The sequence below is a fragment of the Rutidosis leptorrhynchoides genome, chromosome 3 (assembly GCF_046630445.1).
Source record: "Rutidosis leptorrhynchoides isolate AG116_Rl617_1_P2 chromosome 3, CSIRO_AGI_Rlap_v1, whole genome shotgun sequence".
Taxonomy (NCBI): Eukaryota; Viridiplantae; Streptophyta; class Magnoliopsida; order Asterales; family Asteraceae; genus Rutidosis; species Rutidosis leptorrhynchoides.
The window spans coordinates 97615776-97687864 of NC_092335.1; the positions used below are offsets into that span (position 1 = coordinate 97615776).

At 32.9% G+C, this 72089-nt stretch overlaps 6 protein-coding genes across 6 annotated transcripts in view; 3 read left to right on the top strand and 3 right to left on the bottom strand.

The window, feature by feature from the left end:
• LOC139900222 (uncharacterized) overlaps positions 1 to 676 on the top strand; it is a 2183-nt gene extending 1507 nt beyond the window's left edge. The window contains exon 3 of the mRNA XM_071883014.1: positions 492 to 676. Within this exon, the coding sequence (XP_071739115.1) occupies positions 492 to 676 (185 nt within the window). The remainder of the gene's footprint in view (positions 1 to 491) is intronic.
• Positions 677 to 1845: 1169 nt separating this feature from the next.
• On the top strand, positions 1846 to 5496 carry LOC139896540 (GTPase ERA-like, chloroplastic). Its single transcript, XM_071879190.1, has 9 exons — positions 1846 to 2317; positions 3080 to 3225; positions 3351 to 3491; positions 3600 to 3713; positions 3799 to 3924; positions 4072 to 4170; positions 4260 to 4361; positions 4514 to 4594; positions 5093 to 5496. Exons 1-9 carry the CDS (start codon positions 1975 to 1977, stop codon positions 5177 to 5179), a joined length of 1239 nt encoding a protein of 412 aa, XP_071735291.1. The 5' UTR covers positions 1846 to 1974; the 3' UTR covers positions 5180 to 5496.
• Positions 5497 to 12303: 6807 nt separating this feature from the next.
• On the top strand, positions 12304 to 14709 carry LOC139896541 (putative pentatricopeptide repeat-containing protein At3g47840). Its single transcript, XM_071879191.1, has one exon. The coding sequence runs from the start codon at positions 12470 to 12472 to the stop codon at positions 14639 to 14641; it is 2172 nt and encodes a 723-aa protein (XP_071735292.1). The 5' UTR covers positions 12304 to 12469; the 3' UTR covers positions 14642 to 14709.
• Positions 14710 to 23354: 8645 nt separating this feature from the next.
• On the bottom strand, positions 23355 to 24322 carry LOC139900224 (lipid phosphate phosphatase epsilon 2, chloroplastic-like). Its single transcript, XM_071883015.1, has 4 exons — positions 24125 to 24322; positions 23765 to 23990; positions 23592 to 23665; positions 23355 to 23498 (listed from the first exon to the last, which is right to left on the bottom strand). Exons 1-4 carry the CDS (start codon positions 24275 to 24277, stop codon positions 23355 to 23357), a joined length of 597 nt encoding a protein of 198 aa, XP_071739116.1. The 5' UTR covers positions 24278 to 24322.
• Positions 24323 to 24409: 87 nt separating this feature from the next.
• LOC139900225 (uncharacterized) lies at positions 24410 to 25535 on the bottom strand. The gene is made up of 2 exons (XM_071883016.1): positions 24906 to 25535; positions 24410 to 24424 (listed from the first exon to the last, which is right to left on the bottom strand). Exons 1-2 carry the CDS (start codon positions 25533 to 25535, stop codon positions 24410 to 24412), a joined length of 645 nt encoding a protein of 214 aa, XP_071739117.1.
• A 16190-nt stretch (positions 25536 to 41725) lies between these two features.
• LOC139900226 (lipid phosphate phosphatase epsilon 2, chloroplastic-like) lies at positions 41726 to 42843 on the bottom strand. Its single transcript, XM_071883018.1, has 5 exons — positions 42624 to 42843; positions 42293 to 42518; positions 42108 to 42181; positions 41916 to 42032; positions 41726 to 41803 (listed from the first exon to the last, which is right to left on the bottom strand). The coding sequence occupies exons 1-5, from the start codon at positions 42774 to 42776 to the stop codon at positions 41726 to 41728; spliced, it is 648 nt and encodes a 215-aa protein (XP_071739119.1). The 5' UTR covers positions 42777 to 42843.
• Between the last annotated feature and the right edge of the window lie 29246 nt (positions 42844 to 72089).

The following is a 72089-nucleotide window of genomic DNA, read 5'->3' on the forward strand; positions in this document are numbered from 1 at the left end:
GAAGTGGCAATCTTAACTCAAATACATATGAAGCCAATGGGTAAAGAAAGTAAACTAAAAAGAAAACGGGTAGAACGGGTCGGATATGGTAAATGCCACCCTAGAATGTATTTTTAATCATGAAACAAACTAAAGTATGTCATTGAATAGTACAACTTTTGAGATCATATTTGACACACTGATCTGTTTACTATATATATTTCTCCTTAATAGTAATCATTTTAGGCTATTGAATAATCTTTTTTATACATCCATCATATCATAACCGTGCATCAACATGTTGTATAGTACAACATGTTAATGCATATTCATGGTGATAATATGTCACCACCCAGTTAGACACCATAACTGTTCATCAGGTTGTACAGAATAGGTGCCATGGGTCAACCCAGTGCTACTCGACCTGATTGACCCGTTAAACAACCGGCCCATTTTACACACGTACTTGTTCCTGATATGAAACTTGTTTTGACATTGATATTGTGTGTCAGAAACAATGCGACGTGTAAGGCAAAGAAGGAAGACAAGACAGAGGTGGGTTTGGGGTTCAATTGTTGCTGCAGTTACAGTTGGAAGTGCTGCTGCATTAGTATGGTCTTATGGAAAAGGTTCATCTATAACAGACCATCCTTCATCACAAACTTCTGATGCCAGCCGATCAGGTTCAGCTCAATGATGAAAATACAATCTTATCAGAATAGATTATGCACACGCCAATAAATCAAGAAATTTGACGAAAAAGCATCAATGTGAATAGTAATGCTTATACATAGTTTTTAGGTATAGAATAAGTCAGGTGTATGGAAGTTGAAATGATCTCCATCTTATCAGCCAGTATTTGTTTTTTGTAAGTTTGGCACAATTATATCCCCATATATACCGGTCATTTTGGGCTAATATATTACACCATGAAGTTATGAATAGAAATTTGTATTTATGTTCATCCTAAACTGTCACTCGGTGAACCTTGAATAATGACTATTTTCTTCTTTATGGTTATGGTTATGGGTAGCCAGGTAGCAACCGATTCTTTATAAGCTTGTTAAATGGTTAGCTAATGGTGGCTAAGAGAATCTCTATGTGTGATATCCATGTTTAATAACTACCTTTTGACATCAACCTTAAACCGCAAGTTAGACTACTCTATATTTGTGAGCTTGGTGCCCATGGCGATCTTCGTAACATTGCGAAGACTATGGCCCAATGTTATATCTCAAGGATTTATACTAGATATTTTCAAGTCTCCAATCATCAAGCTACCCCTTGAAGTTTGTTATTATTATTGCTATTTCTTAAATTGAAATTTTACAAGAGTTATCTTAACCGCATCCTCTCACCCTGTGTGTTAGGGCTGGGGGTTAAGTTATGGGTTCGAGCCTCCCGTCCTATTAATTAATCTGTCTGAAATATGGATATCAAGATTGACCCCAGGGGGTTTTATCTCCGATCTATTCAGGATTCAAACCTGATCCGCCTGCCCTTCGAGATGGTTAAAGGATCGGGTTCCTGTAATGTTATTCGGGTTTCCTACCAAACGCGTGTGTGTGCAAATAATGAGTGTCGTTGAAATAAATGATACACTAATGCAAAACTTGCCGTTAAAAAAAAATATACTCCGTATTAATTTTTTATAATACTTTATAAATTATTACGAGTAATATTTATGTCATTTGTAAATGTAAAGGGTGATAATTTTATACTACTAAAACATATTCTCACACTACTAGTCACGCTTCGAAATGTATACAATAATTTTTTTTATATGTGATGTTATGTTATTATTAAAAAAAAAAAAAGAATTCATTTGTAAAGTGCACAAATAAAAAATGAAAAATAAAATAAAATAACAGGGAACAAGAAGATAAGCAGAGCAAAAGAGTGAAAGAAGAAAGGGTGGAACAATGGGGATAATTTTAATCCGTCAATAAAATTATTAAATAAAAAACACTCCCCACTCTTCAACTGAACTAACTAATGGAGCTTTCCCTTCAAACCACATCTCCGATTCTTCCCACCACTCTTTTCAACAACCGTTTTCATATCTCCGCCTTTCCTACCACTCTCCACCGTCAATTTCGATTCCACGCCGTCACCTCTTCCGCCGTTGTTTCTCCCGAAAAACACTCTTTGTCGTCTTCTAACGGCGGAACTCAATTCAGGCAAGAACAACTCGAAGAAGATGAAGAGGATGTTTACGGAACGTCGTCGTCGGCGTATTTGTCGTTGAGCTCAAAACCAGATAGAAATATGGCGATGTTAGACGATTATGAAATGGAAGAACAACTTGGTTATGATCTTGACCCTAACCACCGAAGTGGTCAGTCACTCACTCACTTACTCACTTGTTTCCATTTCTCTACTCTTTTTTTTTTTATTACTTATTATTACTGTCATAATTGATATTGATAATGATACTATATAAAATAAGAATGTGTTACTTCACTTTGTACAATTTAGTATAATGTTAAGTTATAATAGAAGTGAATATATGCATATATAACATGTTAACAATATTTATGCTGTGGCAGTACCATAAAAGGTTAGTAGTAGGACATTTTATAGGGATTGTATAAATTTTTGTAGTATCATAGTTCTCTGCTTTGAACAAAAATTGAATGCACATCAGCACAAATTAGGAACTTATGAAATGTGTGGAAATGGTCACCGCATACCCGTTAAGCCGCGTGCATCTGACCAAAGAGTCAAATAGTCAAAAAGACTCAACTGTCACCTGATAGCATAAATAGGAGTCCATGAAATGTATAATGTCCTAGTTCTTTCAATTTTGGCCATGGTTATGTTGTAATATGTCTACACATATTATGTTTGTTGAATTACTATAAACAGATAAGGAGAGTATTTTCACCTAGCTGTTCGCGACCTATCCGAATGATCCCGTGACCGTTCCCAACCCTTTTCCCTGGCCAGTTCAAGATATGTTGTTAGTGAGGTTTGAACCTGAGACCTCTTGTGAGAATACCAGGACTCCAACCACTAGGCTATCTTGAGTTGGTTGTTTGTAAAGTACTATAACAGCGAATAACTGAAATAGATGGATAATGTGTATGTATGATCACAGGCTATGTAGCTGTTGTAGGGAAGCCAAATGTGGGAAAAAGTACACTTTCTAACCAAATGATAGGTCAAAAGCTCTCGATTGTAACCGATAAACCTCAAACAACAAGACATCGTATTCTTGGCATATCTTCTGCCCCAGAATATCAGGTTTGATTTTTCACAATGCTCATGTTCTGACAGCAATACCTACACTTTTGATGACTATTATCCTCTAAAGTTATTATTATTATTTTTATTTTTTTGTATAAAACTGTATTGATTTTGTTATGTAGATGATATTATATGATACGCCTGGTGTTATCGAGAAGAAAATGCACAAGTTGGATTCAATGATGATGAAGAATGTTCGTAGTGCTACAATCAACGCAGACTGCGTATTGGTGGTTGTTGACGCTTGCAAAACGCCCCAAGATGTAATGTCAATTTATTAATTAGTGTGTATGCAACAACTTGTTCTGTTACCGGTTTAATTATATTTATTTATTTATTTATTTATTTATTTATTTTTTGTGTTGGTTTAGATTGATGAAGTGCTACAAGAAGGTATAGGAGAGCTTAAAAGTAAGGTGCCTGTTTTGCTGGTCTTGAATAAGAGAGATCTCATCAAACCTGGTGAGATGGCAAAGAAACTCGAGGTAAGATTAAACTGAAAAATATCAGATTTTGGTAACTTGTTATTATATCGTACATTAATTAGTATCGTAATCGTAATTATTGCAGTGGTATGAGAAATCTACTGATGTAGATGAAGTTATACCGGTGAGTGCAAAGTATGGTCATGGTGTTGATGATGTAAAGGATTGGATACTATCAAAACTTCCTCTTGGGCCCGCGTATTATCCCAAGGCACGTTAATAATAGTTGTCGATTTGCTCGTCTGTCTTTTTTAAAGGGTTGTTTGGCTTTGCGTTTTGGAGCTGATAAGTTGATTATTAGCCTTTTTTATGTTTGGATGAACAGATTCTTTAATCTGTTTTCTTTTTGTTGGAGCAGGACATAACTAGTGAGCATCCTGAAAGATTTTTCATAGCAGAAATCGTTAGAGAAAAGATCTTCATGCAATTCCGTAATGAAGTTCCATATGCATGTCAGGTAACCTTGCACTCCTTGAACCAAACGTTTGAGTAAATAAATTCAGTTATATATTGTTATAAAAATTATATCTTATTATTGTTTGACAGGTGAATGTTATAAATTACCAAACGAGACCTAATGCGAAGGATTTCATTCAAGTCGAGATTGTTGTTGAGAAAAACACACAGAAAATCATCCTAATAGGAAAGGCATGTGAGCTTTGTATTCATTCTTGCTTCTGTTAACTTCACTGAATATGCAATTGTCACATTTTATTCTGTAAACTTGAACTTTTTCCATTTGTTATTTGGAAACTGCATTAATCCAAGTCTGCTAATGATTGCTTGTATGTAATAATCAGGATGGAAAGGCTCTAAAACTACTTGCAACTGCTTCAAGGCTCGATATTGAAGATTTTTTGCAGAAAAAAGTTTTCTTGGAGGTAGTTGGGTCGAGTCGGACGATGACTAACGTTGATTTTTAGTTATATACTATATATTTAAATTTAATATTTAATATATTTCATACACACGCACACGTGCACTCGCACAGGCGCACGCGCACGCGCACACATAAATATATATCAAACCTAAATATTTCGAAGCTATGTATATGGCACAAAATCTGAGTATTAATAATTTTAAAATTTTGATCCAACTTTGACCAACCTTAACTTTGACCGACTTTGATTGACTCAGACTCGACTCAAACCGAATTTGATAGACTTTGACCGGACTTTTTAGCGTTGACAGACTTATTTGACGGGCTAGTCACCACACAGACTAGTCGGCCGAGACGGCCGTCGGTTACAAGACTGTTTATATTACGACAGCTTATAGAGATGAAAATCCGGCTTGCCTCCTGATTCTCTTTTACCTACGCCATGATGCTTGTAGACAGCTTATCTCTGATTATTAATTGTATGCGGTGATGAAAATAGGTTGAAGTGAAGGTGAAAGAGAATTGGAGACAAGATGAAGGCCTTTTGAGGTACTACGGCTATGGGGGCAAAATTCAAGCTTTGTGATACATATCCTCATCCCAAATACGGGTCGTTTGCATGAAACTGAAGATTTTTTATCGAATAGAACTTGTTCTTATTGCCATTAGAGTGTCATGCTGATCTGCATTTTCACATCAAAATACTCCATTGTTGTAGAAAATTTTGATTATCAAGATATAGGAAGATGTTAGCATGAGCAAAACTATCTTTTTAGTCACCGTCTATGTTGTAAATTTTCTTTTTCTCTAAATTTCATAGGATCGCGAATCTCTTAATGATATTCGCAAAAAGATACAAATTTGACCCTGTACAATATCTGTGTACACCTAAGGTTGTTAATTACGGAGTATTATGATGTTAATTTGATTGATGCTGAAAATTTTGTGGAGAACTAATGTACAATGATAGTAAGCAACTATACTATTATTATGTCCCCGCAGCTTTGTCTCAGTGGACATGTGGTGGTGCCTAGCACCCCCGCCGGGCTAGAGGTCTCAGGTTCGAGCCTCGTCACCTACAAAGGATATTATTTGAAAGAAATTCCTTGAGGGTGGCCCAAAGAGAAGGTTTTACCGACCCGCTCCGGGACTAAGGTCCGGCTCGCCTGCCCCGTATGAGATGGTTTAAGGGTCGGATCCCCTGAGTGTGGTTCGGGTTTCCTGCCCGAACGCGTGTGTGTGCAAATGATGACTAGGCTTCGGTCCGGACTGATGCAAGCTTGCCGTTCAAAAAAAAAAAAAAAAGCAACTATACTATTATAGCATGTAAAATATTAGAAGTCAGAGGTAACAAGACTAGTGAATCAAAGAAAGTCATTACTAAAAAATGTTTATATTTTATAATTATTTAAACTTGTTATAATTCAGTAGGCTTATAACTACCTTTAGTGGCCTAGTTCTTGACTGTAGACTACTAATAAGTATATAGAGAGAATATGAGAGAATATATTTAGTGTGTATTTTATAAACTCATAACACACATATTTATACTTAAAAAATCTATTATACAATATCTATAATAATAATAAAATTAACATCCAATTTAACTTTTATAACACTCCCCCTTGGATGACAATTTTATTAGAGAATAACTAGTACTGCCTCGTTAAAAACCTTGCTAAAGAAAACCCATTGGGATAAAACTTTAGCTAAGGGAAAAAGAGTGCAGCATAGAGTTGACTCCCCTTCAAGTAGGCAACGCCTGAATTGTTACATCTTCTGAACATGCCTCATGCCAATATTATGAATGTGTGTTCTTAAAATAGCAGTTGGAAGTGCTTTGGTGAAAAGGTCAGCAGAGTTTTTACTTGACTGAACATATCTCATTTCAATCTGGTTGTCCTTAATGAGATTTTGAGTGTATGAGAAGAATCTAGGAGGTATGTGTTTTGTTCGGTCACTTTTTATATACCCTTCTTTCATCTGTGTTATGCAAGCTACATTATCTTCATAGATAGTTGTTGGACTTTTATCGCGTTCTAGTCCACAAGAATCAGTAATGAGTTGTGTCATTGATCTCAACCAAAAACATTCCCGAGTAGCTTCATGTAATGCAATCACTTCGGCATGATTTGATGATGTTGCAACAAGTGTTTGTTTTTTAGAACGCCATGATATTGCGGTACCTCCATTTAGGAATACATATCCATTTTGAGATTTAGCTTTATGTAGATCAGATAAATAGCCTGCATCTGCATAACCAACCAAATCTTGTTTCGATTCGTTGGAATAAAATAATCCTAAATCAGTAGTTCCTCGAAGGTATCGAAATATGTGTTTGATCTCATTCCAGTGTCTTTTGGTAGGAGCTGAGCTGAACCTTGCCAACAAATTAACTGCAAAAGAAATGTCAGATCTTGTACAATTTGTAAGATACATAAGAGCTCCAATTGCACTAAGATATGGTACTTCTGGTCCTAGGATATCTTCATGATCTTCACAGGGAAGAAATGGATCAGTGTCAACATTAAGTGATCTAACAACCATAGGAGTACTTAATGGTTTTGCCTTGTCCATATTAAAAAGTTTTAAAATCTTTTCAGTATATGTTGTTTGATGTACAAGTAAACCATTAGGCATATATTCAATTTGTAAACCAAGGCAATACTTGGTTTTTCCGAGATCTTTCATTTCAAATTCTTTCTTTAGAAGTTGAATGGCTTCATGGATCTCTTTTTTTTGTACCTATGATATTAAGACCATTGACATAAATAACTACGATATATATCTGGTCATTGTTTTCATAATTAAAACACATGTGCAAATAAGTTTATATGTATACACTTTTCTTATCAAGTAATCACTTAATCCGTTATACTATTGTATCAACCCATATAAAAATCTTTGTGATTCAATGGAATACATTTCTTTAGGTTTTGCGTTAGATGTTTCTGATACCTTAAACCCTTCAGGTATATTCATATATATCACTATCAAGTGATCCATATAGATAAGTAGTAACAACATCCATGAGATGCATTTAAGTAACTACCAGGTTGATTAAGTATCTAATAAGTAATTGTATCCATTACATAAGGATAAGTTTTCCTCATAATTCATTTCTGGTCTTTGTGAGAAACCTTGAGTTACAAGTCTAGTTTTGCCTTGTATCTTCATTTGCACATTTCTTTTTCGGATAAAAATTCATTTATATCCCATACGTTTCACATCTTTAAAAGTGATAACGATTGATCCGAAAACTTTTCTTTTATTGAGTGATTCTAATTCAGCTCGTATTGCTCCTTTCTGTTGAGCTTAATCATGTCTATTTTGATATTCAATGACAGATTTTGGTTCCAGATCATCATCTTTATTCATGATGTCATTGTAACATTATATGAAAATATCTCATCAAGATTTTTCATTTCATTTCAGTTTCATAATATTGCATAATTTATTGCAATTTATGTATTTACATTTATCAATATCCTCTGCAGAAGGAGTATTGATTTATGGTTCTTGTTGAACACTTTCTTTTACCTCATTATCAGCTGATTTTCTTTTTCGAGGATTTTTATCTTTGGAACCAATTGGTCTCCCACGTTTCTGCCGTAGTAAAGACTCATGAGTGACATTATTGCCAGCTTTTGTAATTTCAATTCTAGCTGAAGCATTTACTGCTGGTATATATGATTTAGTCACTTATTTTTTGTATCTTTAAATGCATAAAGTAATTAATTTGCAAGTTCTTGCATATGCATTATATTTGAACTTTCTTTTCGCATTCTTTTGTGCGATGATCAATATTCCTTAATTGATGTTCACACCATGAAACATCATTTTATTTATATTTCATTTCTCCCCCTAATATAGGGAACAATATTTCATTAAAGTGACAATCGACAAAACTTGCTGTAAAAACATCACCCATCATGGGTTCAATATATCTTATGATTGAAGATGTTTCATATCTAACATATATTTCAATCCTTCTTTGAGGAACCATTTGTTGTGGTTGTTCAATTAAAAATACACTGCACAACCAAATGTTCTAAGATGGAAAATATTTGGTCTCCACCAAAATTAAGTTGGTAATGGAGAATATTTATAACTTGCACTTGATTTAATGCGAATTAATGTCACATCATGTAAATTTACATGTCCCCATATAAATATTGAGAGTTTTGTACTCATTTCTAATTGTCTAGTTATTAGCTGTAAGCGTTTATCTATTGATTCAGTTAAACCAATTTTGTGTATGCACATGAGCAACTGTATGTTCAACAACAATCCTTGTAGACATATAATAATCATTAAAAGCTTGAGATGTTAACTCACCAGCATTATCAAGTCTCATCCTTTTAATGGTGTAATCAGAATAATGTGTTCTTAATTTAATAATTTGTGCAAGAAACTTTGCAAATGCCATATTATGGCTTGATAACACACAAACATGAGACCATGCGTTAGATGCGTCTATTAGAAAAATGGTCCACATGATGGATGAATTGGTCCATATATATACCCTTGAATTCTTTCAAGAAACATTGGTGATTATTTCTCAATGTGCTTTTCATTAATCGCCATATGTGATTTTCATTAATCACCATATGTGTTTTTCGTTAATCACTATATGTGCTTTTCATTAATCACTATATGTGCTTTTCATTAATCACCATATGTGATTTTCATTAATCACCATATGTGCTTTTCATCATATATCATTTTCACCATATGCGCTCTTAATCATATGTGCTGCGCTTTTCGTCATATGCACTTTTCATTATATGCGCTTTTAATTATATGCGATGCGCTTTTTATCATATGCGCTTTTTATCATATGCGCTTTTAATCATATGCGCTGCGCTTTTCATCATATGCGCTTTTTATCATATGCGCTTTTAATCCTATGCGCTTTTCGGTGCTACATAGATATTTCTCATTTTCGATTATCATTGACTGATAATCATATCCATTATGATATATATCAGAGAAACTTAACAAATTTCTCTTTGATTTGGGAGAAAACAAGACATTGTTTACCAAAAAATTCGTACCATTTGGTAATATGAAATTTTGCCTTTTTCGTTTCTTATATCAAGTTTGCAAGAGCTGATATAGTATTTATAATTCCTTCATTTGATTTAAATCAATGAAATATTTCTTTGATTTGATCATAGTGTGTATGTTACTACTATCTACAATACATAGGTCTTTACCATTTAATTGATGTTGTATTTCTGCAGGATTCATACTAAAACTTCAAATAAGATATGCAAATAATGAGTTATATTTCAGCAAGATAATCAAATTATATTACCTGCAAACAAGTTATAATCTGAAGTACATAAAAGATAACACTTAATAAAACATATGCGTTATGGTCTAAAACCATTTATTTATGAGTGATACATAAAAAAACTAGGCATCTTAGAAAATTCAAACCATTCAAGTCTCAAGGTAGCTCAGGGTTAATTTAATCAAGATTTGTCAACAGATTCACTATCGTTTTCTTTTCTTTTGGGACTTATTTGTAGAGCTAAACAAGATGTTCATGTATTCAAGAAATACTAGACTGATGATCCACGCTACCAGATCATTAATAAGAATCTCCGGAATTCTTATAAGAGCGTCTACTAATATCTTTAATTTTATTCTTTCATGGATCACTGTTATTATTTTTTATTTTTTATTTTATTTTTTAATTTTATTTTTTGATAATTAATATCGTATCTATCTTTGAGTATTTTCCATAATACACTTGGATTTTCGATCATATAATATGTAGATTCTAAGGACTCGTCAATATGTTTGCTAAGAAAAATACTTACTATTGCTTTCTCTTGTTCGGAATAATTGTTATTTTCATTCAGGGTTTCTAAAATACAGTTTGATTCGAGATGTTTTTCTACATTCATAACCCATGTTAAGTAGTTGTTCCCACTTGTTCTAAATGAGCAAATTTAAGCCTTTTCAAATTCGACATTTTCTATTATCATAAAGATGAATAACATAAATCATAATCATAATCAACTTCTATTCATAGACAAATAATAAAATGAAATTAGAATCATTTTAAATTCATAAGCAGCAAACAACAGAATAATGGTATGATTACAAATAATAAAACCACAAGGGCAGGATAGAATATAGGTTCACCCGGTGGTATATTAGCAACAATGATGATAGTTAATATGACCAATACAATAGGAAAAATCATCCTTGTGTGAATCATTTTTACAAAAACTTTTTGAGAGTAGTAATCTGAAAAATGAAGATTGATTTGTGAAAATGTGAAAACGGAGATGTTTATTTTATATTTGAAAAATATAGTTGTTGTAACGTCGTCAGTTGACGTTAACAACCGTTATGTATATATGACCGTTGTAACGTCGTTAGTTGACGTTAACGAATAAAGTCACTATATCAAAACGCGTATGAGTAATATAAAGGACAAGATTTTTTTTCTTATTTTAACTTTTAAGATTTACTTTTAATAAAAATACAAACTACTTTTTCTTATTTTAACTTTTAAGATTTACTTTTAATAAAAATACAAACTACTTTTCTTATTTTAACTTTTAAGATTTACTTTTAATAAAAATACAAACTACTTTTTCTTATTTTAACTTTTAAGATTTACTTTTAATAAAAATACAAACTACTTTTTCTTATTTTAACTTTTAAGATTTACTTTTAATAAAAATACAAACTACTTTTTCTTATTTTAACTTTTAAGATTTACTTTTAAGAATAAACATTAGTATGCATGAAATAAATAATGATTAATTGCATAAGTAATCATAAATGTTAGATAACATATAAAGACCTCATCGTATTCGTATTGATCGGAATTAATCTCGACCCATGGTACCGTGTTGTCAAATGACGTGTTGCGTACATAAAGTACCGTGTTGTCAAATGACGTGTTGCGTACAATCATGAGGTCTTATTAACATAAATATAAATGTTAGTGAAGTTAATAAGAGTCAGATTACATAAAATATAATTCAGGCGGTATAACCGACCATATATAACTTAAATAACATAAATATAAATGTTAGTGAAGTTAATGAAAGTTAGATTACAGAAATATAATTCAGGCGGTATAACCGACCATATATAACTTAAATAACATAAATATAAATGTTAGTGAAGTTAATAAAAGTTAGATTACAGAAATATAATTCAGGCGGTATAACCGACCATATATAACTTAAATAACATAAATATAAATGTTAGTGAAGTTAATAAAAGTTAGATAATTTCTTACCTTGATTAGTGACGTGTGCTTGCTTAGATAAACCTTGATTATACGGAGCACTTCGTGCTGATAACGTGTTATAATTCAGTAGGCTTATAACTACCTTTAGTGGCCTAGTTCTTGACTGTAGACTACTAATAAGTATATAGAGAGAATATGAGAATATATTTAGTGTGTATTTTATAAACTCATAACACACATATTTATACTCAAAAAATCTACTATACAATATCTATAATAATAATAAAATTAACATCCAATTTAACTTTTATAACAAAACTGAAATTATACTTATAACAAAGCTTAACATAAATCTAGTAAGTTATGTTTAGCATTCTCTAATTGTTTAATTATACTGTATTAAGATAGACATCAAATACTCTAATAGTGCGAATATAAATCGAAAAACATTTTGTTTACCAAAAGGCAACATTATACAAATTACAAAGACAGGCAGATGAGAACACAGGATATGAACTAACATACAGAATCACCATAAACTTTTTGTTGGTGCAACCAGCAGATTAAACTATCAACATCCGAAATATTTACGTCTTCAATGCGTCGTCGTTTTCGCTCTTTAATTATGTTTGGCGAATAAGTTGTCAAACAATGGTTATATCAGCGAGAATATGTGTCAGGAGATCGTATACAACATCATGCATCGCCTATGCTCAAACTATAATCAAACCTCCACCAGTTCAAGCACTCAACAATGTCACTTCATCCGCTATGTACGAAGTAAACTATAAGCTAAAAGAGCTTGTTAAATCAGGTAGGCTGAGTGACGCACGCCAACTGTTTGATAAATTGCCTCAAAGAGATGGAGTCACATGGATTACTGTCATATCTGGCTATTTGAAGGCTTCTAATTCATCTGAAGCTTGGTTACTATTTTCCAAAATGTGGGTCGATCCGACTCAACAAATGGATCCCTTCTTGCTTAGTACAGCACTCAAAACATGTGCTCTTAGTTTTAGTGCAAAACCAGGAGAATCGCTTCACGGATATTGTGTAAAAACCGATTTTGCGAGTTCTGTGTTTGTTGGTAGTGCTCTTATAGACATGTATATGAAAATTGGGAAAATTAATGAGGGGTGTAAAGTGTTTGATGAAATGCCGATAAGGAATGTGGTTTCTTGGACCGCGATTATAACTGGGTTGGTACGTGCTGGTTTGAACGTGGAGGGAATTTCATATTTTGCAGAGTTATGTAGAAACAATATGAATTATGACTCGTACACGCTGGCTATTACATTGAAGGCGTGTGCTGATGCTTGTTTGTTACGTATTGGTAAGGAAATGCATACACAAATATTAAAGAAAGGTTTTGATTCGACTTCATTTGTGGCAAATGCCCTTACTACCATGTATAGCAAATGCGGGAAAGGAGAATATGCATTGTACATGTTTGAGAAAATTAAGACCAAAGACGTGGTTTCCTGGACAACTATTATAACATCATATCTTCAGACAGGTCAATTTCACCAGTGTATTCGAGCGTTCTTGCGTATGCGGGAATCAGAAGTGAGCCCTAATGAGTACACTTTTGCAGCAGTTATATCTGCTTGTGCACATATTGCTAAGATTGATTTGTGTGAACAATTTCATGCTCATGTGTTGAAAACTGGTCTTAATGGTTGTATGTGCGTAGCTAATTCAGCCATGACCATGTATTCAAAATGCGGGAAGTTGCATTTATCTTCGATCATTTTTCAAGAAATGACTCAACGAGACATTGTTTCGTGGAGTACTATAATTGGAGGGTACGCTCAAGGCGGTTTTGGTGAAGCAGCTTTTCAATACCTTTCATTAATGAGAAAAAACGGACCCAAACCGACTGAATTTGCATTAGCTAGTGTGTTAAGTGTGTGTGGAAATATGGCTATTCTTGAACAAGGGAAACAACTACACGCACATTGCGTTAGTGTTGGTTTGAACCATACAGCTATGGTTCGAAGTGGTTTGATCAATATGTATTCAAAATGTGGTAGCATTCAAGAATCTTTAAGGTTATTTAATGAGGCTAAACATAATGATATTGTATCATGGACCGCAATGATTAATGGATATGCTGAACATGGGTTGAGTCAACAAGCTATTAACTTGTTTGAGCGGCTAACTGAGGTTGGTTTAAGGCCAGATACAGTGACCTTTATTGGTGTTTTAACCGCATGTACCCATGCCGGTCTAGTTGACCTTGGTTATCATTACTTTAATCTGATTACACAGTACAAACTAAGTTTATCTAAAGAACATTATGGTTGCATGATTGATCTGCTTTGTAGAGCCGGGCGACTTCATGAGGCGGTAAACATGATAACCGACATGCCTTATAATGGAGACGATGTTGTTTGGTCAACTCTTTTGAGAGCTTGTAGATTACATGGAAACGTAGAATTAGGCGCACTTGCTGCAAGAAAAATTCTTGAAATGGACCCCACGTGTGCAACGACACACATTACGTTGGCGAATTTGTATTCTGCTAAAGGTAAATGGAAAGAAGCAGCTGGAATTAGGAGATTAATGAGAACAAAAGGTGTTATTAAGGAACCTGGTTGGTCTTGGATTAAGATTAGGGATAACGTGTTTGCGTTTGCAGCAGGAGATCGTACTCATCCTCAATGGGAAGATATATATCGCGTATTGGCGTTATTACCTTCAAAAGAAGTTTGCATTAGTGCAAAAAATTTGTTTCTTTACAACATAGATGAACTCGACGAGCAATTTGGGTACTCAGAGATCGACGAGTTTGAAGCATCTGGTAAGATTTCTGTTTATTGAGCTGGAATTTTATGTGTTAGTTTCTTTTTTATACCGTTTTCGCCCTAGATTTTATAGGTCTTATTCTCATTATATGGTTAGCTTCAATCAAGTTTGTATTTTTTTGATCCATAAATACAAATGAAACTCTTTGAACAAATCATATGCTATTAATAATTCATTCATGTATTTACTGTTAGAAATATGTTCTCGGGTTGGCTACGGTTCGATCGTGGTTTAACCGTGGTACATATATTCCGAAGATATGCCCATGACATTAAATAATAAAAGTCCATTTATCCTATTCGGTCACACACAAAGGCCAATCGTAAATTGTTTGATATACCTTCTAATCGGAAATTAATTTATTAATCATTAGTTAATGGTTTAATAAATTAAGTAAGTTTTTTTTATGTGTGTACATATACTTACAAATCTAAATATATAAGATTTGATTTGATATAAATAAGATTTGATTTTGAGTTGTAAATCTTATTTTATATAAAAATTTGTACTATAATCATATTTTATATAATATATAAGATTTGATTTGATATAAATAAGATTTGATTTGATTTATAAATCTTATTTTATATAAAGATTTGATTTTGCAAATCTTTTAAAATCTTTCCAAATCTTTATATTTGTATTATATGTATCAATTTTATTCTATATAATACCAAGTCTTGGTATTGAAAATATAGATGTAACTTGAGATACAAAAACACACATACAAAATGCTATTTCTCTTTCTCATTTTCAAGTAACCAAAATACTTTATAATTGGGTTCGGGTTTTGGTGGAAATAAGGAAAAGAAAAGATCCGTTAAGTAGAAGGTATAGATCGAAGCAAGATTGGAACTTTGGGCGTCTACCGTTTAGAGGAACTCTTCTTTGGGTTTTCAAATTCGATCTTCAAAAGGGCTACAAAGGTTGTATTCTAATCTTCTCTTGTTCAGTTTCGTTAATTTGTTTTGTTTACTAAAGTTTTGTACAATGATCCGTGGAAGAGTATGATTTTGTAAAGTTTTAAAAATGCTTCCGCTCGCTTTGAATTTGTATCATACTCCAACAGTGGTATCCGAGCCATCTTGTACAAGTTTTAACAAACTTTTCTTATGATATTTAGTTTTGATGGATGCGTTGTGCATGATTCTTGGAGACGATCATGCATAACAAACATGCAAAACAAGTATCATAATTTATGTTTTATGTTTCCTAAATACTAATTTGAATCTTGGATTTTGGCAAAATGTAAAATGGGTTAAATTCATTTTTTTCATTTAAGAAATTTTTTTCAGCCTGGACAGTCCGTATTTGATGGACTGTTTCGGGGCTTTAAACTCAATATTATTGTATGAGACCAATTGCATTTGAAAGCTAACTGAAAGAACTTAAATTTGAAAAAAAAAAAAATTCATCGAAAACGGATTAGAAATGAGTAAGATATGACCATTTAAAGTTACATGTATGAATCTGCCAAAATTCGAAAATTTTAATGGTAACTTGCATGTTGACTATTAAAGATTCAATGTTTAGGAAAATAAAGTACATGAATTCTTTTCATGTTTTACATGAAATGAGAAAATTAAAATTATTAATTTTAGACTTTATGCTTTGGTAAGGTGAATAAATCTCCAACATGTTTTGATTCATTTAATATGTTTATTTGGATGGTTTTGGCATGAAAACCATACTTACAAAATATGAAGTGGGTTTACATACATATGTTATGTAAACAAGGATTAAATATTATAAGTGCCATTAAGTGTTGTTTAAATCAATCCTTATCGAAACATGTTATATGAAAATGGACGGTTGGCACTCCATTTGTTATGTATGTGATTGTTGTATGAAATCGGTAGTATTTGCCTCAATAAGACCCCTGTGTGGATGTTTGGTTGTATGATTTAATTTATTATTTATTCGGGATGAATGTAATAATTTATTAAACGACTTGCATGTCGTCTTTCTATTTATATTGTATTTGTAATAGTATAGAAAATAGAATAGTTATTTTGTAAGATAATGCAACCAAGATTGAAATCAAGAAGACGATGTTCACAAGGCGGCCCATCCGAGCATATAATGGAGATGGCGGTTTTAGTGGGAGCCAATTCTCACACAAGATTATGTCCCTAGTTGACCATGTTTTTCCGTGTGTTGGCTCACCGGAAAAACGCATAGGACTCGAGGCATACTACCGATAATTGCGTGTCATGATTATTATTGTTTTATTATTTGTCTATGCCATGCTAGCTAGAAAATGTTTAAAAAAAAAAACAAAAGGGACAATAATCATATAAAACGGTTTGGTTAAAATTAGTTTAACAAACGCAACACGCAATACATAATTAGCAAATGTTTTAAAATGGTGTAAACTACTTTTGCTAAAAGAAAACAAAAACCCGTTTTAAATGTAAACTTTACGCTATCCATGAGTAGTACACACATCCGAACCTTCTACCTGTTAGAGTTCGCGATACCCGAGAGTCTTGGGCCGGACTTTAATTGGGTGTTGGGAAAGGTGAGGTGAATTTCGCGATACCCGAGAGTCTTGGGCCGGATTTCATGTGTATCTATCACGGACGGTTTACAATCTGAAATCGTGGTTTGCGGCAAACCCGTCACGAGGAAGGATTAGCGTAGAAGGGATTAAACATGCCAAGTGAAATAATTGATTATCACTAAATCCCGCAAACCTAAGAATTTCATAATGGATGAAATTGGCAATATAGTTACCTACCTAAATAGCTTATGGTTGGCGATCCGCGGCGAACCCGTCGTTAACATAAGTGAAATATGGATCTTAGCCTTGTTAATTATAATTGTTTGAATATTAAACACACTTGGGTAATTATCTTAACAAGGTTTAAACATATCAAACTAACTAATACAACTTACTTTAAAAATAAAAATATGACAGATGTCTGCAACAAACACAAATCCTACTCCGTCATCAATCACTAATTTCTGTCTTAAAGGGCTCCTCGAAAAGGACAAGCTTACGGGTTTGAACTACATGGACTGGCTTCGCAACCTAAGAATTGCTCTTAGGATGGAAGGAAAGATCAGGGCTATTGAGGAACCCTTACCGGCAGAACCCGGATCGAGAGCTACTCAAGCGGCTAGGGACGAGTTTGAAAAACGGCGTTCCGAGTCTAATGAGGTAGCATGCTTGATGTTGGCGACCATGTCTCCAGGGCTCCAAAAGGGCATGGAGAGCTTAGGGTCATATGACATGCTTAACCAACTCAAGGATATGTTCCAACAACAAGCAAAGCAAGAAATGTTTGACACCGTGAAAGCTCTCGTATCATGCAAAATGGCAACGGGAAGTAGTGTTAGTGTCCATGTACTACAAATGAAAGGGTACATAGACCGGTTGGAGCGCCTTGGTTTTTCCATAAGTCAGGAGCTTGCAACGGATTTTATCCTGAACTCGCTGACTAGTGCATATGAAGGATTCATTATGAACTATAATATGAACAATATGGAGAAAGCAATCATGGAGCTCCATGGCATGTTAAAAACCGCTGAGGCTAACATGGCCAAAGCTAAACCAGCAACTACCGTTCTAGCCATTCGTGAAGGTGGGATTAAGAAGAAGAAAAACAAAGCAAAGGGCAAGAACAAGGGCAAGGGTAAGGTTGGCACGTCCAACTTCAAACCTAAACCTAAGGGCATTGCTAACTCTTCTACTTCAAAGATCCCGCAAACCAAGTCTCCTGAAGAAGCAATATGCTTTCATTGTGGGGATAAAGGACATTGGAGGCGCAATTGTACTAAGTACTTGAAGTAACTTAATGAACTACGGGCTAAGGGAGTCGCCGTACCTTCAGGTTTGTTCATGATTGAACTAAACAATACTACTATTTCTAATTCCTGGGTATTGGACACGGGATGTGGTACTCACATTTGTACAAATGTGCAGGGACTCACAAGAAGTAGGAAGCTGAAGACCGGGGAGCTTAATCTAATCATGGGGAATAAGAATGTTGCCTCTGTTGACATGATTGGAGAATACAAGCTTTCTTTTGATTCTGGTTTATGTATTGTTTTATCTAATGTTTGCTACAGTGCCGAAATGGCAAGAAACATTATATCTTTTGATGCTTTATTTAATGATGGTTTTAATTTTAGTTTTGATAATGGATCAATACTTGTTCACAAAAATGGGATGTTTTATTTCAAGGCTAGTCCTTGTAAAGGCATCTTAGAAACCACAGCAAAGCTAAATGATAGTTCAATCTACAATGTTGATTCATCCAAAGATGTTTTGGATAAAACGTATCTATGGCATTGTCGTTTAGGCCACATAAAAAAGAAACGCATAGCCAAACTCCAGTCAGATGGAATTCTAGAATCATTTGATATAATATCGTATGATGAATGCGAATCTTGCTTATCAGGAAAAATGACAAAGGCACCTTTCACAGGAAGCTGTGAACGGGCAAAGGATCTGTTGGGGTTGGTACACACTGATGTGTACGGTCCTTTCAGATCGCCTACTAGACACAAGGAACGATACTTCGTTACATTTACTGATGACTTCAGTAGATATGGCTATGTTTATTTAATTAAACAAAAGTCTGAAACTTTTGGAGTGTTCAAGGCATACCAAAACGAAGTAGAAAATCAACTGAACAAAAGAATTAAGATTCTCCGATCTGATAGAGGTGGTGAATATCTTAATGATGAATTTCGTGATCATCTACGGGGTTGTGGGATAATCTCACAATTAGCTCCTCCTAGAACACCACAACATAATGGTGTGGCTGAAAGGATGAATCGAACATTACTTGATATGGTTCGATCCATGATGAGCCGCACAATGCTTCCAATCAGTTTTTAGGGTTACGCCCTACAAACTGCCGCAAGGATCCTTAACCTCATCCCAACCAAGAAAGTTTCCAAAACACCTTATGAGATATGGCATGGTAAAACTGTGTCTCTCTCATATCTAAGAATCTGGGGTTGTGAGGCTTACGTTCGTCGTGAAGCTCAAGATAAACTTGAACCCATATCTGAAAAGTGTTTATTTGTTGGTTACCCGACTGATTCTTTTGGATATTTGTTTTACAACCCTACTGAGAACAAAGTCTTTGTGTCTCGAAGGGGAGTCTTCCTTGAAAAGGATCTCATATCGAAAGGAACCAGTGGGAGCAAAATTGACCTTGAAGAAATTCAAGAATCAACCGACATGGAAACCGATATTGGAACCGATTCTCCTCAAGAGGTCGACGAGCCTGCAATTGAAAGAGAAACTGACCTACAGCCACCACCCATACGTAGATCTGATAGAGTGCGTCGAACACCAAAGAAATATAGTTTACACATATTTGAGGGTGATGACGAAAATATAGATTCTGATGAACCTATTACCTATCAGGAAGCGATGACAGGCCCCGAGTCTGCCAAATGGAAGGAGGCTATGGACAACGAGATCCAATCCATGCATGATAATCAAGTTTGGACCTTGATTGATCATATACCAGGTATTAAAACCATTGGGTGTAAGTGGGTCTTCAAGAAGAAGACCGATATGGATGGAAATGTACACACATTCAAAGCCAGACTGGTGGCTAAGGGTTACACGCAACAATATGGTGTAGACTATGATGAAACTTTTTCACCAGTAGCTATGTTGAAATCTATTAGAATACTTCTTGCCATAGCTGCATTTTATGACTATGAGATATGGCAAATGGATGTAAAAACAGCTTTCCTTAATGGTAAACTAACAGAGGATGTGTTTATGACACAACCTGAGGGTTATGTACATCCTAAGTATCCTAATAGTGTGTGCAAGCTTCAAAGGTCCATTTATGGACTTAAACAAGCTTCTCGTACCTGGAATCTTTGCTTTAATGAGAAGATCAAAGAATTTGGTTTTATTAGAGGCGAAGATGAGCCATGTGTCTATGTTAGGTCTAGTGGGAGTGTTGTAGTCTTCCTTGTACTATATGTCGATGACATATTACTCATGGGAAACGATATCCCGACATTGAAAGATGTCAAAGCTTGGCTAGGGAAATGTTTCTCCATGAAAGACATAGGAGATGCATCATATATTTTGGGTATAAAGATCTATCGAGATAGGTCAAGGAGATTAATTGGGCTAAACCAAAGTGCATATATAGATAAGATACTGAAGAAATTCGGTATGCATAACTCCAAGAAAGGGTGCGTTCCTATGAACCCTGGAATGATATTGAGCAAGTCTCAATGTCCTAATTCTGACTTGGAATCGGCTACCATGAGTCGGACTCCATATGCTTCAGCTATAGGATCGATCATGTATGCGATGATATGCACTAGGCCTGACGTGTCGTATGCACTAAGCATGACTAGTCGTTATCAGGCCAATCCTGGTGAAGCTCATTGGATAGCAGTCAAGAACATTCTAAAGAATCTTAGGAGGACTAAAGAGATGTTCTTGGTCTATGGTGGGAATGACGAGCTGAGCGTCAAAGGATACTCAGACGCTAGTTTCCAATCAGATAGAGATGATTGCTCTTCACAATCAGGATTTGTATTTATGTTGAACGGTGGAGCCGTCACATGGAGAAGTGGCAAGCAAAGTACTATTGCTGATTCTACGACAGAAGCCGAGTATATAGCGGTAAATGAAGCTGCTAAAGAGGCCATGTGGATAAAGAAATTCATCGGGGATCTAGGAGTGGTTCCTACAATCCATGATCCTGTTGAGATTTTCTGCGACAATGTGAGTGCGGTTGTCTTGGCTCAAGAACCGAGGTCACAAAAGCGCACACGGCACATACTCAGAAAGTACCATTACATCCGTCAACTTGTAGCAGAAAATGACATATTATTAAGTAGAGTAGACACGACTAAGAACTTGGCTGATCCTTTCACCAAGCCTTTGCCACAGACTAAGCATGATGCTCATAGCATGTCTATTGGCATTCGTGTCATCGATGATAAAGTTTGATTGTATTTATTATGTTAAGTTTGAAACTTTAAACATTGGGCAATAATATATGTTGCAATTGATCTGATGATTAATATATTGAGATTATATTATACGCACGATGCGATCATTTCATTGTATATTGCCATGTTTCATTTTGCATGTTTTAACTTCCAATGAATATTATTTCATAAACTTCCACAGTCGATCATTCTCTAAGGAAGAGAGAATTGAATTAAGGCTGCTATGAAGTGTAGTAATATAGGCTTATATGAAACTACATTCATGAGGAACTTGATAGTTGATTCAAGGTTCTGGAATGACCACACTTAGACATTACTTCATGGTTTTAAGTCACAAGTAAGCTCTAAGATGGCAATATCATTTATCCTAGAGTGGATATGTATGAGGAATCCTGACACAAACTATATTCTACTTTGACCTGTATTTAACGCTGTGCGTAAATGCCAGTCATAAGGGTGCAGATCAGGTACAATATGGGATGTGGTGGATGTCTATACAGTTGAAGCAATTTGTTCCTTCTTCTCATAGCAAGTTGAAGCGATATCTCTGGGCCCCTCGTTGATTTGTGCTGCATTAAATGCATGGCCATGCTACGACTGAATTGATGCAATAGCAGTCTATTTGATCACCACAAATCTCTATCGGGAAACATAATCTTGAACGATGATGATTGACACTTAACCATGTCACAAGTTCATATAGATATCTTGAACAAAAGGATGACTGATATAAATCAAAATATAGGAGTGTAACGTAGCAGACTAGTTGTTACACACGGTGTGTCTTTTAAGACAGGCCAATATTATTAATGTCAGTGCAAGTGGGAGTCTGTTAGAAATATGTTCTCGGGTTGGCTACGGTTCGATCGTGGTTTGACCGTGGTACATATATTCCGAAGATATGCCCATGACATTAAATAATAAAAGTCCATTTATCCTATTCGGTCACACACAAAGGCCAATCGTAAATTGTTTGATATACCTTCTAATCGGAAATTAATTTATTAATCATTAGTTAATGGTTTAATAAATTAAGTAAGTTTTTTTTATGTGTGTACATATATTTACAAATCTAAATATATAAGATTTGATTTGATATAAATAAGATTTGATTTGATTTGTAAATCTTATTTTATATAAAGATTTGTACTATAATCATATTTTATATAATATATAAGATTTGATTTGATATAAATAAGATTTGATTTGATTTGTAAATCTTATTTTATATAAAGATTTGATTTTGCAAATCTTTTAAAATCTTTCCAAATTTTTATATTTGTATTATATGTATCAATTTTATTCTATATAATACCAAGTCTTGGTATTGAAAATATAGATGTAACTTGAGATACAAAAACACACGTACAAAATGCTATTTCTCTTTCTCATTTTCAAGTAACCAAAATACTTTATAATTGGGTTCGGGTTTTGGTGAAAATAAGGAAAAGAAAAGATCCGTTAAGTAGAAGGTATAGATCGAAGCAAGGTTGGAACTTTGGGTGTCTACCGTTTAGAGGAACTCTTCTTTGGGTTTTCAAATTCGATCTTCAAAAGGGCTACAAAGGTTGTATTCTAATCTTCTCTTGTTCAGTTTCGTTAATTTGTTTTGTTTACTAAAGTTTTGTACAATGATCCGTGAAAGAGTATGATTTTGTAAAGTTTTAAAAATGCTTCCGCTCGCTTTGAATTTGTATCATACTCCAACATTTACAGACATCATTGTTCATTTCTTTATTAACAAAGAATATAAAAAATTAGTGCCAAATAGGAAAATCTAATTTGACAAGCATAAGTAATGTGTCTTTAGAAGCATTTCATCGCATGTGCAGAACCATAATACGAAGAAAATGGACCCCACGACTGTGCCCGCAACCACTTGGCCGGTAGTGTGATAGCCTAGTAGTACCCGTAGCCATGACTGCATGAAATCAAATTGTTGGATATTTTAATTAAAACCACATTTGAATAAGTATTGATGTGGATAAAGTGATTATTTGACACTCGTACGTACCAAATATACCCCAACTGCGATAACTACTCCACTAAGAATAACAGAAAGCCCGTTCACTTCTAGCCATTCGGTGACTGTCAATAAGCATAAACAGCTTAATTAGTATTAGAAATATCAAGTTTTTTTAGTTTATGAACAGAAAAATAATAAAAAGTAGAGATAAAGATGGTTACTTGAAAGAATGATGAACACGGCTGCAAACGATATCGATTGGGCATGTGTAGACGGCATTCCAGGGCCAGAATACACGTCGGAATAGGGTCGCTCCTGGTTTATAATGTGTTTCAGTATGATCGATAATACAACGTTCAAAACAGAACCTACAACAGCCCACAGTGCTAAATCATCTTGCCTTAAAAGAATAACTCCACCATAAGTTGCAGCAATAAACCAGATACTCTGCACTCAAAAGTAAGAAGCAACCCATAATAATGAATTTATACAAAACAATGCTCTGAAGCTATAAAAAAGCAGCTCATAATAATTAGCAAGTACAATTGTTATATTGCCAAATTGGAAACAAGATCACCTACCAAACGGTTAAAAACAAGGTGGATGACATTGGCTGTTTGATGATACGAATCCCCACTACTCTCCATAAAAGCTTCCTGTTCAAAAGCGTAAACGCAAGTTTCTCCACATTCATTACCTTCCACAACTCGAGTCTCAAACGACGTAATTATCATCTTGTTATGCAGTATGCAGGCGTATAAACTCGAATGCAAAATTAAGCTTTTAGAAGGTTGTATAGGCAGTCAGTTTAAGAATACTTGTGATGTATGGAAATGGATAGTTGTAATTGTTGTGAATTTATAACCCTATATTTTGCTTTTCTAAAGCACCCAATAAAAAAAACAAAAACAAAACATAAAAGTGATTTGGCCAAGTTGGATACGTAGAATAGAATAGAATGGAATCCATGTAAACGAAACATAAAAGTGAACTGGGAGGTCTCATAAGAGGAGCCTAACATGACGCGTTGACTTGACTTTAATTTTTACGACTTCTCGGATCCAAGTTAGCAAACCAGGTACTTCTTGACACAAGCACATAAGTAAATCAAAACTTCAATCAAACCAAAGTAACATAAAATACTTTGTACAATTAAAAAAAAAAAAAATAAATAAAATAAAAGAGAAACTCTCTCGCTGGTATTTTATTTACAAATATTTCTCTATAGGTTAGGTTATCCCTTTCATTCGTTAATTGGTAATAATATTTTAAGTATTGGCATGTAAAGTTATCAAAATAACAAATGTCGCATAATTTTATTTGCGTCAAAAACCATTTTATTTCGTCTTCATTTTTCATTACTTGATTTTCAGTTTCGGATAATCCTAAGAATTCTGTTGCTATTAATTTTGATATAGTTTTTGTGGTAGTTATGGCATCTACTATTACATACATTACTCTTTCTCCTTCCGTTATTCCCGATAAATAATTAAATACGTTTCCTTTTGTTTTATACATTACATAATTCCAAGAATCTACTGCAGTCATTCTTCTTAATTCTGGGTTTATTAGTATGTTTAGATGAAGTCTATTACTCCATTCTTGAAGTATTTTTCTAGGATCTATTACACAATCTAAATCTAGAATATTATCTACTCCTAATGTTGCTTGTGATAATTTAAATCCATTAGGTGGTTCTGTTTTCCATTTTCCTTTTCTTTTATAATATCCTTGTCTGTATGCATATTCATCTGATTCTAGAGATGTATTGGGATAATCTCTTTTTGATGGTGTGTAATTTGTATGTGGATTTGAAGTTGATCCTTCTTCATTTTTCACTTCAGGAAAAACTGGATTATTGTCATTATCCGAATCTATTTCAAATATTACTTTTTCGTTTTCTATATTTATTGGGTTAGCTAATTCTGTTGAACTATTTATTTCTCTTTGTATTATTGATAATTGTTTCATCATCGATTGTATTTCTTCCATTTTATATTTTATAGGGTTTCTCTAGCGAAAGTTTTTGAACTTGTCTTTCTCTTAATAATTCTACTATTTCTTCTTTGTTATACATTTACATTCATTTTTCTTAAGATTATTAAGTTGATTTATAATATCTTGTATTTTATCATTATTTATTGGAACTAATTCTTTTTGTTCTGTTTTATTTTTTATTTTTTATCATTTCCTTTATTATATTATCAATATCCTTTATTGTATTATTTAGAGTTTGTTGCTTATAGCATCCTATATAATTTATTAGATATTGTAACATATCTGTTATATTATTTAGTTGAGGATTCATTGTATGATATAGGTGAGGAAAATTGTTAGTATGTGTCAAACACTCTTCGAATTGTTGGTTTATTTGTACGTCTTTGTATGACAATACCTTTCCATATATAAATTTTTCGGAATAACAATTGTTTTCTTTATATTCTTTTGGCAATTGTTTTCAGTATTCTGTTTCAGGATTTCTTAATCTTGTAGATATTTCTTCAATCTTGTTTAGATAGTCTTCTGTAAATATTTTTAATTTTTCAACTTCTTGTGATATAGTCATTTTAAACGTTAGTTTTTTAATATTTTTCACTCTTCTTCCTCCCCAGCGAGAGAATCGTGCTTCCTATGTTCTTATACCAGGATTAGGCTCGGGAATTTAGCTCAGAGGTCAGTTTAGAGGTAGAGAGAATCGTGCTTCCTATGCTCTGATACCAGGATTAGGCTCAGGAATTTAGCTCAGAGGTCAGTTTATCTAACGATGAATAAAGAAAATCCAAACGCTACATATATAAAAGTAAAGATATTTGATAAACAAGTATTAGCATATGTAGATTCGGGAGCATCAATATGTATTGGAGCACCAAATCTAATACCTAATAATAAATGGAAAAATTTAAAGAAACCATTAAAAATTCAAATAGCCGATAAAAAGATTCTAGAATTAAAAAAGATTTGTATATTATCTAGAGTTATAATCGAAGGAAAAATATTTCCTTTACCATCATTATATCAACAAGACACAGGTATATCTATGATCATAGGAAATAATTTCTTAAGACTATATATGCCATTTACACAATATTTAAATCATATTACCTTACGATGCCCAATATTACCAAATTCAAACCAAAAAGCAGAAACGGTCAAAATACCTATATACCATCATTTAAAACTTCAAAGAGGGGAGATATTTAGGAATATCACAATTAAACTTTTTACACTATTACAAGAAAAAGAAGTAGAACTACTTTTAGATCAAATATCAAGCTCTAACCCACTTGATAAAATCAAAAAAAAATACAACTTGTAGTAGAAATAAAATTGAAAGATCCAAATAAAGAAATTAATATCCCAAACAATATCCCTTATTCTGAATGAGATGTAAAAGAATTTCAAGAAGAATGTAAAAAATTATTAGATATAGGAGTAATTGAACCTAGTAAATCACCACATTCAGCACCAGCTTTTTATGTTGAAAATCATAATGAACTAAAAAGGAGAAAACGAAGAATGGTAATAAATTATAAAAAGATGAATGATGCTACAGAAGGAGATGCATATAAATTACCAAGGAAAGATTACATTTTATCAAAACTAAAAGATAATAAATGGTTTAGTACTTTAGACGCAAAGTCGGGATATTGGCAAATTAAATTAACAGAAGAAACAAAAAAATTAACAGCTTTTAGTTGTCCACCCCAAAAACATTATCAATTTACAGTATTACCCTTTGGATTAAAACAAGCACCAGGAATTTACCAACGATTTATGGATACAAATCTTCAAGGATTCGAAGATTATAGTCTTGCATATATTGATAATATAATTATTTTTACTAATAAAGATGAACAAGACCATTACGAAAAATCAAAAACAATTTTACAAAGATGTAAGGAGATAGGGATAATTATTTTAAAAGAAAAAGCCGTATTAGCAAAACAAGAAATAAATTTTCTTGGCTTGCAAATCGAAAAGAAAGGAGAATTAAAACTCCAACCACATATTTTAGAAAAACTACAAAGTTTTCCTGATAAAATGGAAAATAAAAAGCAATTACAAAGATTTTTAGGAAACTTAAATTATATATCAGAACAAGGATTTCTAAAAAATCTAGCGCGTTATCGCAAAAAACTTCAAAATAAACTTTCAGAAAAAATACCTTGGCAATGGAAAGAGGAAGATACCATTGAAATACAAACATTGAAAGACTTATGTAAGGATCTACCCGTTTTACATAACCCATCGAAAGACGAATTACTTATTATATATACTGATGCATCTATTGAAGCATGGGGAGCAGTTATGACTGCAGTACCCTCACAGTACTATAAGATCTCTGATCTAAATACAAAACGATTGAAGGACGAAAAAATTTGTAAATATATCAGTGGAACCTTTTCCACCACAGAACAAAAATATCCAATACATGAACTTGAAACTCTTGCAGTTTTAAGACCAGTCCGAAAGTGGCGAATTGATTTATTACCAAAAGAATTTGTGTTAAGAACTGATTCAAAATATGTTACTGGATTTATAAATTATAAATTTAAGGCAAATTATAATCAAGGAAGACTAATTCGTTGGCAAATGGAGTTAATTCAGTATCCATTCAGGTGTCAATACATAAAGTCAGAAGACAGTTCACTAGCAGATTCATTAACAAGAGAATGGAAGCAATAAAAATAATTGAAGCTCAAATTCAAGAAGAATAAAAGAAAGTTGAAGGAACAAACAAGAAAATTCAAGGACTAAGAGCAGTATTAGCAACACTCAAAGGAGACCAACCCGAAAGAAATGAATCATTCAAGAAAAAATATTATGTCATTTTTACAGGACCAATGAAAGGAATCTACGACGATTGGTCAAAAGCAGCAATACATGTACAAAACCATTCAGGAGTCATCCATAAGTCATATGCAACAATTGAAGAAGCAAAGAAAGCCTTTCAAGAATCAACCTCATATTTAACCATTACCCAAAAACCAATTAGCCCAGATTACAAACCATCATCATCAAGAAACATGTTAGTTATGACAAAATTACAACCAACAATATCCACCATACCCTCAGCACAAGAAATAGAAAAAATCAAATCCATTACAAAAGAAAAATTTATTCACTGCTACAATACCCTTGTCAACTATGAAGAAAAATTCAAAAATCTATCATTCTACCCAAAAGAAAATATTACCTATGGACCAAAAGCAATTATACTACCAGAAGCCTCATCGCTAACGGTATATGAATATTTTAGCCTAGGACTCACGGATTGTATCTACACAAAAAAGGAAAAAATAAACTCAATGTTCGGATTTTTTTCCCGAATATTTCAGACAAGCACTTCATCAGTACGCATAAAAAATAGCTAAAGAGAGATCCATTTTCTTGAAAACCTATAATATCTATCCACTTTTTGAGGGGGAGAAGCTACAACAAGTAAGCTTCGCAATTGTCAAATTATGAAAGGACCCGTTCATATACATTATAAACGATTCACAATAGTTGATTACATTGCGAGGTATTTGACCTCTATATGATACATTTTACAAACATTGTATTAGTTTTTAAAAGACAATCTTTCTTTACATCAAAAATTGACAGGCATGCATACCATTTCATAATATCCACTATCCAACTATAAATTAATTTAATAATAATCTTTGATGAACTCAATGACTCGAATGCAACGTTCTTCGAAATATGCTATGAAAGACTCCAAGTAATATCTTTAAAATGAGCAAATGCACAGCGGAAGATTTCTTTAACACCTGAGAATAAACATGCTTTAAAGTGTCAACCAAAAGGTTGGTGAGTTCATTAGTTTATCATAATCATTTATTTCCATCATTTTAATAGACCACAAGAATTTCATTTACAGTTCTCATAAATATACGTCCCATGCATAGAGACAAAAATAATCATTCATATGGTGAACACCTGGTAACCGACATTAACTAGATACATATAAGAATATCCCCTATCATTCCGGGATCCTCCTTCGGACATGATATAAATTTCGAAGTACTAAAGCATCCGGTACTTTGGATGGGGTTTGTTAGGCCCAATAGATCTATCTTTAGAGTTCGCATCAATTAGGGTGTCTGTTCCCTAATTCTTAGATTACCAGACTAAAAGGGGCATATTCGGTTTAATAATCCAACCATAGAATGTAGTTTCGATCACTTGTGTCTATTTCGTAAAACATTTATAAAAGCAGCACATGTATTCTCAGTCCCAAAAATATATATTGCAAAAACATTTAAAAAGGGAATAATGAAACTCACCATACTGTATTTCGTAGTAAAAATACATATAACGTCATTGAACAAGTGCAAGGTTGGCCTCGGATTCACGAACCTAAATTAATTATATATATTTATGTGTTGGTCAATATTTGTCTAACAAATTAGGTCAAGTCATAGTGTACCACAATCCTAATGCTCGAGACTAATATGCAAAAGTCAACAAAAGTAAATTTGACTCAAAATAATTTCCAAAAATCTATACATGATTAATATATAGTTTAAATATCGTCGTTTTATATTTTTAAATATTTTTAAAAGATTTATTAGAGTAAATAATATAATTTATTTATTAATAAATAAAATTTTATATTATATTTATATAATAAAATATACTTTTATATATATTAAGTAATACAATTTATAGGGTTCATTTAATATTATAAAGATAATATGATAGGTATTATTAAAATAAGTTATTACACGTAGTAAAATATGTTTGTATCAAATATTTATTTGATAAAATAATATCTATAATGATAGTAAGTAAAAGTTGTATTATTTTGTAATAATAATTATTATTATAAAAATATCAATATTTATAATTACTAAGATGACATTATGATAAAACGATAATTCTAATTATGATAACTTTAATATTTACGATAATTTTTAATATTATCTTTAAAATAATAATTCTATTTAAAATAATAATAATAATGATATTTTATAGTAACAATGACATTTCTATTAAAATGATAATTTTTATTAAAATGATAGTTTTAATACTAACGATAATTTTAATAATAATAGTAATGATAAAAATAATAAGAAAGATAATTTTATCTAAATCAATATCTTATAATATTTTAATTTCATCATGATACTCTTACCCATTATTTCCTAATCGTTTCGTTTAATTGCTTTTAATCGTCTTTTATATCGTGTTCGTAATAATGATAATAATAGTAATCAAAATAATTAGGTGTTACAAATATTTATTTTAATTACACTAATATTAATAATGTTAGTTACTATAACATTATTAACGATAATACTAATAATTATCTTAATGATAATATAGTAATAATAATATTAACAATAACAATAACCATTTTTAAATAATGATATATATATTAATAATGATAATAATAATAATAATAATACCAATAATAATAATAATAATAATTGAATAATAATAATAATACTAATTATAACTTTAACGATAATAACGATAGTAATAATAAAAAAATAACAATTTTTTAATGATAAATCCTTTTATTGATAAAGATAATAATAATAATAATAAGATAAAACTAGAACGACGATAATAACGACGATAATAATAATCATTTTTAATAATAATACAAAAATTCGATGGACTATAACTTCAAATCCGTTCATCGAAATCATTCGATATCTAAATGAAAAGTTCTTAATATTTCGCTAGCTTTCCAACGACATGCATATCTTATACCTTATCTCAGTCGCATATATAACTAATTCAGGATTCAACATAACCTAACTAAAGGCAATATCAAAAGTACAAACATGCATAATCCTATATACTCGAGCACTAGTCAGGGATACACTATTAGTATGTAAAAGTTAAATTATGAGTACTCACGTATCAATATTGAGATTCAATATTGCAGAAAAGGTACGTAGACGCAACGGAGATGATAAACACTATATTGACCTCACGAGCATACCCATGAACCATACCCAATCACCTCCATAGCTATAACCCATAATTTCCTTAACCCAATCCCACTCGAAAAACAATTTTGAAATCACTCGGACAGCACTCTGACGTAATATTTTATGTATACTAATAATATCTTGAAATAATACGGAGTAAATATATATATGTAAATCGATTGAGAGAGTTTAGAGAAAAATATTTTCAAGTTTCTATGAAATAATGAAACCTATTGAATTCTATTTATAATAGATTTTTAAATTATTAAAGTGAATTATTAAAGTATGAATTATTAAATTGAATTATTAAAGTATGAATTATTAAAGTGAATTATTAAAGTATGAATTAGTAAAGTGAATTATTAAAGTATGAATTATTAAAGTGAATTATTAAAGTAAGAATTATTAAAGTGAATTATTAAAGTTAAAGTAAAGTAAAAATAAAGTAAAGGTAAAGTTTAAGTATAGTAAAAGTATAAAACTATATACGTATAATACGCGTATAAATATATATAATATTAATTTAAATCGTTATATATATTTAATAAAATAAAATATAAATATCGTTATCTTTATCATACTGGTTAAGTAATGAGTTGTCAAAAGTGGTTCTAGATATTTATAAAAGTTATATACGTTTTAATAATAAAGTTCTTTTTATACTGAAAACATTTTTGTACGTTTGAAACTAAATCAAATAAATATAATAATTTTGTTTTCCAAAACCAAATATATTTTTAAGAATCATTTTTTTAAAGGTTAAAATAATAGAAATCGTTATATCATAAAATGTTTTAGAAAAGTAGAATCATATATATTCATAATAGGTTTCAAGTTTTTAAATTACAGTTTGTTGGTGAAGCATGGGATAAAGTTCAAAGGTTAAATAAACGTATGAAATCATCTTAATAAAAAATGTCGAGTTACTTAACTTGTCGATATCCAACATCTAAGTTATTTACACTTCACGTTCTTACTTATAAATCACTTTACCATTTTCCGAATGTTGTCAAAAAGAATAGATTTCTTAAATTACAGTGGACCTCATAACATAGACCCGTAATCATATCATAATGTATCTGATAAATCAATCATTTGATATTATCTTCTAATTCCATCGATAAACATATTGAAACAAATACGTTCATGTAAAGTATTATACGTTTAATACTTTATTAATATTCTCAAGTAATAATATATATATACATATATATACATATTTATTTATATATAACGGTTCGTGAATCGTCGGAATTTGTTCGAGGTTATAATGAATGTATGAACACAATTTAAAATTCTTGAGATTTAACTTAACAAACTTTGCTTATCGTGTCGGAATAATATAAAGATAAAGTTTAAATTTGGTTGAAAATTTTCGGGTTGTCACAAATTAGGAATTAGCAACGAAAACTATTCACCAATTCCACAAATTGAAGACAAGAAAATAAGCCCAGAAAAAATAATGGCCAACTACATAATGAATTACAAAGGACTTTGTGAACATTCACAAAAAATCCAACCCAGTTCAAGACTTAATTACAAGAGCCCAACAATGTTGGTATACAGCAATAGCCCAAGAAAAATGATGACTGAAGCCCAAGACAAAGCAATAGCAGCATTCGAAAGACCCATTATTGATCTACACGAAAGCATGAAGATTCCAGAACTTGCAAGAAAAAGAATTTGTGAATTAATTCAAGGCGTAGGACATCATAAATGTAATTACTGTATAAGCGACAGCTCATCAGCAAAGTAATCAGATAAGGACGACAGCTCATTTGAAGTTTTCCTAGAAGATAAGGAGAGCAGTAATGTAATATAATTAAAGTAGTGTTTACGCTCAATAATGTAAATAGTATGTAGTACTATGTAATAGGTTACTGTATAATAGAGTAATAATGTAGTGTTACTGTGTAGTATAGCAATAATGTAGTCCAAGTGTGTAAAACTCCTCTATATAAAGGAGTAGTTATCGTTTGTGTAATTTATATTTTAGTTTTCAACTATCAATAAAACGTGTGTTTTATTTGACTTTTGCTCTTAAGCATAAGTTTGTAGAATTGTTGAACTTTTAAAGTTCTGAATAGCAGTTCGCACTTTTCATATACTCAAAATAATAAATTAAAGGTACAAAATCATAACCAAAAAAAGAAATTACTCATCAAAAGCAACATCAATTCCAGAAGACAAATTCAGGTATAAAAACTGAATACTTTGATCTTACTGATTACTATAATTTGCAATATCATGCTATAGGATTAATTAATAATCGTATAGCAATAATATTAATAGATACGGGATCATGTCAATCATTCATTAACGAGAAATTTTTAGAAAATGAAAAAAGATATAAGTTAACAACACTAGAGGAAGCAAGTTTCTTAGGATCAACGTATGTAATAAAAGAATATGCTATTATAAATATAATATTCTAAAACTTTAGTATTGAAAACACAAATAAAAATACTAGAAAAAGAAAACCCGGTTCAAGTATTATTTGGAACAGACCTTATAGATCAATTTGATCATTTTAAAATAGCTAAGGAAAAAATATTAATTAAAATAGGAAATACTAGACATATAATTCCTAGAATAAGATTAATGGAATCTAATATTGCATTTTTTCTATAAATGGAGAAAAATACAGATATATTTACTTATATAAATACACAAGAAACAGAAGAAGGATATAGTTCAGAAATATTAATAGAAGCGGCAAAAATAAAAGAAATAGAGAAAAATAGTAAAATAAATATAAAAGAAGGTCAAGGAATAAAACATACATTGTTTAATAATCTATGGAGAAAAAATATAATATATTTAGGGAAAATGGTATCCGAAACACCTATAGAAATATCTGAAGCAAAAGGAACACTAAATTTACCAATAATAGAAAGAAATAGTATAAATAATAAGCTAAGAGAGATACCTCGTGAAAAAAGAGCAAAAATTTCATATATACACATAGGAAGAATACAAATAGTATTAAAATCAACCTATCTAAGAGGAATAGATTCTCCAATAGAATTAATAATTACGGATAATAGAATTAAAAATCAAGAAGAATCAATAATAGGAATTATTCAAGGAAATTTAGGATATACTACAATAAAATTTGAAGTAGCCTTACAATATGGAATACCCCTAGATACAAAAAATTTAGATAACTCGGTAGGAATAGCTTTTAATTTTAAAAGACAAGATTTAATGGAACAAGGAGATTACCCCTTTAGTATTTCATATGCAATAGGATACGCACTTAGTAACTCAAATCATTCAATAGAATTTAAAGATAGAGAAAGAATTTCAATAGATGAAATATTTGAACAAACTAGTACTCAAAAAAGAATGATTAAAAAGAAACATTTAGAAAGAAATAATCAATTAAGACGAATAAGTTCTTCTAGATCAATTAGAGAAATTCATATAGAAAGACCATTGGTTGTAGGAGCAAACAATAAAGAAGAAAATAATATAGAAGAAAGTATAAATCTACTTAAAAGGCAAGTATCTACTCTACAAAATTTAGCAAAAGGAATAAATGAAAACTATGAGTTCTAAAATACAAATGAATTGTTCAATATCTAATAAAATTAGAGAAGAATGTTTAAAATATAGATGGTCTAGAATAAAAACCCTACAAGAAGAAATAACCAGATTAGAAAAAGAATTTGAATCGATAAAAAACCCTAAAAATATCTTAGCAAAAGTTAGTATTGTAATAATAACCAACCAAATTAAATATAACCAAATAACAATAGATAACCATCATAAATATATCCAAAAACAATCCACAGAACTTACTCAATTTACAAGTTAAAATAATGAGTTCAAAAAGACAAATTAGTTGTTCAGAAAGTAATACTTTTTGAAAAGAATTAATAGATAAAAAATGGCAAAGTATTTCAAGAATAAGTAAAACTATAGAACGACTAAATGAAAGTTTAGAAAGAGAAAAAAATATATTTACATCAAATAGATGAAGATATATATGATTATATGGAAACAAGTAGAAGAATCCGATTTATAACAATAAACATAAAACATCATCAAAAGTTTATTAACATATATCTCAATGGAATTAAAAGTATTTCTACTAACCTAACCATATAAACTTGTTAAAATATGAATAAAATTGAAAAACGAAGAATGACACGATTGATTAGTTACAATTATTAGTAAGTGTCATTAATACCATTAATGATAGTAAAAATGAACACGATTGTAATTATCATAAAAAGACAAAAAGTACGTCAAACTACTGAAATTATATCCGATTTAAATTTAACATCTATTCTACATTTAAAGTAATAAATGATAAGTTACGCTTATCATCCTATAACTATCGAACATATACATATATGAACCTATAACTATATAAAAAGTAATTTAACTATGAATCAAACAAATAGTACAATAATAAGATTCCTAATACGATTCCAAACATAATAAACAAACAACTCATGAAATGAATAAATTAGCAGAATTATATAATCTCACAGAAAATATTAACATAACACCAATTAATTTAAGAGAAATGAAAAACTTAAATAAAATCCAATATGAAATAAAAGAAAAACCTTTTATAGAAATAATTGAAAAAATTAAACAATTTGAACAAATCCTAGAAATAGAAACAAACAAAAATAAAAGATGTTCAACCAAGGATAATATCTATAATGATTATTATGAAATTAACAAAGAAGAAGCACTCAATTTGAAAAGTATAAAATATTCAGCAAATAGATTAAGACACCTTAATAGATTTCCGCTAGAAATCACGAAAGATTTAAATATGACCTCTACCTCTAAACTGACCTCTGAGCTAAATTCCTGAGCCTAATCCTGGTATCAGAGCATAGGAAGCACGATTCTTATATATATATATATATATATATATATATATATATATATATATATATATATATATATATATATATATATATATATATATATATATATATATATATATATATATATATATATATATATATATATATAGGGTCATAATCAAGAGGAAATCACTTTTTTAGGGGGAAGGGGGAAGCAAATTTTTTTTTTTTTTTAAAACTTTGTTAACGAACATTATAGATTAGATGAAAATATGAACATTTAAAAAAGACACTTTGTGATGAATGTCATTATTTTGGCGGGAAAACGCTCGAATAAAAAAATTAAAACATTCAATGCATTGAATGTTTTGCTGCTGAGTTTATTTGCATCGTTTTGGTTTCATCTTGTGTTAAGTGTTTTTTTCGAATTTAGCCCGATTTAGAGTTTAGGGTTTTGGGTTTAGGGTTTTGGGTTTTCGGGTTTACGGACCCAAAACCCTAAACCCTAAACCCTAAACTCTAAACCGTTCGTGTTAAAATATTCAATCTAAACCCTAATTTTTAAACCATAAACCCTAATTTCTAAACCCAAAACCCTAATTTCTAAACCCTAATAGCTAAACCCTAATTTATAACCCCCTAATTTCTAAACTCTAATTTCTAAACCCTTAAAAAAAACTCAGCAGCAAAACATTCAATGCATTGAATGTTTTTATTTTTTTCTTCGAGCGTTTTTCCGCCAAAATAATGACATTTATCACAAAGTGTCTTTTTTAAATGTTCATATTTTCATCTAATCTATAATGTTCGTGAACAAAGTTTTTTTAAAAAAACGAAAAAAAATTACTTCCCCCCAAAAAAGTGCTTCCCTCTTGATTAAATCTCTCTCCCTCTCTCTCTCTCTCTATATATATATATATATATATATATATATATATATATATATATATATATATATATATATATATATATATATATATATATATATATAATAATTAGGGAACTTTTATTCGAAATGAAAGAACCATTCAAAATTGTACAATATAGAACACGAGCCATGCAAACCTCTCAACTAGAGGACATAAAGGATCAAAACAAACCTAGGAAACAAAGCTATCTAAATAAATGATCTACTGATGCCAAAAAATTGCCGTTAAAAAAAAAAACAAACAAACAGAAGCCAGCAAAGCTAAACCGAGACTAACCAACAAACAAACAATCTAAAAATACAAACTATGATATATAACAATGAAGAACCACCTATCCCAATAACACTATAAACAAGTACATCAGCATACCAAGGAACCCAATAACACATTTTTTTTTTAACGACGAATTTACATCAGCGGATCATTTATTTCAACGACCCTCATTATTTGCACCCACACACGCTAGAAGGAAACTCCTACCCGGGTTGCTTGGCAACTAATCGTGGGCTCTTCCATACCGAGGCATGATACCATTGAAGCAAATGTTCGTTGGTAATAACACTAACACATTAGTTTTGAAAAAAGAAAAAAAAAACTTGAGTCCCCCTTAAATTTTCATCCTAGATTTGTCACTCCGGTCATGATTATGAGTACGCAAAACAAGGGTTGAGTCAACAAGCTATTAACTTGTTTGAGCGACTCAGTAACTTATTTGAAAGCGTCAGGAAAGAGCCGCTTTGATCTAAAGTTTTTGACGAATTGTCGGTCTAGTATACTATAAATGAAACCTCTAGATTTTTAGCAGTATGCAAGTTTAGAGCAACCCAAGACGTTTGGGGTTGTCCCCCTAGGCGATTTTGGGGTGTTTTTGAAAGTTTTCCACGGAGTTTAAAACTATTTAATCATCATGGAACAAGCTACGGTCAAGGATTCAAATGATGGTCATCCAAGATTCAGGTCTATTCTTTATCTATGAAAGATTTTACCTTCATATTCGATAATCCCTACCGAATATGAAGGTAAAATCTTTCATAGATAATATTCTATCATTTGTGAAATGTGTGACAACTGTTTCTTTTTCGATCACCATTCATATTGGTTCGCTGATGTACGATGCACATTTCACAATATGAAGACGCATTTCAGATAATATTCTTTTAACGCAAGAATTGATGAAAAACTATCATTTGTCTTTGGGTACTGCTCGATGCGCTTTTAAGGTTGATATACAGAAGGCTTATGATACTGTTGATTGGTCATTTTTGGAGACTATTCTTATTCGTTTTGGGTTTCACATGACGATGGTTCGCTGGATTATGAAATGTGTGACAACTGTTTCTTTTTCTCTTTTTCGATCAGTGTGAATGGTGATCTTCACGATTATTTCAAAGGAAAGCGTGGCCTTAGACAGGGAGACCCGATGTCTCCTTATCTCTTCACTCTTGTTATAGAGGTTCTTACTCTTATTTTTTCTCGAAATGCTAATTCTGAAGGATTCAGATATCATCCGAAGTGTGAAGAGCATAAAATTATTAATCTTTGCTTTGCTGATGACTTGTTTATCTTTTCTCATGCGGATATTATGTCAGTTCAAGTTATTAGTTCGGCTCTAGAGGAATTTAAATGTTGGTCAGGTCTCGTGCCTAGCCTTCCAAAAAGTACGGCTTTTTTCGCTAATGTCAACAGTCACATAAAGGATCAGATCTTGGTTTTTATACCTTTTGAGGAGGGTTCCTTGCCTATCAAATATCTGGGGCTCCCTCTATTTGCTTCGCGGTTGTTTTACAATGATTGCAAGGTCCTTGTAGATCGAGTTAAGAATCGAATTAATAGTTGGCAAAATAAGTTTTTGTCTTTTGCAGGACGGGTGCAACTAATTACTTCGGTTCTTTCTTCTATGCAAATATATTGGCAATCAGTTTTCCTTCTTCCAAGTGCCATTATTAAAGAAATTGAAGGTTTGATGCGAGGTTTTTTGTGGTGTCAAGGAAGTATGAGGAAAGGTAAAGCTAAAGTAAAGTGGGATGATGTTTGTATTCCTAAAGAAGAAGGGGGTCTGGGAATTCGCAGGTTAAAATACTGGAATATTGCTTTATTAACGTCTCATGTTTGGAGGATTTTATCTCATAAAGAGTCTCTTTGGGTGAGGTGGATTCATTCTTATCGTCTTAATAATTGCAATTTTTGGGATGTTGCGGTTCCATCTAATGTGAGTTGGGGATGGCGTAAACTTTTGCTTTTGCGAGAGGTCTTGCGAGGTCGTTTTGTGCATGTCATTGGAAATGGTGAAAACACGTCAGCATGGTTTGATGAATGGGCTGATGTCGGCCCTTTAATAAATATTGTTAGACGTCGAGCTATTATCCAAGCAGGTATGCAACTGAACTTTACTGTTGCCGACCTTGTTCATAATGGATCTTGGTCCTGGCCGATTGATTGGGTCGATAGATTTATAGTTCTGGCGAATTTGGCTCCTCCTGATATGTCGAATTCTTCAGACATGGTAATGTGGAGAGATCTTAATGGGTCTAAATGTGAATTTTCCATCTCGCAAGTATGGGAATACCTTCGGCCGCGTGCTGCTCATGTTCCATGGTATTCGGTTGTTTGGTTCTCTCATTGTATTCCGAGACATGCGTTTGTCCTTTGGTTACTTATGGGGGAAAGATTGAAGACTCAAGATAGATTAAAAGCTTGGGAAATTCATCATGGGACCATCATTGTGTGTCCGTTATGCAATTTGGTTCGTGACACACATGATCATCTATTTTTTTCCTGTCCTTTTGCATCACAAGTGTGGACTTTAGTGTTGCAGCATATTGATTTTCCAATTAGTTCACATGCTTGGAAGGATTTTGCTTTGTTACTGTCTCCTTTTGCAAAACAGAATATTGCTAGACTCGTTATAATCAAGTTGCTATTTGCGGCGTCTGTTTATTTTATTTGGCAAGAGCGGAACAGAAGGATCTTCAAGAAGGGTAATCGATCCCCGGCCCAGGTTTATGAGGTGATTTATGCTACAGTTCGTTTAAAACTGATGAGTTTCAAATGGAAGTCTTCAGCTAGTGCGCTTAGGCTCAAGTCTGATTGGAAAGTGTCATGAGTTGTTTTGTTTTTTGTTTCTTGGAGCTCATTGCTCATGTTTAGCTTTATAGTTTGTTAAAGCTTGGTTGTTTGTGAGGTTATAGGGTTTGTCCTATAACTCTGCGCTTCTTGTATAACCTTTTTGGTTTTTAATATATTCGCCGGGTAACCCCCTTTTACCCAAAAAAAAAAAAAAGATTTTACCTTTAAAATATTTTGATTTTGTTGAAAACGTGATGGTTGGCTAGTTTTTGTTTGTTTACTTAGATTAAATACATGTGTATGTTTGGATTAGTTTTGTATTGATTAAATTTATATTACCTAATTTAATGCTTGAATAAAAGAATGACTTTTGAACTCATAGCATAGGTTTGACTTAATTGATTGTTTTTGCTTCATTGTATTGAATTGATGACTTGACAATTAAGTTTAGTGATGGTGACATAGAATTGTTTGTCCATCCTGACCAGGGAGACGAATTAAGTTCAATCGAGAAATCAGGTAGAAATGAATTATTGCGACGACCAATTAGCGCTATTAGTGGTGACTGCGATCGTACGACACCATAAGTTGAAGTCATTTAAGTTTGTTGATTTATAGCTAGTCTAGGTAACTATATTGCGACCGTACGGGTGGACCTAGCTAGATTACTTCACTTGTAATAATTTATAACCATAACTTAATCTTAAAATTTAACATAGAAGTGAATAAAGTCTAGGTAAACATATCCGTGTTAACTTGAGTGCTTGCTTTACTTTACTATTTCATTGTTTAATTTAATTTTAGTATAAAAATACATTCCGTTTACATTCCAGTCATTAAAGGGAAAAACCCTACGTGTTTACTGCTTTGCTTATTTATTAGTTTTAATTAATTACTCACATTTTAGTTTACATTATTGATTTTCATTCATATTGTTCTTGGAACGATACCTAAATTTACCAGTTTTGTACTACTACACAATCGGATAAACTTGCATGTAGTTATGTTTTAGTGACGTATTTTCTAGTTATTATAAAATTATATAACATGTAGTTATAACACATCACATTTGCAGCAGGAGATCGTGCACATCCTCAATGGGAAGATGTATATTGGTATTGGGGTTATTGCCCCTAAAAGAAGAAGATCGTATTAAGATAAAAAAAATTTGATACCCTACGACGTAGATGAACTTGACTACTTGAGTAACATTTTGGGTATTCAGATATTGACGCGACATCTGGTAAGATTTCTACTCTTTATTGAGCTGGAAGTTTATAGGTCTTAATGTTATGATTACCTTATAACTGAATTTGTATTTCTTTTATACATAAATACAAATAAAAATGAAACCCTTTGAACAAATCATATGCTATTAATTTTGTATGTAAAATTTGTTGCATAATTTATCTGTATTGGATCCAAATCTGGACATAATTTGCTACCATACAATGATTAAAAGCTGCCTTTCTAACAAGTGCACTCTGTTTTCGTTTATGTATTTACAGATATCATTGTTCAGATCTTTATCAACAAAGAATAGAAAATATTAATGCCAACAAGGTACATCTAATCCCACAAACATAAGTTATATGCCTTTAGAAGCGTTTCATCGCATGTGCAGAACCATAATAAGGAAAAAATGGACCCCACCACTGTGCCCGCAACCACTTGGCATGTAGTGTGATAGCGTAGTAGTACCCGTAGCCATGACTGCATGAAATTAAGATTGTTAGATATTTTGTGATGATGATGTAGATAAAGTGATTATTCGGCGCTTATACGTACCAAATATACGCCAACTGCTATAACTAGTCCACTAAGAATAACCGAAATCCCGTTCACTTCTAGCCATCCAGTAACTGTCAATAAGCATAAACAGCTTAATTAGTATTAGAAGTATCAAATTTTACATGTTCGTGACAAATTTTAATAGCTTCTGAACAGAAAAGAATAGAGGTAAAGATGGTTACTTGAAAGAATGATGAACACGGCTGCAAACGAGATCGATTGGGCATGTGTAGACGGCATTCCAGGACCAGAACACACATCAGAATAGGGTCGTTCCTGGTTTAATATTCGCTTCAATACGAACGATAATAAAACGTTCAAAACAGCACCTATAACAGCCCACAATGCTAAATCATCTTGCCTTAAAAGAATAACTCCACCATAAGTTGCAGCTATAAACCAGATACTCTGCACTCAAAAGTAAGAAGCAACCGATAATGAATTTATACAAAACAATCTTCTGAAGCTATAAAAAAATATATATATTGCCATATTGAAAACAAGATCACCTACCAAATTGTTAATAACAAGGTGAATGTCATTAGCTGTTTGATGATAGCAATCCTCACCACTCTCCAAAAAAGCTTCATGTTCAAAAGCGTAAACCGCAGCTTCTCCACATTCGTTACCTTCTGCAACTCGAGTCTCGAACGATGTCATTATCATCGTGTTATGCAGTACGAAGGTGTGTAAATTCGAATGTGAAATTAAGCTTTTTAGAAGGTTATTTCAGTGATTGTGAGGTGTGGAGTATGGGAAGGGATAGGAGTTGCAATTGTTGTGAATTTATAAGATCACCTTCTGCTTTTCTAAACCACCCAATAAAAAAAATAAAATCAAAATATTTTCTGGTTTTATATTAAATTTTAAATATTATATATTTGATTGCTAGTAATCAGCCATTATTGATTGTATCAATGAATCCTTCTACCAATAGTACATCTGTTCATTTTTTTATAATAATAAAGTGTTAGTATATATGGATAAATGATAAATTGATAATCATTGTTAAATTATAATTATATCAATATCAATAAGAAACAAGATATGATTCTGGGCATAACTAAGATATTAACGTTTTAATTGCTTCTTGACTTGATGGTGTAAACTAGTATTCAGGACAGAAGTTGTGTTCTTTTCCATGCACATTTCAAGATGGTACAGAGCGGATATAACTTAATTGTATAATCGTCCTACTAATCATTTTTAGTTTAATTATTAAAATATATCTTTATCACGACGTGAGGTGAAATGGATTTTATGTATATATTCTAATCGATCTAATTCTAACACAATATATTCTTGATACTAGCTATCATAAGATAATATTCCTTGAATGCTAATAAAATATTCTATAAGAACCTCATCTGTAAAAATACATAAAGCTAACAATTTCGTATTCACTAACAAAACTAAACTCATTGCACCATACATTGATCTAAAGAGACACAAAATAATATATATGGTAGTTTCAAAAAATATCATAATTTGACCTAGTTCAAACTACAATCCCTCAACAAATAGTAGTAGCGGAGTTAATAAGTTTTGAGAGGGGTTGTGTTTACAACTTTTTGAGAAATTAAATCAGTAGTACACACCTAAGAGTTCATGACTCATTTGTTTGAAAGTGTATCTTTAAAATATAATATAAATATAATGGTAGTAAGGTAGTTTAAGGAGGATGAAGAAATGCTTGAGATAAGAAGTGAAAGAGATAAACAATGAGGTTGGAATAGAAAGGGACGCAGGGCTGGTCCTAAGTTACACGATGCCCTGTGCTAGTCTACTATATAATGCCCTCACTAAACTTTATATATAATCATCGTCACGATTTTTATAGATTTAGAACCTAATTAAGTTTAAAGATTATTTTCACTTTAGTATTAATATTAATATTAATATTAAATTAATATTAATATTAATAATATCATGTAAATAATAGAATTTAGCACAACAAATTCAACCCAAGTTACAAACATCGGTAAAATCTTCTTCATTTGTTTTAAAAATTCGTTTATTGTGTCATATAAATATTACTAGATTTATGAGCCCGTGCGTTGCACGGGGACTCATCCGTAAACATTATTGGTTGTTAAACTTATATATGAAATAACGATATTATATTAATAGTGTCAAAAGTACTATTATGGTAGAATTAGTAAAATATGTTTTTGTAAACTTCACACATTTGTATAACTTTGATAAATTATAATTCATACATAGTTTTTAAAAGCCCGTGAGTTGCACGACACCTATAAAAAATAGTTTCCCTAACATAATTATGTCATTGTGTAAAGTACCTGATACATATACAATGTTGACAACATCAATATTGTACCATTAGGAATCATAAGCCCAAGAGCCTGTTAACCCTCATCAGAATCATGTAAATGGAATTGAACGCTCGATAATAACCTCGTAAAAGTTTATAAATTCATCGGTGAAAATATGGTGCAAATGGAAACTAATTTTTTCATCTTCATAAACAATACTCCGAAATAAATTTCATCAGTGATGATAAGAATATAATTTAGATAGTAAACGTATAATGTTGATACATATTGTATGTGTTATACATTAAGTACGCAATTAAACGTCTTTTATTACATTTGAAACTTTTTTGTAAATAAGCAAACTGCAAGACGACTCTTAATCAAACAAACGGGAGACGTACAAGTAATTTTAATTGACGTTATAATAAATTGAGTTAGAAATCACTAACAGTAGTAAATTTATATGTAAGTACATCACCAAAAGTTTCATAACTGGAAGATTGTTTTACACCAAACACAAAGATTAAAGACAATAAATCCAACATGTTTATTTGTTGTCCTTCATATATGTGCAAAATTGCGAAATATGAAAATGTAAATATAGATGAAAGACAAAAATTTGTTGATGCCAATTATCCTCCATAGGTGTTACAAAACTTCTTTGAATACAACTTTTTTTGTTGTATTTGATAATTCGTTGTCTTTGTTCAAAATTAGCACCTTTAAGCCCTTTTCAGATGTGATTATAGATAGAGCTACATATAATTGACCATGACTGAAAATCGGTTTCGGTAGGAATAAACCAACACATACCTATTTAAATATGATGAATTAGTTTTGTTTTTCTCAAACATTTAATGTAGACAAACCAATTGTTTTACCGTGCATTGCCAGTGACTCAGAATCAATACATGCAGCAAAGTAATTAACACACCGTTCTAACTTTTTACCCCACACATTATATTTGTTTAAGATACAATATTTTCAATTATCTTAAGTAAACACCAACCATCAACAACATCTCTTCAGTTTGACAAATCTGACATAGATTTGTCAATAAATAGTAACTACCTGTTACTTTGATTTCAATTGAAAACGTGTTTAAAAATAGTAGGAACTTCGGTAGTAATCAGGCTTACACACACTTTGGTGAACAATTGACCCATTTGACACTATAGTGACAATATACACTGAATTGACTATTGCATAACTCTGAAAAAATAGTGACAAATGGGCATCCATTACTAATTGCAACATCTAATATTGATGGCACCACCTATAATATATAGTAACTATAAGTCAGATCTGTTTGAGGCCATTGCAAACCGTTGTCCATATATATTGTCAAAAAACTCGATTCATGGTCTTTGAATCGTTCTCAAAAATATCATACATCTGGTGGGAATTGAAGAATTAGGAAACATAAATTTGCAAACCACTCTACTTTGGAAGTATAGTTTTCGTTATCAGAGGACTATGAACTTTTGACAAATTATTACCTTAAGTTTCAAATAATTAATGAACATGAAAAGTTGTTGATCAATATAAATCCATATTTATATCCCACATCTGAGATATATTAAATAAAAGAAACTCGTAGAATTGAATGGTGAAAGGGCTAAACATACTCACCTACAAAGTATTTTTACACATATGAACTCCAAAATTGTTCCATTAAAATGAATATGATTATTAGGAAAATAATATTACATTGAAATCATAATTCCACAACAGTTTCCTGAAAACAAAATTTATATTATTGAAATGACTATCCTTCTTGCAATCACCACCATTCCAAACTTGTGGTTTTTGGAGGTCAGCAAAGCTATACATACAAAATTTCAATTGTTTGCAATTATATTTATGGTCATTCTGTAAAGAAAAGAAGAAAAAGACAGATCATAAAGACCTGATGTTGATCATTTTTCTGTATTTAAGCCTTTGGGGGTCAGCTTCAACAGCTCCTGAAGTAACTAAAATGATGTCAAAGCCTACAACCCAAACAACTGATTTTGAACCTTTAATTTTACAACTTATTTAACCTAAATGGGATTAAAACAGAGTAATAGTTTCAGTTTTACCTTGGATCTAGAGAGCACAATAATGTCATAATGGAACCATGTCTTACTCATTTTCTCATTATCACTATGGACAGTTTGTAGAGGAGAGGTCGGCCTCACTCCATGGTTCATTTTTGATGCAAGTTTATAGTGAAGTCTCTGCATAATGAATTCCACGAAAATTAATAAACTTAACTTACATAACAAATGAAGTTTTTATACAAACATATATAGACCTTTAACTTTATTATTAAAAATTCAGTATGCAAAAGGTATCTATATACAACTATTTGTTAATAATTGTTAACATTCAGGTAACAATTTCTATAAAATTACCATGTTATAGCAATCATGGGTTGAGTGGTCACCTATAACCACTACAATACTCAAAGGTAAAAGTACTTACTTGACCTTATAATTGCCAAATCAACTTACAAATGCACCTATAACCACTGCACCAAATGCTTCACAAATTTTCAATATTTTTGTCTTTGCCTGCTCTCCGGAAAAGATATTGAGTCATCAAGTTGATTTTATTTTAACAAAAAAAAAAAAAAAAAAAACCATAACACTTACTCACCTCATATGCAGATATGACAAAGCATAATTTTGGCATCTTAGCTAACAAATGCAGAATCTGATTGCATTTCTTCTATCAGTCATATCTTATATTTTTCGAAATCTGATGCTAGCGTTTTAGGTACTAAAGCATTAGAATAAGAGTAACACAACATTAAAAAACAACACACGCACTAAGGTCACCACCTCCCTAGCATGGCCGTCCATTAGTAATGATTAAAGCTCCAATAGCAACACTCTGTCTAGATGCTTGAGCTTGACCAATACTGCTATCCATCATTACAGTATAACTATAAGTGAAAATAACAAAAGCCACCAATAAGTATATTGGTTTACCATTAGGTTGATGACACCACTCTCCATCATTTTGCTTTCTAAATCACGAACCTCGTAAGTGCATTTCTATATAACAAATCTTGATTCACCAGCCTTTATTAGTTTGACCTATTAAAAAGGTCAAATTTCTTTTCACGTTACAAATCTTGGTCTCATTACATTGAATCAATTGAAATTTATTGTAAATATGAATAAATGTCAATTGACATTTTATTACATTGAATCAATTGACTTTTATTAACTAAAATTAAAGTGACCTGCAAATTCGTAATTGTTGATATCTCAATATCTTTTTCCTGTTACTTGTTACTGAACACTTAACAACTGAATCCCTAATATCTTCATTAGTTAAATTCCTTATATAAGTAACAAACTAATAAAAAGCTGATGATAGAAAAATTTATCCCATGTAAATTTAACTCAGACAAATGTACAAAAGAAGCTGATGATAGCAAAAGTTACCCCAGACAAATGTACAAAAGTGACTTTAAGAGGGCATACCTTAGATTGAATGACATAAGACTATGAGTGGATGTAGCTTATGACTCATATTAAGCTTTAGTATTTCCTTTTACTTATTGAGGTGTTTCATCCATTACATGATACGACATCAGGTTAGAAGGGGATATATCAACATATCATATATTGTAACGACCCGACTTTTTCGACTTGCTTTTGTGTTTTATGCTTTCTGCGAAACTGCGTATTTGTGTGTACTGAGCTATATTATACTCTGGGAACTTCCTACATGTTGATTACTTTCGTTTATATATTAAAACGTGCCTTTAAGTACGTAGGTTACTTAACTTGAACCCCGGAAGCCTTTATGACCGTTAGTGTCACTTGACGTTTAGAACGAACTGCGTACTGTGTACACGTTTAACTTTTGTCGTAACCGGAATATTACGACTACGAAATACTAATTGTTATTTTATAATAACAATTACTTGGGTTTTTGGATGCTTAATTACGCTTAGTAATTTACTAGAGCACACTAGTTGGTCTTGTTGGACTTTCTACCTTGTTGGACTTTAGCCCACCCTACACTAGCTAGTGGACTATTTAATTAGCCCAATTATTATAAGTTAGTGACCCATATTAATGAAAGACAAATGTCCATTTATTAGAGGGAACATACTAGCATTTTTGTTAAGCATTATCCTTGATGTTGCATGGGATCCTAACATAAGCACCAACTTTAGACAACCATTAACCAAAAAGCAAAAGTTTGTCCCTCTTGTCCCCCCTCTAAAATCACGGCCACCACCACCCCACCCTCACCTCACCACCTATAAATACAAGCCTTATTTCACCCATTGTACACTTGATCTCATTTGCAATTTACACATACTTACTCTCTAATTCTCTCTCTAGTCTTTCTCACTCTAAAAAGTGTAAGTTTTAAATTTTCTTCTTCTTTTTTTCTTCTCCATGAAGTCGACATCATCATCATCATTTTATGGATCTAGCTTTTAGCTTTTGATCTTGTTATATCTTGTAGATTCAAACTTAGGTTTGAATCTTTCAAGAACATGAAAGATTCAAGCTTTCTAGCTTGGAATCTTCATTTACTTGTTAGATCTAGCTTGTAATTTATTTGTTTTGTTATAAAGATCAAAACTTGTGTTTATGATCTTCATGTATCTTAAAGATCCAAGCTTTATGCTTCAAGATCTTCAAGAACACTAAAGATCCAAGCTTTCTAGCTTAGGGTTTCATTATTATGTTAAAGATCTTAGCTTTTTTAGCTTATGGTCTCATTACTTTCATTATTTTGTTAAAGATCTTAGCTTTCTAGCTTATGGTCTCATTAATCTTGTAAAGATCCAAGCTTTCTAGCTTAGGGTTTTCTTAATACTTGAGATCTAAGTTATTATTGTAGATCTCACTTACTTGGAACCTTTTTGTGTTTGTTGTGATGATAAAGATCAAGTCTTCATCATCACATATGATGGAGATGCATAAACTTGTGTAAAAAGGACAAATGTTGAAGCTTTATTGGATTTATACAATAAAGAGGCAATCTTGATGTTCAAAACTTGTAAAATGATAGATTTTACTCTTAGTTGTGTGTTGATGGTGGAACCTTGGTCAAAGTGATGCTAAAACATCAAAGAGTTGTACACTTGAAGCTTACAAGCATCAAGGATGAGAACCGTGATGAGCATCAAGCACCAAGAACCTCACCGGAGCACTTGCTTGCTGTTTTTAGGGGTATGATCAGACTCCTGGACTTCTGGAAAATTGATTTTCAGATATTTTGTTTCGATTAGATGACTTTTTATTTTGGCCTCGACTTAATCCGATATATGGTTTAGGATTTATAGCCTTCTGAAAGTCACTACGCATTTGTAACGTTGTGCTGAAATTTCTGACATACTCATACTTAAACCGTCTCCACGGTCAAACGAATACGAGTTAGGTTCTGAAAATTGGTCAGCGGTTAGAGGACTCACATACGGAGCCATAGCCACTGACTACGCATCTTTTTTATTTGTATAGAGGTCGTAATAGCTGTCCGAAGTCATCCTTTTGTTTCGATCTCTATTCTTGTTGAACTTACCTTAGTGTTGATGAATGATGATGATAATGATGATGTTGATGATGACACTTAAACTTAATTTATGCACTTTAAACCTTTTGTGACAACATAATGACCTAGTGACCTTTGACTTAGGTTGACGACCTTTCGGACCGACTTACTACTTGCATACTTTGCATATCGACTTTACCGCATTTATCATTGTGAGTTATAGCTCCCCTTTTTACTTATACTATTTTTGAGACTGAGAATACATGCGCCTTTTATGTTTTACGTACTAGACACGAGTACTTAAACTTTACATATGTGTGGGTTATATAACGGCATAAACTTTCCCCTTAGCACGATAACGTTTAATCATTGGTTTTTAAACCGGTGAACGCGAATATTAGATATGGATCCATAGGGTTTGACATCCCCACTCGGGCTAGTCGCGCTATCATTTAACTGGTGTTTAATACTTCGAGGACATACGCACTCGCCAAGTGCACTTTTAGGGGGTATTATTATTACGTTAAGTTAGTTACCGGGAGCCCACAGATAAGCATATACTTTTCATACTGTTTTGAATACGAAATCTCGTGGTCTACATTACTTTACTGATTACAAACTATAGCTCACCAACATTCATGTTGACTTTTAAACGTGTATTTCTCAGGTGCTTAGACGATGTTGCTTCCGCTGTTAGACTTGGTGTCTTGGTGTTATAGACTTGCTGTTATGGACCTGCTGTGTTAGATTTCTGCTGCATTACTTAGAGATGTCTCAATCATGAAACTTTTATCTTGCATTCACAACTTATGTTATTTGAATAATGGCTTTGTAATGACCTCTGTGTCATGTTATCTTTTGTAAACGCTATCTTTTTATGAATGCAAAACTGGTTTTCAAACAGCATATAGTGTTTGATCGTGTAAATATCCTGTTGTGACGAATCGTACATGATGGTTTTGTACGGGGCGTCACATATATCTTCATCATATGACCTTTTTAAAAGGATGTTTCGGGTCAACGCGTAATATGACTTGTTTCAAAAACTAACAGCCCGAATGACTAATCTATTTTGTCACCTACACAAAATAAAAAGAATATATGTAAACCAAAACAGTACACAATAAACCTTATATTTCATTAGATGAATGTTAATACTTAAAAAAATCTTTAAACCATGACAGTTGTGATTCATCCAGTGGTTTGTCTGAACTTTTACTACCTACCAAAGATAAGACGATGATCCCTTTGAAAAGGAGATGATCCTCAAAGTCCCACTATATGTCTAAACACCAATCCCACCCGCTTGCCACCAATTGTAATAACAAAAAAAAAAAATGCATTATACAACTTTACCAAATGTAAGATCCTGAATATTGTGCATCAGGAAATGTTCCTGAAAGTGTCAGTAAATGTGTGCATCAGAAAGCGCCACTAAATGTCTACCTAACACTTATGCATTTTTAGAATTTACATCAGAATCAGGATTAGTCAGAATCAGTCCCTGAACTTCAGAATCTGTTTATACCCTCGTGCGCGCCGCGCACATTCAAGGGAGCGCGCCGCGCACTTTGCCTGGCGACAGATTTCTGATTTTTCTATTTTTGAGTTAAATGAGGGGCTTTTTGGTCTTTTCACTTGGGGACGGATATGTGGCCATATTAGCAGTTTTAGATCCATTTTTGGATCATTTTCACATCCACAACTCTCTCATCTTCAAACCCTAGAGAGAGGAAGAGTTTTTAGAGAGGGAAAGCTCCACTTAGAGAAGAAGGAAGTTGATTCGGGCTAAGGTGCAAGATTTAAGGTTGTTTGCCTCGTTAACGGCTACGTTTTGATAGTGTTCGTAAGCTTTAACTTCGAATTTAATTGTTAAGATTCTTGTTCATGTTTAGGGTTTGAGCTTATTGGGGTTCTAAACCCCATTTCTCATGAAATTGGGGGTTTTGTTGTATTGCTAGTGTAAGTAAACCCGATTATTGTGGGTTTAGGGTTTGATGACGAATTTGGAAGTATTCGTCATGGTTTGGGTGTTAATTCACTTGATTATAAGTGTGTTGGTGTTTTAGATGTTCATAAGAACATGTTTGTTGGTCAAATGGGTGTTAACCTTGATTTGGTGTCAAACTAAGTTATGGGTCAAGATTTGATGAATCGAGTATATAAATGTTTGATTTAGGTGTAAATTGGTGTTTTGAAAATATAATCACTAGCCGTTAGTGATTTTGGGCATTTTTGGGACTTATGTCAAAATGGGTTGATTTTGATTGGGTCGATTTTGGTAATGACACTAATTTGGATTAAATAGATGTTAAACGCTTTTGTTAAGTGTTAAATGACATTTTTGAATGAAGTAATCGTGGATAATGATTTTGGGTTAAATGGTGTCGAGTATAATTTTGGTTAAATTGTACTTGTTTGAATGTGGCGGAATTACCACCCGTAGTGGTAATTGGTGAAGTCCATTTTAGGTGACTAAATGGGCGGGTCATTATGTTAGATAGAAACACTCGGTTAAGGGTGTTGGAGTCGAATTCTCTTGTAGAGAATGTATGTTGATTGTGTGTATATCTATATGCGTATTATAGGTAAAAGCTTACCCAGTTGCGTTTGGAGGCGATTTACATACATGACTTGTGCGGACTTTTCAAGGTGAGTGGAGTAATTATGCATGTATGTATATAATGTATCTATTTGTATGCTATGGTATGAACCACGGTGCCGGTAGTACCATAGTATGTGCGAGTGTGCTATGATGTGAACCACGGAGCCGGTAGCATCATGGTACGTGTGTTGTAGTGTGAACCACGGAGCCGGTAGCACTATAGCACGAGTCGTTAAAGTGTGAACCACGGAGCCGGTAGCACTATAAAATGAGGTGTGAACCACGGAGCCGGTAGCACTATAAAATGAGTATGACTCAAATGCGTAGTGACGTGAACCACGGAGCCGGTAGCGTCATAGCATTTTGTATGGTGTGAACCACAGAGCCGGTAGCACCATGACGCGAGTATGGTTAACCATATAGTTTGTGTATATGTTGTTGTATAGCATAATATATTGTTTGGTGAATATGCTATTGGTTATGCTAGTTACGGTATTTGGAGGTGATTAGCTTATACTTGGAGTTTGTATGCTAATTTTTATTCCTAGCGATTATACGGTGTGTGTAAGTGTATATAAGTAGGTATATTATATATGTATGTGTATAACTATTGCATTCACTAAGCTTTTTGCTTACCCCTCTCGTTGTTTACCTTTTTACAGGTATTGCGTTATGAAGCTAGCTAGTTTTTAGACTAGATGTGTAGGAGCGCTTGGGCTAGATGGGGTAGCTATCGGATATTTGGACGTGGATTGGGGATTTGGTAGTCCCCGGGATTATGCTCTTGGTATCGGGTTGGGTTATAGAGCCATAACTCGTCTAAATGTAGATTGGGTTGAAACTTGTATTTTGTACTTAAATGGTAATTTGGCATATGTGGGCCCGGTGTCGTAAAACTCGTTTTATTATTGGAACGTGTTAGTTCTAACTATTATAATGTGTGGTGAAAAGCGTTTCGCCTAAAAGTGTCGGGAAGTGGGAGATCTTTAATCAAAATTTGGAAAATCCGGACAGAGGCTGTCACGCCTTGTGCGCGTCGCGCACATAAAGGGTTGCTCACCGCGCACCCTTCTGTAAAAAAAAAAAAATTGCGTGATCGGTTGGATATTGGGTTGGGTCGTTACAAGTGGTATCAGAGCATAGTCTAAGAGAATTAGGTGACCTTGGAATAGGTGCATAGTCTTAGACTTATTGGTGGTTATGCATTATATGCGAGACTTGTAGGAATACGGGTCAAACTGAGATTTGAAAGTGCCTAATGTAAGTAGGTGAACTCGGACATTGTTTTGGTGATAGTCACCTAGGTTGTAGGTTGACTCGTTGTGTGGTGTACTTATGTACATTTATTATTACATTGTATATAGGTGTATATATATACAGATATCTATTTGATGCGGTGTCCTAGGGATGAATCTATTGGAGAGATTCGAATGTTTGACGTTTTTGAGTGATCAAGTTCGCGGTATGGACTTTGGTCATTCGGGTACTAGGAGTTATCGCATGTTATTTGGTGTGAATGTTGCTTCAGTCCGAGTAAAGTACTTTGCGTGACCATGTAAAAATGGTATGGTACACATTTGTAATAGTGACCGATCACCATTATTACGAAAGTCTATCTTGACATCAAGCATGACATGACGAGTACCGAACGGAGGAAACGTGGCATGGGGTAGATTCGGGATAAATAAGGAATCTTTTATTGATTCCTAGGTTATAGTTGTCTCGGGTGATGTGCTTGTTGTCACATCGAGTTCATTGTGAATCGAAAAGTGTTACGGTGGATTCGGTTAGTTAAGTGAGTGACCAACTTACGAGTTCAGCGCGTACTTAGTCACCCTAAGTAGTGGGTGCATTATTGAGATTGTCATTAGTTGTGGTTACCCATTGTAACTAGGATAACCGATTAGTGAATGTGCGTGCGACGAGGACTTAAATCCCGTAATGGGACGTAACAAGTCTAATGATTGTAGAATTGGGTTACACTCCGTAGGGTGTGTGGTTACAGAATCGCGTAAGGATTCTAGTTGTGAGTCGCCTTGGAATTTGGCGAATTGAGGAGTCTTCGGGTCGTTAAACTCATGGGAGTGGGACCCGTATGACGGTAATTGCATTATCATGTAAGTGTGTTGTGGATGATAGGGTAATATTCCTAACGGAATATCCCTTGTAGTAGTGATTGTGTCGATATGTGGAAGGGTGTAAGACTTGGTTTTTTCAAGCACCTTTTAGTGCTAGACGGAAGGTTTCGTTAGGCTATATCATTTGGCCTTGTGGAAATTGCGGGTAGCGTGGATCGGTAGAGGCTTTATATAAGACAATAAACCGTAAGGTTTTTCGAGAAGGTATGACTTCAGGTCATTATTGAGGAGAGCTAAGTGACATCGGGTGTATGGGACCCAAAGACCGAGTTTCTGGGATTCGGCAGATTATGGAGGGAGTTTGCATGACACGGCGTCAGGTGCCTTCTTATACCTGCTAGTGTGATGTTCAACTTTGGTGATGGTGTGATCGTTTTGTGCTTAGGGCGTCCTTGAGATGTCTTTGGAAGCAGCGGAGATTACAAAAGTGATCGACAGGTGATGGTAATTCGACGGTTGCGAAAGTCGAAGTTTAAGAGCATTGCGGTGAATACTTTTTATGAAGTGACAGATGAGCGAATCTTGTTGCTCTTAAGTAATAGGCGGGTAAAGATGACCGATGAGCCGGCGATGGACTTAATGTTCGGTTAGGCCGAAGGTTATGATGAAGTGTCAATATTGCGCTCTACGCAATTATTGTGTCAGATTGGCCACTCTTCTCCATGAGAGTGAGCAATTGTTGATAAAGGTTCGTTTCGTGGAAGGTCGGGTAATCCCGACTAAAATGCACGACTGATTAAGCGGAGTGGCATATGCCTAGGCTTAGAGGCGTATGTGGGACTTTTGATGGAGTTTGCTTTGCGAACAATGAAGGACTGTTAATTGTGATTTAAGGTATGAAGGTGCGATGTCGTTGCATGTACAGCATTTCAAGTGAATGTGTACGTCGGCTCTGAGAGCCTGAAGTGAATACATGGTGATTTGGAGTATATGACCAACGATGAGAATGGTCATGTGTGAATTGGAGTTACAATTTCGCGGGATGTTACCATCTTGGCGGTAAGAATGTGGAGCTGAATGCTAAGTGGGGGAGTTATTGCTGCCACCCGAGGAAGCTCCGGTGGTATTATGTATAGTGAAGTGTCAGAGTGTACCGTGCTAAGCCTCGATAGGTACTCGGAGTTCCTAACGAGGAAGAGTGACGGGTTATTGATGTCAACTCGAGATCGTGCTTTACGATTGTGAGTTACAATTCCGGAATGTTATCCGTGAAGATTCTGATGATGGGGTGAAAAGAAGTGTAAGTATTCTTATGTAAGGTGGTTGTGTAGTACCAATGTGCGGTATGAGACCAAATGTGAAGTTTGAGATTCCGAAGTGAGAGAATGAAGATGTCATTGCGGGTGCTCTCATAGTGGAAATCTGGGTTGTCGTGAACTCGGATAGTATTATTGTAGTGACCCGAACTTTTCCATGTTTATATATATTAAATGAAATTATTATTTATATGATTAAGTGTTTCTAACATGTTAAGCAATCAAACTTGTAAAGACTTGATTAATTGAAATAGGTTTCATATAGACAACTGACCACCCAAGTTGACCGGTGATTCACGAACATTAAAACTTGTAAAAACTATATGATGACATATATATGATTATATATATAGTTAACATGATATTATGATAAGTAAGTATCTCATTAGGTATTTTAACAATGAGTTATATACATAAAATTGAGTTTATTGAATTAAGAAACTCGAAACGATATATATAACGATTATCGTTATAACAACGTCTTACTAATTACATATGAATCATATTAAGATATTGTTACACTATGTTTAATCATGATAAATGATAAGAAAACATGTCATTATGTATATTAACAATGAACTACATATATAAAACAAGACTACTTACTTAAGAATTTCGAAACGAGACATATATGTAACGATTATCGTTGTAACAACATTTAACTGTATATATATCATACTAAGATATATTAATATATCATAATATCATGATAATGTAATAATTTAACATCTCTTTAGATATAATAAACAATGGGTTAACAACATTTAACAAGATCGTTAACCTAAAGGTTTCAAAACAACATTTACATGTAACGACTAACGATGACTTAACGACTCAGTTAAAATGTATATACATGTAGTGTTTTAATATGTATTCATACACTTTTGAAAGACTTCATGATACTTATTAAAATACTTCTACTTAACAAAAATGCTTACAATTACATCCTCATTCAGTTTCATCAACAATTCTACTCGTATGCACCCGTATTCGTACTCGTACAATACACAGCTTCTAAATGTATATACTATTGGTATATACAATCCAATGATCAGCTCTTAGCAGCCCATGTGAGTCACCTAACACATGTGGGAACCATCATTTGGCAACTAGCATGAAATATCTCATAAAATTACAAAAAATATTAGTAATCATTCATGACTTATTTACATGAAAACAAAATTACATATCCTTTATATCTAATCCATATAACAACGACCAAAAACACCTACAAATACTTTCATTCTTCAATTTTCTTCATCTAATTGATCTCTCTCAAGTTTCATCTTCAAGTTCTAAGTGTTCTTCATAAATTCTACAAGTTCTAGTTTCATAAAATCAAGAATACTTCCAAGTTTACTAGCTCACTTCCAATCTTGTAAAGTGATCATTCAACCTCAAGAAATCCTTGTTTTTTATAGTAATATATCATTCTAAATTAAGGTAATACTCATATACAAACTTTGATTCAATTTCTATAACTATAACCATCTTAATTCGAGTGATAATCTTACTTGAACTTGTTTTCGTGTCATGATTCTACTTCAAGAACTTTCAAGCCATCCAAGATCCTTTGAAGCTAGATCATTTATTGTCACTTCTAGTAGGTTTACCTACTAAAATTGAGGTAGTAATTATGTTCATAACATCATTCGATTCATACATATAAAACTATCTTATTCGAAGATTTGAACATGTAATCACTAGAACATAGTTTAGTTAATTCTAAACTTGTTCGTAAACAAAAGTTAATCCTTCTAACTTGACTTTTAAAATCAACTAAACACATGTTATATATCTATATGATATGCTAACTTAATGATTTAAAACATGGAAACACGAAAAACACCGTAAAACCGGACATACGCCGTCGTAGTAACATCGCGGGCTGTTTTGGGTTTGATAATTAAAAACTATGATAAACTTTGATTTAAAAGTTATTCTTCTAGGAAAATGATTTTTCTTATGAACATGAAACTATATCCAAAAATCATGGTTAAACTCAAAGTGGAAGTATGTTTTTCAAAATGGTCATCAAGACGTCGTTTTTTTGACTGAAATGACTACCTCTTACAAAAATGACTTGTAACTTATATTTCCGACTATAAACCTATACTTTTTATGTTTAGATTCATAAAATAGAGTTCAATATGAAACCATAGTAATTTGATTCACTCAAAACGGATTTAAAACGAAGAATTTATGGGTAAAACAAGATTGGATATTTTTTGATTGTTGTAGCTACGGGAAATATTGTAACAATTCTATACAAATCATATCCTAGCTAACTTATTACATGTATTCTAATATATTATGTAATCTTGGGATACCATAGATACGTATGCAAATGTTTTGACATATCATATCAACCCATGTATATATATTATTTGGAACAACCATAGACACTCTATATGCAGTAATGTTTGAGTTAGCTATACAGGGTTGAGGTTGATTCCAAAAATATATATACTTTGAGTTGTGATCTATCCTGAGACGTGTATACACTGGGTCGTGGATTGATTCAAGATAATATATATCAATTTATTTCTGTACATCTAACTATGGACAACTAGTTATAGGTTACTAACGAGGACAGCTGACTTAATAAACTTAAAACATCAAAATGTATTAAAAATGTTGTTAATATATTTTAAACATACTTTGATATATATATATATATATATATATATATATATATATATATATATATATATATATATATATATATATATATATATATATGTATATATATATATATATATATATATATATATATATATATATGTATATATTTGTTATAGGTTCGTGAATCGACCAGTGGCCAAGTCTTACTCCCAACGAAGTAAAAATCTGTGAAAGTGAGTTATAATCCCACTTTTAAAATCTAATATTTTGGGATGAGAATACATGCAGTTTTATAAATGTTTTACGAAATAGACACAAGTAAATGAAACTACATTATATGGGTGAATGATCGAAGCCGAATATGCCCCTTTTGCTTGGTAGCCTAAGAATTAGTAAACCGATCTACTAATTGACGCGAATCCTAAAGATCGATCTATTGGGCCTAACGAACCCCATCCAAAGTACCGGATGCTTTAGTACTTCGAATTCGTTTTTATCATGTCTGAAGGATTTCCCGGAATGATAGGGGATATTCTTATATGCATCTTGTTAATGTCAGTTACCAGGTGTTCATCATATGAATGATTTTTATCTCTATGTATGGGATGTATATTAAAATATGAAATCTTGTGGTCTATTATTATGATTTGATAATATATAGGTTAAACCTATAACTCATCAACAATTTTGTTGACGTTTTAAGCATGTTTATTCTCAGGTGATTATTAAGAGCTTCCGCTGTTGCATACTAAAATAAGGACAAGATTTGGAGTCCATGCTTGTATGATATTATGTAAAAACTGCATTCAAGAAACTTATTTTTGATGTAATATATTCTTATTGTAAACCATTATGTAATGGTCGTGTGTAAACGGTATATTTTAGATTATCATTATTTGATAATCTACGTAATGCTTTTTAAACCTTTATCGATAAAATAAAGGTTATGGTTGTTTTAAAAATGAATGCAGTCTTTGAAAAACGTCTCATATAGAGGTCAAAACCTCGCGATGAAATCAATTAATATGGAACGTTTATAATCAATATGAACGGGACATTTTAGTTGGTATCCGAGCGTTGGTCTTAGAGAACCAGAAAATTGCATTAGTGTGTCTTATCGAGTTTGTTAGGATGCATTAGTGAGTCTGGACTTCGACCATGTTTTTCTTCAAAAACGATTGCTTAACATTTTTTTTGTTGGAAACTATATATTATTAACATGTAAATATTATGTGATATATTAATCTCTTAACGTGTTTGATATTGTGTGATAGATGTCTACCTCTAGTACAAATCCCATTGATTCACCTAATAATAATGAAGAGTTGAATATATTTTGGGAAGATTCACAAATTCCCGAAGAGGAACCGGAAGAGGAGGAACCGAAAGAGGATGAACCGGAAGAAGAGGAACCAGAAGAGGAGGAATCGGAAGAGGAGGAACCAGAAGAAGAAGAGGTTTTGGAGGAAGAAATATTGATACCTATAGTAAATCGATTAAATAAAAGAAAATCCTCAACCAACGGACCAAAGTTAATAATGGTCAATGGTGTTTCCGCCGAGGAAGCAAAATATTGGGAAGATTACCAAATTTTCAATGAATCGGATCCCGATGAGGATTCCGATGATGTTATAGAAATTATCTCGACCCAATTTAATAAAGCGAAAGAAAATAATAAGGGAAAAGGTATAAAAATAGAGAAACCCGATTCCAACCCCGATGAATTTTATATGTATCGGCAACATCCGTATTTCCTAAATTGTAACAATGACACGGGAACCTCTAAACCACCAGGTTTTTCTAAACCATTATGGAAAATGACGGCTCGTATTAGAGGAACACCATATATTCCTAGAAAATTAGGAAAACGAACCAAGTCTGAAGAAGAAGAAACCAGTTATTCAGATTAGAGGGTTGTAATCATGTTGTGTATTATATGTATTGTAGTGTGCTTGTACTTTTATGTTCTATGTAAAAATTGCTTGTATTGTTTGTTATTACGAATCTAATCCTTGTCTATTTTACGGTATAAAAACAAAATGGACGTTAAGGGTAGAGAATCGAATATTTTAGAAGACCTACCAGAGGATATGATTGAGGAAATCTTGTCTAGAGTCGGTCAGAATTCATCTGCACATTTAGTTATGGCGAAATTAACTTGTCAAACTTTTGAAAGACTTTCCAGAAATGCCTTGGTTTATAAAAGGCTTTCCTTTGATAGGTGGGGTATATCACATTGGGGAGACCGTAAGTTACGCCGTGTTTTTTTTAAAGCATTAAATGCGGGGAACCCAAATGCAATTTTACGCTACGGGTTAAGAACCTATTTTGACTCAACATATCCCAACATAGGATTTCGTGAATTAGAAAGAGCATCTAACATGCAACATAAACATGTTATGCTTACGGGTTAGTGATGTTTGCTTCTTACCAAAGTGAGAAAAAGAATATCGGATTGCAACTTTTAAATAAAACCTTCCCACAAGTGACGGATTCAGTAGTTGGGGTGAGAAACAAGGTTTTTAGATTATTACGGGGCTGTTGGACATTACGAAAGCCTCGTCCTTTTGATGACATTACAACATGCTGCCTAGCCAATGGTCATAACGGTTATTTTTCACAAGACCAAGGATGGGAAGTCGTCTTAGTAAAATCAGAATGCATGACTTGTTTCTGGACTTATGAATTACGTGTCTTTATTTCCTTTGCTAAACAACTTGCGTATTAACTAGATTTATCTTCAAAACTGTCATGTATCATAGTGTTCTATATTTCACGTTATATGTAATATAGCGAAGTTGTAAGTTTGAAGAATATTTGTATGTGATATATTATTATAATCAGTTTTTCATATGGAATTGTAGTAGTTGAATTGTATATTAGCTACTAAGTATGAACTTAACGGGTAGGTAGTACCCGAATTTAAACTTATAAAATGCTAATATGAAGAAAAAGCTTTTATAAATGAGTTCATATTATGCTACGAAATACTATTGACTACTCTTAATATTCTGTATGATTAACTCGATTCAGTTGGCTATTTTGAAGGAAATGGCACCGACTACTCGACACACCATGAATATGAGCGAATAGGAATTTCGTACCTTTCTTGCTGCAAACATAGCCGCAGTACAGGCTGCGCTACATACCAACAATAACTCTGAATCTAGTAATGCAGCTAACGACGCAAGAAATCGTGTAGGATGCTCCTACAAAGAATTCACTGCCTGCAAACCTTTAGAATTTGATGGAACCGAAGGACCAATTGGATTGAAACGGTGGACCGAGAAAGTCGAATCGGTGTTTGCCATAAGTAAGTGTACTGAAGAGGACAAAGTTAAGTACGCTACGCATACCTTCATAGGTACTGCGTTAACGTGGTGGAACACCTATCTTTAACAGGTAGGACAAAATGCTGCTTACGCACTACCGTGGTCGGCATTCAAGCAATTGATGAACGAGCAGTACCGTCCTAGAAATGAAGTCAATAAGCTCAAGGTAGAGCTTAGAGAGTTACGAACACAAGGGTTCGACATTACCACGTATGAACGATGATTCACAGAGTTGTGCCTATTGTGTCCAGGAGCGTTCGAAGATGAAGAAGAGAAGATCGACGCGTTTGTAAAAGGGTTACCAGTAAGGATTCAAGAAGATATGAGTTCACACGAGCCCGCTTCCATACAAAAGGCAAGTTGAATGGCTCATAAACTCATAAATCAGATTGAGGGAAGAATTAAAGAGCAGGCGGCCGAAGAAGCCAGCACGAAACAACTCAAGAGGAAGTGGGAGGAAAACGGTGACAAGAGTCACCAGTACAACAACAATAACAATTACAACCACAATCGCAACAACTATCCCAACAACCGCAACAACAATCTCAACAATAACCGCAATCCTAACAATAACTACAACAAACCTCCCAACAACAACAACAACTACAACAACCGTTTCAACAACAATAACAATCCCAACAACAACCTCAATAACAATAACGGCAACAAAAACCAAAAACAGCCATGTCATAGGTGTGAAGAAAATCATCAGGGGTTTTGCACGACATTTTGCAACAGGTGTAAAAGAAATGGTCATAGCGCGATAAAGTGTGAGGTCTAAGGACCAAAGTTTAACAGAACTAAAGGAACAAATAGTGTCGGAACAAGTAATGCCGGAACGAATAGTGTCGGAGCAAGTAATACCAACGATGTTTGTTATAAATGTGGAAAACCAGGCCACATTATTAGAAATTGCCCGAATCAGGGGAATACTAATGGGCAGGGCCATGGAAGAGTTTTCAATATTAATGCGGCAGAAGCACAGGAAGACCCGGAGCTTCTTACGGGTACGTTTCTTATTGACAATAAATCTGCTTATGTTTTATTTGATTCGGGTGCAGATAACAGCTATATGAGTAGAGAATTTTGTGCTAAATTAAGTTACCAATTAACGCCTTTGGATAATAAATTTTTACTCGAATTAGCAAATGGTAAATTAATTTCAGCAGATAATATATGTCGGGATAGAGAAATTAAACTGGGTGATGAAACGTTTAAGATTGATTTAATACCAGTCGAGTTAGGGAGTTTTGATGTAATAATTGGCATGGACTGGTTGAAGAAGGTAAGAGCAGAGGTCGTTTGTTACAAAAATGCGATTCGCATTATGCGTGAAAAAGGAAAACCTTTAATGGTGTACGGAGAAAAGAACAAGGCAAAGTTAAATCTTATTAGTAGTTTGAAGGCGCAAAAACTAATAAGAAAAGGTTGTTACGTCATTCTAGCACACATCGAGGAAGTTAAACCTGAAGAAAAGAACATCAGTAATGTTTCCGTAGCAAAAGAATTTCCCGATGTATTTCCGAAAGAATTACCGGAATTACCCCCACATCGATCCGTTGAATTTCAAATAGACCTTGTACCAGGAGCTGCACCAATAACTCGTGCTCCATACAGACTCGCACCCAGCGAAATGAAAGAATTACAAAGTCAGTTACAAGAACTTTTAGAGCGTGGTTTCATTCGACCAAGCACATCACAATGGGGAGCTCCTGTTTTGTTTGTCAAGAAGAAAGATGGTACATTTAGGTTGTGTATCGACTACCGAGAGTTGAACAAACTTACCATCAAGAACCGCTACCCACTACCAAGAATCGATGACTTATTTGATTAACTACAAGGCTCGTCTGTTTATTCGAAGATCAATTTACGTTCTGGATATCATCAAATGCGGGTGAAGGAGGATGATATTCCAAAGACTGCTTTTAGGACGAGTTACGGTCATTACGAGTTTATGGTTATGCCGTTTGGATTGACTAACGCACCAGCTGTGTTCATGGACCTCATGAACCGAGTGTGTGGACCATATCTTGACAAGTTTGTCATTGTTTTTATCGATGACATACTTATTTACTCAAAGAATGATCAAGAGCATGAAGAACATTTGAGAAAAGTGCTAGAGTTGCTGAGAAAAGAAAAACTGTACGCTAAGTTTTCAAAGTGTGCATTTTTGTTGGAAGAAGTACAATTCCTCGGTCACATAGTGAACAAAGAAGGTATTCAGGTGGATCCAGCAAAGATTGAAACCGTTGAAAAGTGGGAAACTCCAAAAACTCCAAAACACATACGCCAGTTTTTAGGACTAGCTGGTTACTACAGAAGGTTCATCCAAGACTTTTTCAGAATAGAAAAACCCTTGACTGCATTAACGGATAAAGGGAAGAAATTTGAATGGAAAGATGAACAAGAGAAAGCATTTCAATTGTTAAAGAAAAAGTTAACTACGGCACCTATATTGTCATTACCTAAAGGGAATGATGATTTTGTGATATATTGTGACGCCTCAAAGCAAGGTCTCGGTTGTGTATTAATGCAACGAACGAAAGTAATTACTTATGCGTCTAGACAATTGAAGATTCACGAACAGAATTATGCGACGCATGATTTGGAATTAGGCGCGGTTGTTTTTGCATTAAAGACTTGGAGGCACTACTTATATGGGGTCAAAAGTATTATATATACCGACCACAAAAGTCTTCAACACATATTTAATCAGAAACAACTGAACATGAGGCAGCGCAAATGGATTGAATTGTTGAATGATTACGACTTTGAGATTCGTTATCACCCGGGGAAGGAAAATGTGGTAGCCGACGCCTTGAGCAGAAAGGACAGAGAACCCATTCGAGTAAAAACTATGAATATAATGATTCACACTAACCTTACTACTCAAATAAAGGAGGCGTAACAAGGAGTTTTAAAAGAGGGAAATTTAAAGGATGAAATACCCAAAGGATCGGAGAAGCATCTTAATATTCGGGAAGACGGAACCCGGTATAGGGCTGAAAGGATTTGGGTACCAAAATTTGGAGATATGAGAGAAATGGTACTTAGAGAAGCTCATAAAACCAGATACTCAATACATCTTGGAACGGGGAAGATGTACAAGGATCTCAAGAAACATTTTTGGTGGCCGGGTATGAAAGTCGATGTTGCTAAATACGTAGGAGAATGTTTGACGTGTTCTAAGGTCAAAGTTGAGCATCAGAAACCATCAGGTCTACTTCAATAACCCGAAATCCCGGAATGGAAATGGGAAAACATTACCATGGATTTCATCACTAAATTGCCAAGGACTGCAAGTGGTTTTGATACTATTTGGGTAATAGTTGATCGTCTCACCAAATCAGCACACTTCTTGCCAATAAGAGAAGATGACAAGATGGAAAAGTTAGCATGACTGTATTTGAAGGAGGTCGTCTCCAGACATGGAATACCAATCTCTATTATCTCTGATAGGGATGGCAGATTTATTTCAAGATTCTGGCAGATATTACAGCAAGCATTAGGAACTCGTCTAGACATGAGTACTACATATCATCCACAAACTGATGGGTAGAGCGAAAGGACGATACAAACGTTTGAAGACATGCTACGAGCATGTGTTATTGATTTCGAAAACAGTTGGGATCGACATCTACCGTTAGCAGAATTTTCCTACAACAACAGCTACCATTCAAGCATTGAGATGGCACCGTTTGAAGCACTTTATGGTAGAAAGTGCAGGTCTCCGATTTGTTGGAGTGAAGTGGGGGATAGACAAATTACGGGTCCGGAGATAATACAAGAAACTACCGAGAAGATCATCCAAATTCAACAACGGTTGAAAACCGCCCAAAGTCGACAAAAGAGCTATGCCGACATTAAAAGAAAAGATATAGAATTTGAAATTGGAGAGATGGTCATGCTTAAGGTTGCACCTTGGAAAGGCGTTGTTCGATTTGGTAAAGAGAGAAATTAAATCCAAGGTATGTAGGACCATTCAAGATTATTGATCGTGTCGGACCAGTAGCTTACCGACTTGAATTACCACAATAATTCGCGGCTGTACATAACACTTTCCACGTCTCAAATTTGAAGAAATGTTTTGCTAAAGAAGATCTCACTATTCCGTTAGACGAAATCCAAATCAACAAAAAACTTCAATTCGTCGAAGAACCCGTCGAAATAATGGATCGTGAGGTTAAAAGACTTAAACAAAACAAGTTACCAATTGTTAAAGTTCGATGGAATGCTCGTAGAGGACCCGAGATCACCTGGGAACGAGAAGATCAGATGAAGAAGAAATACCCGCACTTATTTCCAGAAGATACGTCAACACCTCCAACTGCTTAAAATTTCGGGACGAAATTTATTTAACGGGTAGGTACTGTAGTAACCCGAACTTTTCCATGTTTATATATATTAAATGAAATTATTATTTACATGATTAAGTGTTTCCAACATGTTAAGCAATCAAACTTGTTAAGACTTGATTAATTGAAATAGGTTTCATATAGACAACTGACCACCCAAGTTGACCGGTGATTCACGAACGTTAAAACTTGTAAAAACTATATGATGACATATATATAATTATATATATAGTTAACATGATATTATGATAAGTAAGTATCTCATTAGGTATTTTAACAATGAGTTATGTTCATAAAATTGAGTTTATTGAAATAAGAAACTCGAAACGATATATATAACGATTATCGTTATAACAACGTCTTACTAATTAAATATGAATCATATTAAGATATTGTTACACTATGTTTAATCATGATAAATGATAAGAAAACATGTCATTATGTATATTAACAATGAACTACATATATAAAACAAGACTACTAACTTAAGAATTTCGAAACGAGACATATATGTAACGATTATCGTTGTAACAACATTTAACTGTATATATATCATACTAAGATATATTAATATATCATAATATCATGATAATGTAATAATTTAACATCTCTTTAGATATAATAAACAATGGGTTAACAACATTTAACAAGATCGTTAACCTAAAGGTTTCAAAACAACATTTACATGTAACGACTAACGATGACTTAACGACTCAGTTAAAATGTATATACATGTAGTGTTTTAATATGTATTCATACACTTTTGAAAGACTTCAAGACACTTATAAAAATACTTCTACTTAACAAAAATGCTTACAATTATATCCTCGTTCAGTTTCATCAATAATTCTACTCGTATGCACCCGTATTCGTACTCGTACAATACACAGCTTCTAAATGTATATACTATTGGTATATACACTCCAATGATCAGCTCTTAGCATCCCATGTGAGTCACCTAACACATGTGGGAACCATCATTTGGCAACTAGCATGAAATATCTCATAAAATTACAAAAAATATTAGTAATCATTCATGACTTATTTACATGAAAACAAAATTACATATCCTTTATATCTAATCCATATACCAACGACCAAAAACACCTACAAACACTTTCATTCTTCAATTTTCTTCATCTAATTGATCTCTCTCAAGTTCCATCTTCAAGTTCTAAGTGTTCTTCATAAATTCTACAAGTTCTAGTTTCATAAAATCAAGAATACTTCCAAGTTTACTAGCTCACTTCCAATCTTGTAAAATGATCATCCAACCTCAAGAAATCCTTATTGTTTACAGTAAGATATCATTCTAAATTAAGGTAATACTCATATACAAACTTTGATTCAATTTCTATAAATATAACTATCTTAATTCGAGTGATAATTTTACTTGAACTTGTTTTCGTGTCATGATTTTACTTCAAGAACTTTCAAGCCATCCAAGATCCTTTGAAGCTAGATCATTTCTTGTCACTTCCATTAGGTTTACCTACTAAACTTGAGGTAGTAATTATGTTCATAACATCATTCGATTCATACATATAAAACTATCTTATTCGAAGATTTGAACATGTAATCACTAGAACATAGTTTAGTTAATTCTAAACTTGTTCGCAAACAAAAGTTAATCCTTCTAACTTGACTTTTAAAATCAACTAAACACATGTTCTATATCTATATGATATGCTAACTTAATGATTTAAAACATGGAAACACGAAAAACACCGTAAAACTGGACATACGCCATCGTAGTAACACTGAGGGATGTTTTGGGTTTGATAATTAAAAACTATGATAAACTATGATTTAAAAGTTGTTCTTCTGAGAAAATGATTTTTCTTATGAACATGAAACTATATCCAAAAATCATGGTTAAACTCAAAGTGAAAGTATGTTTTTCAAAATGGTCATCAAGACGTTGTTCTTTCAACTGGAATGACTACCTCTTATAAAAATGACTTGTAACTTATATTTCGGACTATAAACCTATACTTTTTCTATTTAAATTCATAAAATAGAGTTCAATATGAAACCATAGCAATTTGATTCACTCAAAACGGATTTAAAACGAAGAAGTTATGGGTAAAACAAGATTGGATATTTTTTGATTGTTGTAGCTACGGGAAATATTGTAACAATTCTATACAAATCATATCCTAGCTAACTTATTACATGTATTCTAATATATTATGTAATCTTGGGATACCATAGACACGTATGCAAATGTTTTGACATATCATATCGACCCATGTATATATATTATTTGGAACAACCATAGACACTCTATATGCAGTAATGTTTGAGTTAGCTATACAGGGTTGAGGTTGATTCCAAAAATATATATACTTTGAGTTGTGATCTATCCTGAGACGCGTATACACTGGGTCGTGGATTGATTCAAGATAATATATATCAATTTATTTCTGTACATCTAACTATGAACAACTAGTTGTAGGTTACTAACGAGGACAGCTGACTTAATAAACTTAAAACATCAAAATGTATTAAAAATGTTGTAAATATATTTTGAACATACTTTAATATATATATATATATATATATATATATATATATATATATATATATATATATATATATATATATATATATATATATATATATATATATATATATATATATATATATATATATATATATATATATATATATATATATATATATATATTTGTTATAGGTTCGTGAATCGACCAGTGGCCAAGTCTTACTCCCGACGAAGTAAAAATCTGTGAAAGTGAGTTATAGTCCCACTTTTAAAATCTAATATTTTGGGATGAGAATACATGCAGTTTTATAAATGTTTTACGAAATAGACACAAGTAAATGAAACTACATTATATGGGTGAATGATCGAAGCCGAATATGCCCCTTTTGCTTGGTAGCCTAAGAATTAGTAAATCGATCTACTAATTGATGCGAATCCTAAAGATAGATCTATTGGGCCTAACGAACCCCATCCAAAGTACCGGATACTTTAGTACTTCGAATTCATTTTTATCATGTTCGAAGGATTTTCCGGAATGATAGGGGATATTCTTATATGCATCTTGTTAATTTCGGTTACCAGGTGTTCACCATATGAATGATTTTTATCTCTATGTATGGGATGTATATTGAAATATGAAATCTTGTGGTCTATTGATGTCGTGCGAGGTGTACGTGAAATACTATATATTTTTGATACGAAAAGCGATACAAATTACACAAGTTTTAATTATTTACAGATGGGATATACCTAAACCTTGCTACAACACTATAGGCAGTGTACCTAATCGTAGAGTAGTATAGTTTTTAGTAAGTCCAGTTCATTCCACATGGAGACGACTTATTTTACACTATATTTTAAACAACTATATTTATATAAAATATATTTAATTATATATAGTAATATTATTATAAAAGGGGGTTTACCGTTTAATGACCGGTTTGTCGATTTTAAATTTTAAGCGAAGCGTAAAGTAAATGACGATATTTAACTAACAATATAAAATAAATAACAATAATTAAAATGACAATAAATAAAAGTACGAGGAAATATGAAATAAAATATATTATGCATATTTAAACTTCCGTAATCATGATGTTTGACGTGTTGATTTTAGTTTATTCCCATGGGTTAATTGTTCTTTGTCCTGGATTATTTAATATGTCCGTCTGGTTTTTATCCATAACAGTCCATCAGTCATAAATATAAAGTGCGAGTGTCCTCGTCAAATTATCCTTATATCCGAAGTCAAATATTTCAACTAATTGGGGACTTAAACTGTAACAAGGTCTTAATACTTTGTTTAATAATTACACCAGGATATCGACTGCGTGTAACCCAAGGTTTAATACTTTGTTAACAATTACGCCAAGTGTCCTTGTACATAATTTCACCCCTGTTTTAATAAGTCCATAGACTATTAATTCATTCCCGTGTCCAGTTAAATGAACGATTATTCGTACATATAAATATCCCGCCCATCGTGTCCGATTGAGTGTATATGGTTATTTATAGGTACGTCCAATTGTAATTCTTTATATTAAAATTAACAAACTATCATTTAGTTAAACAAATATAAAGCCCATTAATAGCCCATAGTCTAATTTTTACAAGTGTCGTTCTTTTGTCCAAACCCCAATTATGGTGCAAAGCCCAATTACCCAATTTTAATATTTTTAGCCCAACATCATGATTAATTCGGTATTAAATAAGCATAATAATAACTTAGCTACGAGACATTAATTTAAAAAGGAGAACATAGCTTACATTGATTATTTATCGCGTAGTGTTACACGGACAGAGCTCCGAGTTTAAAATCCGTAAAATAACCTTTGCATAACCCAAAACTAACTAATATAAAACTAACCTATACTATTATATATATATATTATTTCTATTACAGAGGGAGTATTATTATTTTTTGTGGTATAAAACTCGGCAGAAGCTCGTTGAATTTATAGGAAATTTTGATCCTGGTATGCTCCGCGATCGTGGAGGTTTAAGCCTTCAGAGCTCCGCGAGTGCGAAGGTCCGAAATCCAGCTCACAAATTTTTGGCCATTTGCTTGTTGATGTTTTATTTAAATATATATAATATATAAATAATTTATATAATTATTGAAATATTATATTATATTCTTGTGCATAGTTGACTCATAATTTTTAGTCCGTTGCGTCGGGCATTGATAGTTGGCTCAGGTCCCGGTTCCGGATTTCCGAACGTCCTTTCGTATAATTTAATATCTTGTACTTTGCGTTCCGCAACTTGTACTCTTGTCATTTTTAGATGTTTCTTATCAATAAATTGAACCACTTGGATTGTATCTTGTACATTTGAGCTTTTTGGTCATTTACGTCTTCAAATCGTTGTTTTCGCCTTTTGTCTTCGCACTTATTTAATATAAACGATTACAACTTAAAATAGGACAATTACAACTAAATAATTTACATATTGGGAGGATATTGCTACTAAATATATGTTCATTTGGAGCACTATCAAATATCCCCACACTTGAGCGTTGCTTGTCCTCAAGCAATACAGAACTTGAAATTAAATTACACGAATCACTTCTTTATTCTTCACACTTTATACATCAGTGATTTTGATACGGAGGTATAAACAATGATAGTAACATTGTGGTTTACAGTCCCACATGACTATGAAAATTTATATCCTTTAGGAAATTGGATCTTTATGAAAACATTTGATCTTTTGAAAATTCAATCTAGCTTTTACCCTAGATAAGTTTTCCGGAATAACCCTTCACCGGTGTTTGCAAAATATTTTTGTGGGTTTTGTGGGTTTCAGATTTGAAAATTTTAGCTCAACACTTGCGATTTTGTGTTACCCACTTGCTAACCTTGTATTTAGGAAAGCAACACGTCCAGTTTACTTGTCCCGTATATTACCTTTCGGCAAACTACCGTCCGGTTGTAAAGGAAAGCGATGAACAAGCAACTGTTAAGGCAATGTCTAATGACATGCATTTGATTATGGTCCAAAAACGTGTCGGATGCAGTTACTATCCTTTGTAGGAGAAATAGTAAAGATCACCCTATGATTTTTCGGTCTGGCACAAGGTCCTGTCTTCGACCATGCTATGCAACCACCGTTCTTACGGTTGACACCCGATTTGGTTCAGGTGACCTAATGAATTCCAGGTGAATTTCTAGGATTTTACGTTCAATGGTAATGAACGCATTGAAAATAGGTTTTCAGAAAACAAATCGGTTTTAATTTTGATCAAAATATTTTCTCGTTCAAGCTCGAGTTTAGATATTATTGAATTCCATGAGTTTGTAATTCTCAATCTTTAATGTCAATCTCAAGGATTGAGTAATATCAGGCTTAGAAGATGATTTTTAATCTTTAAGGAGATTA

What these genes read in the sequence shown, in the direction of transcription:
- LOC139896540 (XM_071879190.1), top strand. Translation starts at nt 1,975, where the DNA reads ATGGAGCTTTCCCTTCAAACCACATCTCCGATTCTTCCCACCACTCTT. An exon ending in TGACCCTAACCACCGAAGTG is followed by an intron (nt 2,318 to 3,079) that starts GTCAGTCACTCA and finishes GTATGATCACAG; the next exon opens with GCTATGTAGCTGTTGTAGGG. An exon ending in AAATCATCCTAATAGGAAAG is followed by an intron (nt 4,362 to 4,513) that starts GCATGTGAGCTT and finishes TGTAATAATCAG; the next exon opens with GATGGAAAGGCTCTAAAACT.
- LOC139896541 (XM_071879191.1), top strand. Translation starts at nt 12,470, where the DNA reads ATGGTTATATCAGCGAGAATATGTGTCAGGAGATCGTATACAACATCA.
- LOC139900224 (XM_071883015.1), bottom strand. Translation starts at nt 24,277, where the DNA reads ATGATAATTACGTCGTTTGAGACTCGAGTTGTGGAAGGTAATGAATGT. An exon ending in ACCTTGTTTTTAACCGTTTG is followed by an intron (nt 23,991 to 24,124) that starts GTAGGTGATCTT and finishes TTTTGAGTGCAG; the next exon opens with AGTATCTGGTTTATTGCTGC. An exon ending in TCGCAGTTGGGGTATATTTG is followed by an intron (nt 23,499 to 23,591) that starts GTACGTACGAGT and finishes GATTTCATGCAG; the next exon opens with TCATGGCTACGGGTACTACT.
- LOC139900225 (XM_071883016.1), bottom strand. Translation starts at nt 25,535, where the DNA reads ATGGAAGAAATACAATCGATGATGAAACAATTATCAATAATACAAAGA.
- LOC139900226 (XM_071883018.1), bottom strand. Translation starts at nt 42,776, where the DNA reads ATGATAATGACATCGTTCGAGACTCGAGTTGCAGAAGGTAACGAATGT. An exon ending in ACCTTGTTATTAACAATTTG is followed by an intron (nt 42,519 to 42,623) that starts GTAGGTGATCTT and finishes TTTTGAGTGCAG; the next exon opens with AGTATCTGGTTTATAGCTGC. An exon ending in CGTGTTCATCATTCTTTCAA is followed by an intron (nt 42,182 to 42,292) that starts GTAACCATCTTT and finishes GCTTATTGACAG; the next exon opens with TTACTGGATGGCTAGAAGTG.